Source organism: Pelobates fuscus, chromosome 2 (genome assembly GCF_036172605.1).
Source record: "Pelobates fuscus isolate aPelFus1 chromosome 2, aPelFus1.pri, whole genome shotgun sequence".
Classification (NCBI taxonomy): domain Eukaryota; kingdom Metazoa; phylum Chordata; class Amphibia; order Anura; family Pelobatidae; genus Pelobates; species Pelobates fuscus.
Window position 1 is genome coordinate 226,287,085 of NC_086318.1, and position 72,089 is coordinate 226,359,173.

General features: G+C 39.2%; 1 protein-coding gene across 1 annotated transcript; it reads left to right on the top strand.

The window, feature by feature from the left end:
- The first annotated feature begins 32,812 nt into the window (after positions 1 to 32,812).
- ARG1 (arginase 1) lies at positions 32,813 to 55,806 on the top strand. The gene is made up of 8 exons (XM_063441180.1): positions 32,813 to 32,896; positions 37,093 to 37,165; positions 41,376 to 41,550; positions 46,180 to 46,339; positions 46,788 to 46,882; positions 47,952 to 48,056; positions 51,170 to 51,306; positions 54,341 to 55,806. The coding sequence occupies exons 1-8, from the start codon at positions 32,837 to 32,839 to the stop codon at positions 54,526 to 54,528; spliced, it is 993 nt and encodes a 330-aa protein (XP_063297250.1). The 5' UTR covers positions 32,813 to 32,836; the 3' UTR covers positions 54,529 to 55,806.
- The last annotated feature ends 16,283 nt before the right edge of the window (positions 55,807 to 72,089 follow it).

Sequence of the window (72,089 nt, forward strand, 5' to 3'; positions counted from 1 at the left end):
GCTTCTGTGTCAGGCTCAGTGGATACTGTGCCCATTTGCCCAGTGCCACCACTCATATCTGGTGTCACAATAGCTTAAGCTTGACATTTAAAAAGAAAAAAATGTTTTTCACTGTAATAGATTGAAGAGCATTTAGTTGTCTGCCAGCTTCTGTGTCAGGCTCAGTGGATACTGTGCCCATTTGCCCAGTGCCACCACTCATATCTGGTGTCACAATAGCTTAAGCTTGACATTTAAAAAGAAAAAAAATGTTTTCACTGTAATAGATTGAAGAGCAGTTAGTTGTCTGTTAGCTTCTGTGTCAGGCTCAGTGGATACTGTGCCCATTTGCCCAGTGCCACCACTCATATCTGGTGTGACTGTAGCGTGCCTTTAAAAACAAAAAAAGTGTTTCACTGTAAGCTAATAGCAGTTAGTTGTCTGCAAGCGTCTGGGTGTCAGGCCTTCAGCGTGTGCTCTGCCAACCTCAGCAAGTGTAATTTGCCACTCATATCTGGTGTCTCTATAGCGTGCCTTTACAAAGAAAAAACGTTTTTCACTGTTATAGATTGAATAGCAGTTAGTTGTCTTCAAGCGGGTGTGTCAGGCCTACAGCGTGTACTCTGCAGACCTCTGCCATTGCACATTGCCACTCATATCTGGTCTCACAGTAGCTTGCACGCATAGTACCACTAATCCCCCAAAAAATGACAGGCAGAAGCAGGCCACCCCGCAGGGCCATCGTGGTCATGGTGCTGTGATTCCCTTTGGCCCTAGAATAATGCCCAGTTTTCAGAGGCCATGTACCCTGAACTTGAAAAGTTCTGAGGACATAGTTTACTGGCTAACACAGGACACCCAATCTTCTACAGCTTCCGCTCGGAACCTTGACGCACCATCCTCCTCCAGCTTAGCTTCAGGCACCTCTCAAGATACCACTCACCCGCCTGCCGCCACCACCAAAACTAGCACCACATCCGCTTTACTTGGTATGTCAGAGGAGTTATTCACACATCCGTTTGAAGAAATGAGTGATGCGCAACCATTATTGCCAGAGGATGTAGATAACAGGGATATGTCTCAGGCAGGCAGCATTACACACATGGACGTACGGTGTGATGATGATGATGTTGTACCCGCTGCTGCTTCCTTTGCTGAGTTGTCAGATACAAGTGAAGCGGTTGATGATGACGATGCATCCATGGATGTCACGTGGGTGCCCGCTCGGCAAGAAGAACAGGGCAAAAGTTCAGATGGGGAGACAGAGAGGAGGAGGAGGAGACGAGTTGTAAGCAGGGGAAGGTCGTTGCAAGGAGCTAGTGGCACAGTCAGACAGCACGCAACGGCACCCGGGGTCAGCCCGACAGCACGCCAATCAACGCATGCTGTGTCCACCACCAGAATGCCGTCATTGCAGAGCTCAGCAGTGTGGCATTTTTTTTGTGTGTCTGCCTCTGACAACAGCGATGCCATTTGCAACCTGTGCCAAAAGAAACTCAGTCGTGGGAAGTCCAACACCTACCTAGGTACAACTGCTTTGCGTAGGCACATGATCTCACATCACAAACGCCTATGGGATCAACACATGAGTACAAGCAGCACGCAAACTCTAAGCTGCCATCCTCCTCCTGGTCCAGCATCTTCAGCCACGTCAACCACTGCTGTCCTCCTTGCCCCCTCTCAACCATCCGCCACTCCGTCTCCCGCCTTGAGCAGTTCCCGCTCATCTGCCCACAGTCATGTGTCTGTCAAGGACATGTTTGAGTGTAAGAAGCAAATGTCAGAAAGTCACCCCCTTGCCCAGCGTCTGACAGCTGGCTTGTCCGAACTATTAGCCCGCCAGCTTTTACCATACAAGCTGGTGGAGTCTGAGGCGTTCAAAAAATTTGTAGCTATTGGGACACCGCAGTGGAAGGTACCCGGACGAAATTTCTTTTCACAAAAGGCAATCCCCAACCTGTACTCGATTGTGCAAAAGGAAGTAATGGCATGTCTGGCACACAGTGTTGGGGCAAGGGTCCATCTGACCACTGATACCTGGTCTGCAAAGCATGGTCAGGGCAGGTATATCACCTACACTGCGCATTGGGTAAACCTGCTGACTGCTGCCAAGCATGGAATGCATGGCTCTGCAGAGGAGTTGGTGACACCGCCACGACTTGCAGGCAGTCCTGCTGCCACCTCCTCTACTCCATCCTCTTCCATAACCTCCTCGGCTGAGTCCTCTTCTGCTGCTGCGTCTTGCTCCACATCAACGGCACCCCCCCAGCTCCCCAGGTACTATTCCACATCCCGGATACGGCAGTGTCACGCCATCTTGGGTTTGACTTGCTTGAAAGCAGAGAGTCACACCGGACAAGCACTCCTGTCCACCCTGAACTCACAGGTGGAAAAGTGGCTGACTCCGCAGCAACTGGATATCGGCAAAGTGGTTTGTGACAATGGAAAAAAATTGTTAGCGGCATTGAAGTTGGGCAAGTTGACACATGTGCCGTGCATGGCACATGTGTGTAATCTGATCGTACAATGCTTTGTGCATAAGTACACAGGCTTACAGGACGTCCTGAAGCAGACCAGGAAGGTGTGTGGCCATTTCAGGTGTTCCTACACGGCCATGGCTCACTTTGCCGATATCCAGCGGCGAAACAACATGCCAGCTTGATTTGCGACAGCCCGACACGTTGGAATTCAACACTCCTAATGTTTGACCGCCTGCTCCAACAAGAAAAAGCTGTTAATGAATATTTGTATGAAAATGAGATAAGGTGGGCACACTCACTAAACGACAAACTGGCCCCAAAAGAAGAGGCTAAACTAAGCAAGTACTGGGTGCTCACCCACATAAGGCTCTATCCCCTAAAGAGCCCAGAATACATAACAATATGAATAGAGTAAGGAGCACAACCAAATCTTAATATATACAAAAAATCTTTATTATTATGGGTATATACTATAGGAATGTCTCTATAGGTATTCACAGCAAGAATACAAAGTCATATTATTATAAAGTAAATAACTGAAAACAATTATGAGCATATATAAACATGCAATGTGTGGTATATAGATGAAAGAAATGAGAAGCAAACAGACCACTGTAATCATAGTATAAGCAAACCCCAAACATATAACAAAATACAAAAAAGCATACCAAGTTCAGCGAGAAGCAGGGACAGAGTCAATAAAAAAACAAAACAACGTTTCGGCTAGGAAGCCTTTATAAAGGGTACCCTTGATAAAGGCTTCCTAGCCGAAACGTTGGGGTTTTTTTGATTGACTCTGGGGGGGAAGAACATACCTTCATTGACATCACTGAGGAGGAGGAACGGGAAATGAGTAGCTCGGCGTCAGTGTGTATCAGGGGATTTGAGGACAGGTGTCAATCCATATCTGCCAAGTGACCCTATGTAGGGGGAACAGTCCCTATTCTGCTCTGTGACCCTATGTAGGGGGAACAGTCCCTATTCTGCTCTGTGACCCTATGTAGGGGGAACAGTCTCTATTCTGCTCTGTGTCAGTGTGTATCATGGTCTCTGAGGACAGGTGTCAATCCATATCTGCCAAGTGACCCTATGTAGGGGGAACAGTCTCTATTCTGCTCTGTGTCAGTGTGTATCAGGGGCTTTGAGGACAGGTGTCAATCCATACCTGCCAAGTGACCCTATGTAAGGGTAACAGTCTCTATTCTGCTCTGTGTCAGTGTGTATCATGGCCTCTGAGGACAGGTGTCAATCCATATCTGCCAAGTGACCCTATGTAGGGGGAACAGTCTCTATTCTGCTCTGTGTCAGTGTGTATCATGGTCTCTGAGGACAGGTGTCAATCCATACCTGCCAAGTGACCCTATGTAGGGGGAACAGTCTCTATTCTGCTCTGTGTGAGGAGGAGGAACGGGAAATGAGTAGCTCAGCATCCAACCTTGTGCAAATGGGGTCTTTCATGCTGTCGTGCCTGTTGAGGGACCCTCGTATAAAAAGGCTGAAGGAGAACGACCTGTGCTGGGTGTCCACGCTACTAGACCCCCGGTATAAGCAGACAGTGGCGGAAATGTTACTGAATTACAAGTCGGAAAGGATGCAGCATTTGCAAAATAAATTAAAAAGTATGCTTTACACAGCGTATAAGGGTGATGTCACAGCACAACGGGAATCTAACAGGGGAAGAGGTGAAAGTCATCCTCCTCCTCCCACGACCACGCCATATCTGCCAAGTGACCCTATGTAGGGGGAACAGTCTCTATTCTGCTCTGTGTCAGTGTGTATCATGGTCTCTGAGGACAGGTGTCAATCCATATCTGCCAAGTGACCCTATGTAGGGGGAACAGTCCCTATTCTGCTCTGTGTCAGTGTGTATCAGGGTCTCTGAGGACAGATGTCAATCCATATGTCAAGGTGTCAATATGTCATATGTCAGGTGTCAATCCATATCCATTGTGATTTAGGAATGTTAGGTGATTTCTGCCCTTTATGTATTAAAACCAGACTGCATCAACTGTGTAATTTTCCATGGGAGTTTTGCCATGGATCCCCCTCCGGCATGCCACAGTCCAGGTGTTAGTCCCCTTGAAACAACTTTTCCATCACTTTTGTGGCCAGAAACAGTCCCTGTGGGTTTTAAAATTCGCCTGCCCATTGAAGTTAATGGCTGTTCGCCCGAAAATTTTGTGTTCGCGACATCACTAAGTAGTAATTGACAGACTTCCTCCCCCATAGAGACCCCCAGGCTTGTGCAGTAGCCATGATGGAGCATACTACAACAAGAGCTGAAGGTTGCTAAAAGAGTAGGCTTCATGTCTCTGCGGGCCATGCGTCAAAGAACCAGTTGTCCTTGATCATGGCTGCAAACCCAGTCTAAAATAACAGGGTAATCGTTGGTCAGTGGGAGAATGAACCTTTGCCAATAAATGACTCCATCTTCCCTGATATGCTGGACACTGACCACGAGGGGCAGGGATGTAGTGACAATAAGATATCAGAAAGTGAAATAGTGCGTAGGCGCTTCACTGAAATTATGACAGTTTTGTATATGGTGAAAATATACAATAAGTGGTGTAACCAGTACCCTAGTGCTTCCCTTATGCACCAGATATTCGTAATACAATTTAAAGAAACATATACCAGTATATACACCTCCCCAATGTGATCACAGCAGAAATGAGTAATATTACCAATGTAAAACTTGACTGTAATGCAAACAGCGTGAAGCTTGATTGGGGTATAAACTAAAACAAGAAAAAAATAAAAAACAACATAGTGCAAACTGTATATAATGACTGATGAGTAATGGATGAATATATGACTCTCACTCACATTCTCCAGAGCCGTACCAGGATCTGTAAATCAGGCTCAGGGGTGCCAGGTTCTGGCTAACAATCCAGGTGATTCAGATAGATGAGACTCCAAGATTAAGTACAAAATATATTTATTGTTAAAAATATATAAAAGTGTATGCACTACTGGGCACTATGGGGGTGGAACCCAAAACAGACAATAATGTAATATATAACAAAATTGGAATTCCACTTACCCCTATCTGTATAGTAGCCCAGGGTGTAAAAATACACATAAAATAACAAATAACAAATGTACAAGATCAAAGCAGACGCGTTTCGGCTAGCAGCCTTCCTCCAGTGCTTGTCTCCATGTCCTGTTGAGTCTTCTTATATAAGTCCTATCTGTGCCATTCACCTGGATTTAATTTCGTACCGGCGTTGCGTCACTTCCGGTTTTGCGAGTGACGTCACTTCCGTTTTTTCGGCCGGCTGGAACGCACGCTGAAACGCGGCGTTCAGGATGTAGGTTGCTCCTAACTGTTTTAATTGAGTCCCCATAGCAACCATATCCTCCATATTTGCAGGATATAATATCAAAATGAGAAAAATAGAAATTAAAAATATAATCAATATAAAACATATACAGTACAGATTCTAATCAACTATCATCAATCTCTCTATATCTGGAGAGAAACTTAAAGGCATATTGAACAATATATTTTTACAAAAGCCATTAAGCCCCATATTTTTAAACACAGCAATGTGTAACCACAAACAGCCCCATATATGAAGAACAATTAGACAGAAAGCAAGTGGAGCCTTCTAAAACCTAATAATTGAAATAAAATAAATTCTATAAAAAATTGATAAACTCGAAATCTAAATTCAATCCCTTTGGGGACAGGGTATTCACATTGAAGATCCACTTGCCCTCTATCTTAGCCAACTCCTTAACATTATTATCGCCCCTCCAATTCTTGGATTTCTTAAAGATGACAGTATACGACAACAAGGAAGGATCACCACCATGTTTTTCAGTGAAGTGTGCAGATACACTATGTTTCATATACCCCCTGTGGATATTCCCCACATGCTCCGCAACCCTGGTTTTAAAATCTGAATCACCTGGATCGTTAGCCATAACTTGGCACCCCTGAGCCTGATTTACAGAGCCTGGTACGGCTCTGGAGAATGTGAGTGAGAGTCATATATTCATCCATTACTCATTCATCCAGTCATTATACAGTTTGCACTATGTTGTTTTTTATTTTTTTCTTGTTTTAGTTTATACCCCAATCAAGCTTCACGCTGTTTGCATTACAGTCAAGTTTTACATTGGTAATATTACTCATTTCTGCTGTGATCACATTGGGGAGGTGTATATACTGGTATATGTTTATGTAGTGACAATAAGTCAAGAAGTACACCTAGTAATATAACAGGTATATGCCTATGGTATAACTTGGGGTAGCGGAATACCCAGGATGAAATGGGACCATGGGCTTGTGAATGCTCTAGAGTATAGCAATAAGTTCCTCAACAGTCAGAAATGTGTCATGATAATGTATTGTTGTATAGCACTCACAGACAGTCAATAGCAGCCATGAGAGGGTTACCACACATGCATTGAATAGTTTAGGGCTGCTGTAGATCCCAGACAGGAGACAGGTGGCAAATAAAATGCCCCTAACATTTAATACCATGCAAATGCCACAGAGACGTTCACTGTGGCATGTCGCAGGGGACTACTTTGGAATGAATTAGTGAAGTCAGGCAATCTACGAGGAGACCAAATTGATGTCTTTGCCTACTAATATGTACTTCCTAATGATGGAAAAATTAAATGTGCTTTTAAAAAAGCATGAGTAGAGGGAATGTGTGCCAGACTGTAACTTGTGATGTTACCCAAAGTGGAGTACTCAGTGTGAGGGTTAAGAACTCCTTTAGTTAGGAGACTCTAATTCTCCAGACTATCATATAACATGGGGCGAACATGGCTGGCGACCATGGCTGGCGGGCAAACCTGGTTTCCTATTTTCGCTACATTGATGACTTGTTTATTATTTGGCAAGGTTCAGAAACTTCTCTCAAGTTGTTTTTAGATCATTTAAATGAGAATGACAGAGGCATAGTTTTATCTTCAGAATTTAGTAATGTATCAGTTAATTTTTTACATCTAAATATTTTTATTCAAGATGGGTGCATTTAGACCAAAACCTTATTTAAAGAAGTGTGTACCAATACTATAATTGATCAAACCAGCTGTCACCATAAACCTTGGTTGGATGGCATTCCAAAAAGTCAATTCCTTCGCCTCCACCGCAATTGTTCCTTAACAGCTGATTTTAATGCTCAATCTACCTCACAAAAAATGTTTTTAGACAAAAATTACAAATTAGATAAATTAGATACAGCCCTAGAGGTGGTTAAAGAGAAGGAGAGAAAGGAGCTTTTAAAATATAAAGCTAAAAAAGAAGATCCTCCCCAACTACCTATTATTTTTAGATTTCAACAACAAAAATAAAACTCTAAAAAAGATTATAAATAAACACTGGCATATTCTCAAACAAGATGATCTTTTGAAAGACCACATTCCAGACATACCTAATGTAATATTTAGAGGGGCCCCTAATTTTAAAACAATTCTTACAAGAAACTATAAAAAAAACAATGTACAACAGAGAGGTAACTTTTTGTCTAGGCCGAAAGGCTTTTTTAAGTGTAATAAACGCATTGTGTGTAGAACCACAAACTCAACTACCAACTCTAAAACTACCCATTTTTCCTCCACAATTACAAAAACTTCGTACCCAATTAAAGATTTTATTGGCTGTAATACCAAAAATGTTATATATTTGTTAGAATGTCCATGCGGACTCCAATACATAGGCATGACTAAAAGATGCCTAAAAATTAGATTGGCGGAACATTGTCAAAATATTAGAAGAGGTTATGACAATCATTCAGTTTCAAAACACTTTCTAGCAAACAACAAAGACCCGAGACTTTTAAAAGTTACCGGGATAGAACAAGTTACCGTTCCATGGAGAGGTGGAGATATGACAAAAATTCTAGGGAAAAGGGAAATGTATTGGGTCTTCCAACTTAAAACCCTCTCCCCAGAAGGACTGAATGCCGAATTTGATCTTTTTAACTTTTTATAAAAATAAATTATTATTTTTTTATTTTATTTTTTTATTATTTTTTTTTATTATTATTTTTTTGTCATGTCTCCTGTCATCTCATATATTCTCTTGTTTTTTACTAAGATACATAACATGGTCTAATAATCCAAAGGTGAATTTCCTATTCAGCTATAAAAGGTAGGATAATTTTCCCTTGAAATACAATGTATCCCATTTGGGTCTTATTTTCATTTGATTTTATCTCCATATTATAAAATTAAGTAGAAGTTTCTCTTTAAACGTGTTTTATACCAAATACAACTTGTTTTCTTTTATTGTATTTTTATTTTATTTTCCTTATTTTATTTTATGTATTACAATGATTAATGATAGTATTTTTTTTAAATGAGTATTTTATGTTCATTTAAAGTCTTTTTAGCTTCCTTTTAAACTTTTAAAGTATTTATGGATTTATTTTGCTAATATCATATTTAGGATTTAGGTAAATTGCCATGTGGGTATATGTGCACTTTAAATGTTTACTATGGTTGCACTGGGATGTTGGGGGAGGTGGCCTTCGAGTGGAATGCATGCACTTTTGGGAGCGTTCCACCCGCGGCATTCACTTCCCTAAGCACTCTGCCGCTTATAGTATAAGCCCTATTCATGGTTTTTCGGCACTATGCCGCCAACGTATCCAATCAAGGCGCCGTAGAGACACGAATTATTACGCCGCCCTGTTTACCGACGTTAGAGGGAGGCATTTTCATTTATGCCGACCTCCTAGCTCTGCATACATTTCCCAAAGTTCATTGGGGCATACCACGTGATCGCGGTAGATCGCGATCACGTGATTAGATTTTTTCATCATCTTTGTACCGGTTCTTATAAGAAAATACTCCTTTTTAAGATTTGAATATAGGATAATTATTTACTTTGTCCTTCCAATACTCTGTTTCCATTATATTTATGTTTTGTACTGTTCTTGTATATTGTACCAATGATGTCATTTTGGCGCCAAAATTTGAATTAGCATATGTTTATTAAGTTTATATAAGCATCTATGTACCAGGTTGTTTTTTTCTATTGACAGTTGATAAAGCCCTGTGTGGCGAAACGCGTTTTGGCTGTTTTTATACTTTAATTTTAATATTATTAATAAAGGAATATTGGCTTTTTTAATCATATTTGCCATATACCTTTTATTATTTTACTTATTTTTATTTACACCTGGTCATTTACAATATTGGAGTGTACACCTGCCCAAGAATCCTAGGTGGCGATAGTACCACTTATGCTATTATATTGAGCAGTATATCCTGCTCATGCGAATGTGAGTATTTTATTTCTTCACTATTGATCTGTTTTACAATATATACAGTGAGCACTATATTTGGCTTTTATCTCTCTACATACTGAGGAGCTCTTCAGATTATCAACGCCTATATCCTACCAGTGGGGGATTGACGCCACTGAATGCCAGAAATACTTGAGCTAGTTCATGCTCTTGAATAGGTGAGTGGATTACCTCCCTGTTGTAATATATATTTTTTACTTGCCAGCTCGCAGTCTGCACTATTGGAGTATTTTTTGTCTTTTTATATCCACATATCCAAAATTGAGTCAAGACAATTCCAGCACTAGAAGATCCAGTACCCTATTGGACTCATTACATATTACAGTCTCTACAAGTCAACTGGACTCTAAAGAAGTTTACTAAGTATTAGGACTATTATCTATACATTCTCTTGCCTTTTACATTTTATGTGAGTATATTACTATTAATTATTATTTTCTTTGTAGCGCGACCTATTTCCAACTTTTTGTTATCATATAACATAATTATGATTAAAGGATGGATGTCATCATAGCATTGCACCGGCGCAGATACCCGTCAGAGTTGACAATCATGAGTATGTACAGCTCGGCTTCAGTACTGTTGCTGGGAACGGTAAGTCTTTATGCATTAGTTCGGCAGCAATTAGGAACTGTGTTAGTGGTATCCTGGTACTTGACCAGAGTACAATGGACTAGCTGGGGTGGATGGTCTGGCGGGGTAGTTGGGAATTAAATAACTTCTTCTAATTCCGTGGTGGGAGACATACTATGATGAATAAACAATGAGTAAATGTAATGGGCATCTTGATGAGAGTGTAGCCCTGTGTCAACTGGCAGCTCGCTAAGTCCTGGATGGAAAATAAATTAGCTTTAAAAGTGGAAGGTCAGGCTCTAGCTGTGATTTTGTCCGAGGGACTAAGGCCACCGAAAGAACTGGCGCGAATGTTGGCCCCTCAGTGACAAGTAGGAGATTCAAATGAGTGGCTGTGGCAGGTGAGTCCCTATCTAAAAACTTGTAGAGGTTGGAGCGAGGCTCTAGTTATGAGTTGGGCCGATGGGTGAATACCTCTGCGTGACGATGGGTTTTGGCCTCGCGGGACTGAATTATGAACATACTAGAAAATGGCTCGCACCAAACCCTTTGCAGCCAGTTGATCTATCCCTTAGGAATGTATGGGAATAGAAACATAAGGGATTGATAGAAAGTATGTTGGACCATACATATCTTGCCCAACTAGGGAGGTTAAGCTTGAGAAAGGAATATCAAAGAACCTAAAGATACAATGGGGATAGGTCCAGGATGACGCAAGTGCTAATTGAGATAATGCACCTGTGTTGTTGATTAGTAAGGATGGTGGGAACCTAGAACAAAAAGAGAACTTATGTATAAGTATATACCTAGGCCAAGCAAAATGAATAAGGAAAAGAGCTGATTAAATTGAATCTAGATATGAGTTCCCACTGTGCGACCTGAAGTATGTGTGAGAAGGAATAGCCTAAGTAATTAAACAGCAAATGTGGAATAAACATATCAAGGCTGTAAGAGTTGTGTAGAGGCCAAGAATGATTCCTTTGTTGTTTGATATATGGAGTAATAGGGAGAATTGTCATGAATACCATGGTGGCAACGTTGTACGTAATGAAGAGCCGTCTGAGGCTGTGATTAAAGGATAATGATATAAATAACCAAAATTTTTGGTTATAGATAGCTTATTAGGTGTCTAGAAGCAGGTATCATATGTAACGTTGTCAATACCGTGCTAGACCGAGGTGGATTAATATGTGGAGTAAGGATAAAACTTATCAGATGAGGAGGGCCATATAGGTTGAGTAGGTGTAGGCCTAGCGTATAATTGAACGAAGTAAGATAAGACATATATAACCCTTGTGAAGCAGGGATTTATACTTATTTCAAGCCCAAATTTGTGTTGTATTGGGTTGTCCATAGAGGGCCTTGTGAGAATTCTGGAGAAGGTAAAGTTGAGCTGTGTTCGTGCCGTCGTGTGTCCAACTTGAGTTCCATGAACTTGACGACCAAACACCGCTGAACGAGTTCGACTAAACAAGATAGCCATAGCGTGATGACGCGTTTCGCCGACGTGCTCGGCTTCATCAGATTGTCGTAATGACGTCGGCGAAACGCGTCATCATGCTCTGACGTCATTACGTCCAACGGTTGTAAGCCCCGCCTCCCGGAACAAGTGTGAGAGATAGCAGCCCTGAGAGCCTGAAAAGGACCGACGGAATTGTTTGGGACTATACCACATCGGTGAGGAAAAGGACATACAGCCAGACAACTACTTTTAATGATTGGAGTGTCTAATAAAGGATGTTAACTACCATCACAGCCTCAAGCCTCTATATATTGAGAAGCCAATACTTTTCAGAGCAGACTAAATTGCTCTACTCTTGTGAGTGTTTTTGATCTATATTTTCAGTATTTTAGTTTTATGCATATTGCCCTATGAGTTTTTTTTGGTTTTTTTTGTTTTTTCTTTGAGTATATCACTGAAGTGTTAAACAGAAGCAACCCCAAAACTTTTAAAAAGTGAGTTTATCTTTCATTTAGCACTTATGTGTTTTGTCACTAATGCACTTTTATGATATTGCATATGTATGTGGTATTCATATCACTTAAGTTGATTTGCAGTGTTTAAGCACAGGGCACTTTATACAACTCCTAAAAATGTATTATTATTTAATATCTGTGTGAAAATTATTCACTTACATTGTTGATGGTCTTAAAGGCACAGCGCACTTTATTTTTGGTTTTTGCAATTTATGTGAGAGGAGCTTTTTCACGATATATAGTGCTGCTTTATATTTGTATTGTACTGTACATATTAGTTTTAGCGCCATTTTTTACTTGTCTTTTGGTACCTTTGTATTTAAGATACCTCTCTCTACATATAAGGTTAAATCTAAAAAATCTATAGTTGCTTGATGAATAGTGGAGGTGAATTTTAAATTATAATTGTTCATATTAATAGTTCCAATGAAAGTATTGAGACTAGCAGTGTCCCCTTCCCAAATTATGAGAAAATCGTCTATGTAGCGTCGCCAGAGTCTCGTCCACTATTCATCAAGAAACTTTAGATTTTTTAGATTTAACCTTATTTGTAGAGAGAGGTATCTTAAATACGGAGACAAGCAGTTCTCCGCCACCAATACCCACCAACAGTTACTCTTGTATATATTTTTCCTTTATTACTACACTGACGATTTTCAGTTACATTGATGCAAAATACAGGCAGTAATAGTCATACTATTTAACAATTACTTTTCATCTATTTTTCACCAAACCGACTAACAGACACACGGCTGGGGGTCCTTTTATACTTCTCAGGAGTATCAATTCCTTTTCTGTGGACCAGCTTTCTTGTTATTTCAATTCATAAATGTTGTGTGTTTAGTACTATTTTATTTTGTTGTTGTTGGTCTCGGCTACTTTTTGAGACTTTTTACTTATGGACCTTTAATTAAAAGTTATATTTTAGATTTAGATATAGATTTATTTTTCGTTTCCATTTCTTGCATTACCAGGTACTGCAGCCTCCGCTTTCCCTCTTTTTCTCCTTTCTATGTCTGTGTTATCTTTTAGATTGTACAATGGGCTAAAATGGTTCGCAAACTCATCACATATTTGTTTTGGTTCGTATATTTTTTTTCCTGTTTTGCTTTGGAGGTAAGGAATCCTGGTTTGTGTTTTGTTTATCTCTGAGTCTCTATGCTAGTGTTTTAGTGGCTTTATTTCCCTTCACAAAGGAGGTACTATTTAGTTTCTTAAGCATGTGGCTAGCTTTCTGGAATGTTATATTGTTTATAAGTGTTTGGGTTTCTTGTATTTTATTTTTAATCTCGTCTGTGGTTTGCTCCGTGCAGGTCTTGCAGTTGTGCAAGATTTTTTACAAGAGATGTGTGTTTTTTTGAGGTATGAGACTCTTCTGATCAGTAGGCCTCTGATTACCGGCTTGTGGGCCATCCACAGGGTCATCAGATCTGTGTCTGTCATATCGTTAGTCTCAAAGTAGTATGACAGTTCTGATTGTAAAGAGCTAGTAAATTTAGGGTTGTGTAGAAGGCTATCGTTTAGTCGCCATGGGCTACGGTTCTTGTATTGCTACTGGTCAGTCATCGATAGCGTAAGCGGGGTGTGGTCTGACCATGTTGATGTGCCTCTTTCACAGGACAAAACCTGCTTGTGGTGTGCGCTCTGCATTAGGAAACCATCAATCCTGGAATAAGTGTTGTGTACGTGAGAGTAGTGGGTGTATTCACATTCGTTTGGGTGAAGTGTGTGCCAAATATCATAAAGACAAAATTTTATAAGCATCTTGGTTATCAAATTGCATTGTTTGTGTAGTAGCTTTGATCTAACGGAGGTGAAAATAGCTATGGAATCTGCTGTCGGTTCTAGGATATGGTTGGAATTCCCACAGATAAACGTGGTTCTTATTTGATACTCTGTTCAGGTGGTTGTGGAGGTAGTTTGGCTGGTTTGTATTTGGTGTATACACGTTAACTATAGTGTATGTGGAATTGTTAATGGTGCACACTAGAATTATGTATCTGCCCTGGGGGTCCATTTTGAGGGCTATTTTGTAGAAGTCGGGATGCCTACTTATTAGGATGATACCCCTCTATTTTTTGTGTGGGTGATATGGTGTGGAATTGATGTGGATACATCTTAAGCCTTAGGATTGGCATTGTGTTGGATTTTAAGTGCGTTTCTTGGAGACATATAATGTCAGCATGGGATTGTGTAAGTTCTTTGAGGAGGGTAGAACGTTTTTGGGGGAAGGTCAGTCCCCTTACATTATGTGTGTATATTTTACCCAGATCACCTTCTGGGTGGGGGTGTAGTGGGCGGATCGAGTCTTAATCCAGGTGGGATGGTCTGCCTCTGGATGGACTCATAGAAACATAGAAACATAGAATGTGACGGCAGATAAGAACCATTCGGCCCATCTAGTCTGCCCAGTTTTCTAAATACTTTCATTAGTCCCTGGCCTTATCTTATAGTTAGGATAGCCTTATGCCTATCCCACGCATGCTTAAACTCCTTTACTGTGTTAACCTCTACCACTTCAGCTGGAAGGCTATTCCATGCATCCACTACCCTCTCAGTAAAGTAAAACTTCGGGATATTATTTTTAAACCTTTGTCCCTTTAATTTAAGACTATGTCCTCTTGTTGTGGTAGTTTTTCTTCTTTTAAATATAGTCTCCTCCTTTACTGTGTTGATTCCCTTTATGTATTTAAATGTTTCTATCATATCCCCCCCGTCTCGTCTTTCCTCCAAGTCAGGGCCGGACTGGGAAAAAAATTAGGCCCGGGCATTTTTCAATCAGAGCGGCCCCCTGAGAAGGGGGCGGGGCCAGAGAGGGTGTGTTTTTTCATCACTAATGACAAGCACGCCCCCTCTCAAAGTGAGCATGTTGGTTCAATGCGCAGAGCCCCGCTGAAGAGCTCTGGCATTAGAAAAAGGCCCTGAATTTGTTCTGTGCAGCGCAAGCAAATTTAATAACATGCTTGCGCTGTGTTTGCTTTTAAATTGTCTCTGGTGTCTCCACAAGTGGGATACCAGAGGACAAAAGGGCCAGGAAAGTGTATGGTGCATGTGTTTGGAGCCTGCTTGTGGGATTGCGTGTGTGTAGAGTGTGGTGTGGTATTGTGTAAATAGGTCAATTTCATTTGTGTTTGTGGTGTAATATGTGTGGCTAGGGTCTGTAGAGAGTGTGTGTATAGGGGGCATAGTGTTACAGGGGATGTAGCGAGTGTGTGCATACGGGCTGTAGTGTGTGTGTATAGGTGATGTAGTGTGTGTAGGGGTTGTAGAGAGGGTGTGTTTAGAGAATGTATGTATGTATGTATGTATATATATATATATATATATATATATATATATATATATATATATATATATTTGGACGTATTGTATGTGTGAGGGGCGCAGTGTGTGTGTATGTAAGAGGGGTGCTGTGTGTGAGGGTGTTTTTATGTGCCGTCACATTCTAGGTTTCTAATTTTCTTTGTCTGTTAACTCACTGAGGGTTATTTTATATATTATATATATATATATATATATATATATATGTGTGTGAGTGTGCTGTGTGTGTGTTTGGGTGCTGTGTGTGTTTGGGTGCTGTGTGTGTTTGGGGGTGCTGTGTGTGTCTGGGTGTTGTGTGTGTTTGGGGGTGCTGTGTGTGTTTGGGGGTGCTGTGTGTGTTTGGGGGTGCTGTGTGTGTCTGGGGGTGCTGTGTGTGTCTGGGGGTGCTGTATGTGTCTGAGGGTGCTGTGTGTGTCTGAGGGTGCTGTGTGTGTTTGGGGGTGCTGTGTGTGTCTGGGTGCTGTGTGTTTGGGGGTGCTGTGTGTGTCTGGGTGCTGTGTGTCTGGGGGTGCTGTGTGTGTGAGTGTGAATGTATATTTTATTTAAATTTAAATATATATTTTTATTAATTAAGAAAAAAAAAAAATATATATATATATATCCACCCCCCCCCCTCTTACCTTTAGCCTGGGAGGAGGGGGGGGGTTCCGTTCTGCCTGGGGGGGATCCGTGTTGCCTGGGGGAGGGGGGGTTGCGTTCTGCCTGTGGGGGGTCCGTGTTGCCTGGGGGAGGGGGGGGTTGCGTTCTGCCTGTGGGGGATCCGTGTTGCCTGGGGGAGGGGGGGTTGCGTTCTGCCTGTGGGGGATCCGTGTTGCCTGGGGGAGGGGGGGATGCGTTCTGCCTGGGGGGATCCGTGTTGACTGGGGGAGGGGGGGTTGCGTTCTGCCTGGGGGGGATCCGTGTTGCCTGGGGGAAGGGGGGGTTCCGTTCTGCCATTCTTCCCTGGTGGTCCAGTGGTGAGAGTGAACTCTAGCCCCTGCAGGCTAGAGTTCACTCTCGCGAGATCTGAGCGTTGCCAGGTAACCGCGGCAACGCTCAGACCTCGCGAGAGGACCCGGCGGAGCTGCTGGCTAGAGCTCCGCCGGTCCTCTCTCCTCCCTCCCTCCCTCCCTCTCCTGCCGACGGCCGTCTAGAAGTGCCTGTGGGCCGGTGAGGGAGATATTTGATCTCCCCACCGGCCCATGGAGACACACAGCAGGGCTGGCCGCTGGCCCTGCAGGGGCTGGCAGGGGAGATCCTGTGATCTCCCTGCCGGCCTCGGCCCCACGGCCCACCGGGCATTTGCCCGGTGTGCCCGATGGCCAGTCCGGGCCTGCTCCAAGCTATACATGTTAAGATCCTTTAACCTTTCCTGGTAAGTTTTATCCTGCAATCCATGAACCAGTCTAGTAGCCCTTCTCTGAACTCTCTCTAAGGTATCAATATCCTTCTGAAGATACAGTCTCCAGTACTGCGTACAATACTCCCAGTGTTCTGTACAATGGCATGAGCACTTCCCTCTTTCTACTAATACCTCTCCCTATACAACCAAGCATTCTGCTAGCATTTCCTGCTGCTCTATTACATTGTCTGCCTACCTTTAAGTCATCAGAAATAATCACCCCTAAATCCCTTTCCTCAGATGTTGAGGTTAGGACTCTATCAAATATTCTGTACTCTGCCCTCGGGTTTTTACGTCCAAGATGCATTATCTTGCTAACTCCTGTTAGTATTAGCACTGTGTACCAGCTATCACCGGGCAGCCCCCTTGGGAGCAAAGCCCCTTGTTTCTTTTGGCTATAGTATGTTGGAGGCCTGACCTCTCTATGGGAAGTATGGATTTACCCCTGGTCTACGAGCAGAGTATTTTATGTTACTGGTTTCTACTCAGGGGGTAATATAGGAGAGATGTTTAGTCCTATGCCCTATCAAGAGGTTGTGAGCTTGTAGGTTAGGGATAGGGGGAGTTAGGGCTGTCGGAAGCCATTGTATCAAGCTGGCACACTGTCCTGAGCAAATATGTGTGAAGGGGTGTAGGGTGTGCTAGAATGCTTATGAATGCAGTGTTATGTCACTCATCGCTTGGAGAAGTTCTTCTCTTTTTTGGGGTCTTCCATTTGGTCCTCAGCCTGGGACTTCCATTCTCACTGTCTGCTGTTGTTTTCGGAGACAGGCCCCATGTGCACATTAGGTCAGTCCCTTCATTGTTAGAGAGGACCGGGATAAATTTTCCTTCTTTTGAGATAAGCAGTTTTGCCGGGTATCCCCAATCACAGGTAATTCTATTATGTCGAAGTGCTTCAGTTGTTTCATAGAACAGTTGCCTTCATCTGAGTGTTTTGACCTTAGTATTAATTCCTTCACATGGTAAAAATGCACCCTGGTCAGGACATCTCTTGGAGTAGAGGGTAGTAGGTGTTTGGGTTTAGTCGTTCGGTGGATGCAGTCCAGGAGGAGCATGTCCGCCGCTATGTCAGGGAACAGGGAGGGGAAGAATTCGGTGGCTATTTCCTCCGGTAATCCATGCAGACGGAGGTTATTTCGGCGGGAGCAGTCCTCCATATCCATTAGTTTTGATTCACATGCTAGGAGGACTGTCTTGGTAACAGCTTAAAAGATATTAACCCTGGGATAGGTCAAATGATCTTCCACCAGCCAAAAGACATAGGCTAGGGTAGACACATAACCCTATCCCTTAGTTAAGGAGGGGTCACCTGGTTGTACTAGTATAACAGGGGGTAATACTAATTACTAGAAATAGAAAAAAAGAGGAATAATATCCCAGACGTCCACTCCGATGGAGATTGGTGTATGGGAATTAGTACAACCTGAAATAGATTAGTAGCGAAAAAAAAACAAAAAAAAAACAACCTTTAATTGAATTTAAACTCATAGAGCTAGTATATCTAATATAGGGTCCTAAATAGGAAACAAATATCTGCATACCGGGTAATGGGGTATCAACCCTATGAGACAGATAAGGGGTACATAAAGCGTTCCACTTAAGAGGGATACCCTACTACTACCAAACAGAACCTAGTAAGGGGTAAATGGGGAACACAAAGGGATATCTGTATCTCATTAAAAAAGAAACACTTCTGGCTATCGGCCAATAGGAGATTAAAAAATGAATATAAAAGGAACAGAAAGGCTCCCAAAATGATTATAAAAAATCACTGCTAGCTTCCCACCATACCCCATAGAAAATATATTTCCATCTGTCCCAAATACCTCGGCACGGCACTAGGCTAATGCCTAACTGAACCAAGGACCCTATAAAGTTAACTCAAAAACAAAGTGAAGTGCTACCTAACAAGTGAAGGAGTGCATAGTAAAATTAAAAATGAAGTCTGTCTTGCATCCCCTCCATTTTATCTGCCACGGTTTCGTGTGTCGTGGTAAACTCCTCCATCCTTTCCTCTATTTGGGAGGTGCGATAAGCAAGGTCTGTGAGGTCTTTTTTTTAAGTCTGCAATAGCAGAGTATATTGTTACTTGCATTTTGCCTGCTAGATTATCCAGCATTTCTTGCAGCACTCCCGTAGTGATGAGTTGTGCAGTGGCGGCTTGCTGGCTGCCTGTACGGTCTCTCTCCACATCTGAGTCTGCGCCATCTTGGGCCTGTAATTCTACCGGCCTTGCTTGCGACGTGTGGGCTGCAAAGAAGGTCGCCCGTTCTTTTGCCTCAGCCGATTTCTGGGCAGGAGCATCGAGTGGGGCCGGTTAAATTAAGACCTCCATGTAACTCTTGAACCATTGAACTGATCTGGGTGATTTTTGAATATGTTGGTCCCCCAGATCAAAGCTATCAGGGGATATGACTTTTGTGGGGTTTCCATGGAGTTTGGGGGTACTTTCTGGGTTTTGTGGAAACGTATGTTTTTTGTGTTGGGAGATAATTGAGTTTAGTATAGTGCTTGGCTCAATTATCTCCCCAGTACAGGGGAAGGATTATATTATTGTATGTAGGAGTGTCCTGGACCTGAGAGCCAATGTAACTGCAGAATGTATTTTGTCACTGTCCCCTCTCAGGTCCACTGAGGTTCCAGAAGCATTGAAGGTCCACTTCAATGCTTCTGGAATATGTCAACGTAAATTCAGTGCATTGTTAACTGCATATAAACCGGACGGTTAGCCTGAATAAAGCAATCCTGTTGTACCCTTCATCTAGTTTAGGCAGATGTTTGGATATCTGTCTACTGTGCTGGGAGAATATACTTGGATGCTGTAATTCATCTGGAGAAACGTTCGAATAAACACCCAAACTGCGTGCTATAATCACTCAGGCTCTAGCAGATCAGGAGGAAACCGATGAACGGTTATCTGCAATACCAGCATTCGTTACAATAGTATGCCCTGTCCCTCACTTATTATGCCCCCGCACCTAACAGCATGAAAGAATTAAAAAAAAAACTTTTTTCCACTTACCTGTTTCCAGTGTTGAGGTTCCTTGGCTTTGGCTCAGTTTTCTCCAACAGCGACGTCACGTCAATGGGAGAACCTAGTGAACATGCTTGGCGAGCACATCAGTGCTTTCCTATGATGAATTGGAAGATGTTATACTCCATTTAAGTCTAGGAAGAGCGTGGGTCAGTGTGGAGAAACCAACCTCGTCACTGGGCATTGGAGAAGCCTGTTTGCCCGCCTCCTGCTTGCTGACTATGGCCCCTGGGAGATTAGACCCTTTAAATACAGTATTTGGGCATATTGTATTTTATTATGCTGCTGCTGGCCCTTTAAGAACCATCTGGGGACATACTGTGACTTTTGGGAACAATGCCCCTTTAAGACTATGGCCCTTGGAAGATATTGCCTGTTAAAGAATATTTTAGCAGATTGGATTTTAAAAGACTTGCTGCCCCTTTAAAGTGTATTGGAGCAGCTCTGCTCCTGATGCTGTGTGTCGTCCAGTCATTGGGATCTGTACGGGGATATTCGTGGATTACTTTGTTTGCTGGAATTATTACTTCATGGTATTTTTACTACTTGTTCCTGAGCCTCACTGGGATCTTTAGTGGAGTTAATCTGTGGAATACCAGGCCTCCGCTACAGTCAGCAACCTATGGCACATGTGCAATGCATGGCACTCAACGTGCCTTTGGAAGGCACTCAAGGCTGCCAAAGCCAAGCAAGCTCTGATCTATCAGGAGTCCAGGGAGACTTCAGATATCTGCTAGTGCAAACCGAGCTGCAATTTATGTATTGCAGCAGAGTATCTCAGAAAACTTAAGCTCTATATTGTGAATGGGAATCTGCACTGGAGTAGATCAGCCCACAGCTACTATTGATACTCCTGTCTTGACCTCTACTTGGCCAGCTGGGTCCCCACTGGACCCCAAGGAAGCCACCTACACTGCTAGATATACACATAGTTTCGGAAGAAACCTCCCCCTCACACAAATAATTCAAATAGCCCACACACACACAGTCCCCACAAACACAATACCACTGACAATCCACATACACACACACAACCCAATAGGTAGCTTCACACATACAATACCAAAGTGATTGCACACTAGGGTGGCTGTCCATCATCCCAACCAGCCCACTGAGTAGATTTATTATTAGCATTTATATAGCGCCAACAGATTCCGCAGCACTTTCAAAAAAAATAAAATGGGGATATTTGCAAAACAAGTAATTTACATACAGAATATAATATACACAAGCGGTGAAGAAGACCCTGCTCAAACAAGCTTACAATCTATGAAATTACAAAAGTACATATAACTGCATTTAAATTCCAACACTAAACATAAATACATTCTTGCATTCACACATGTATGTACGTAGTGGGGAATCGCGATGCAGCCTAGAACAAAATCTAACCCCATTAAACCCCCCAATAACGACAGACCACTTAGTATGGATGAAACAGGCCACAGCATTTATTATCACAACTAAATTACTGCATAACACATCCATAACTTTATTTATTAAATCTCTTCTTTTCTGTAACCAAAACATTAGACATAAATAAGCATAAATTAACATATATACATATATAACTCCACCCATAGTGTTATACAGTGACCCAACCGTCCTTGCCAATAAAAACATGGAGTGGTTCCTAATCACCACTCCCTCTCACCTCCCCCCTCGTCATAAAAAATCCTTCCAATGCCTGCCATCAGCCGACCTTATCCACGCTCGATGGGCACGAGACCTCAGGCAACCTAAAGTTAAACCTTTAGAGCAGGGGAGGTTTGAGACCTTAAAAAACTTGTTCATCTCATTCCATCTACTTAAACGTAACCTCAAACTCAATTGGCAAGGACATACCCCCGGCTAGCTGCGACAAAATATAGTATAGGGTGGGCGGGAGGGAAGCTGTTTGCTGGCCCGAATCCCAAGTGGCACTGAGGTAAGACCTCCCCCACACTGTCTTACACAGAACATAATCACACCCACAGACTCTTCCCAACCAATCCCATGCATCTATCCCCACACTCCTACATGTGCCCTTGTCCGCTTAGCTGCGCTATCTCCCCAGGGCCTCATACTGCATAGAAACATACTTAAATTCAAAGAAACAGACACTGCTCACAAATATAGCCTTGCAAGCATTGGCAAATGGTAGATTCCCAGCTGTCAAAGTATTGTGGGAGATGTCTGACAGTTGAGTACCTGCCTTTTGGCCAGCCTTGCACTAGAGGAGCACCCAAAAACATTTCTGGCACCAGGGCCCTCTCTACCTTAGTTCTGACACTGTGATTATGTGAGTTGCTCCGTAAATGACTGTGTCTGTGGATAACTGGAAGTTGCTCCAAATAACTTATGCTTATTAGATTGAGCATAAGATTTTAAATAATTTGTCCATGACAGTTTCACTTTAAGTTTCTTGGCATGTAAAAGTAAATTAGTTGGTGTATGTGACAGTGTCACATGATGATGTTGAGTGAGCAGCTTACTGCTGCTTGCCCATAATCTAGTATAGCACGCATACAGTGCAACAGCTCCATCTGGCCAAACAATAATATTTTATGGTAACTGGAGTTTACAAGCAACTGCATATTAGAGGTGATGCAAGTGTTTAAATATACCGTTTCGGTGATGCGTAGTCCTTAAAGCAACACTATAGTGACAGGAACACAAACATGTATTCCTGATATTAAAGTGTTTAGCTATTTATAGTTATTTATGTGTACCGGCCCCTAGACATGTGCAATTCGTTTCGGTCCGAATGTAAATTCGGACGAATTTCGGGCAATTCGGACATTCGGGTACTTCCGAATGTCCGAATAGATGAATTGCCGAATTTCTGAAGTGGCCGAAGTTGCTGAAGTTCCGAAGCACAGTATTGCCTAAGAACTAATATACTAACCAGTGAAATAATGAAGAATGTTACACTGTATACAATTTTTAATAAAAAGTATACAAACATAGCCAGGATTCAGCTGTAAGCATTTGCAACACTTACATCAATCAAGTAACATACATTCATATAAAATGTAAGTTACTTAGCCAGTCAATGTAATGACAGGAATAAATAAGTAGATAACTCCCTAATTCCCACATTATTAGGGAGCTATCTACTAAAAGACTGAAAGACCTAAATTGGTCTTTCAGGCAAATTTACTAATACTAAGTAAAGATTACTTTATTATGCCCCCCACCCCCTTGGTCCCCACCCCTGAATGGTGGGTGGGGGCCCTACAGTAAAATAAGGGAGGGGACCTAATGTCCTCCCCCCTGGCCCCCACCCCTGAGTGGTGGGTGGGGCCCTAAATACTAATAAGGGGGGGGGACCTAATGTCCTCCCCCCTGGCCCAAACATGATGGCCCAAACATGATGATCTCAGCCAATGGAGGCTATTGCGAATGTGCTCCAAAACACTACGCTGTGCCAATCAGCATCTACTCATAGAGGTGCATTGAATCAATGCATCTGTATGAGAAGCATTTGGTGCATCCATGCAGACTGTGGAGATGCTGAACGCCAGTGCCTCACACTGTGCAGCACTAACACAGGAAGCACCTCTAGTAGCCGTCTGAGTGATACTAGGCAGAAATGTAAACAATGTATTTTTTCTGAAAGTGTAGTGTTTACAGTGCTTTAGACACCAGAGTCATTATATAAAGCTGTTTTTCTGGTGAATATAGTGTCCCTTTAACCATTATGCTAGCTGAGCATCATTTATTAATCTGGCTGAGCAGCTTGGGAATTGTACCTTATGAATATGTGCAATGCCTGGAGCAAATTAAGCAACAATTTAGGATACTTCTCTACAGTAAGTGGTGTATGCAAATGGTTGATAACAGTATTTCCCATTATCCCCAGCCAGCCCTGAGCACTGCCTTTAATTATGTATTTTACACAGATATAAATAAATCCTGCATTGCAGATATTTATGAAGTTAAATTCACAAAGGCTGACTGAGTATCTTGGAAATTGTAGTTAAAACAATTTCCCAACATGCAGAAACTCATTTCAGGAAGGTGGCTGCACCCTACATGCTCCCCTCCCCCTCCCCCACCACACATGCCCCCACATGTCCCCCACATCCCCACGCGGGTCCCTACACACAGTCACACACAACATATTACGACTATTTGCACACATTAGTAAGACACAGATACATACCTTGACACACAGATACACACGGACACACGCACTGGCATATACACAACTTGACACACAGATACATGCACTAGCACATACACACAGATACCAACACTGGCGGGTTGCCACGGCAACACTCAAACAATGTGGTCTGCAGCTCACACCCGGCAGAGCTGCAGACCGGAAAGCGATCCCACAGGATCACCAGGAAAATGGTATGTCAATGTGGGGAGGCTTATCACAGCCTTCCCACCACACACAGCTTGCAACCCTCCCGCCCACAACCTGCCCACCCCACACAGGCTGCACCCCCCCCACAACCTGCCTATCCCTAACTGCCTGCACCCCCACACAACCTGCCCACCCCACACAGCCTGCACTCCCACAGCCTACCCCCCACACCATGCTGTCCAACAGCCTGTTCCATCCTTGCTCCTTCCCTTCTTCCACCCAGCCTCTTCCCCCCGCAGCCTTCTCCCCTACACCATGTCCATCACACCCTGTCCCCCTCACAGCCTGCCCCTGCACACCCTGCACTTCCACAGCCTGCCCTCCACAGCCTGCTCCCATGGACTCCCACAGCCTGCATTCTCACACGGTCACCCCCACAGCCTCCAGCCACACAGCCTGTCCCCCACACCATGTCCTTCACACCCTACTCCCCCACAGCCTGTCCCTCCACAGCTTCCCCACTCCCTGCACTCCCACAGCCTGCACGCCCACACTGTCACCCCACAGCCTGCCATGCCACACTGTCACCCATTCAGCCTGCCCCACACAGCCTTCTGGCACAGTGCCTGCCCTCTCTCCCCCCCCCCCCCCCCCCCATACTGTCACATTCCTGCACACTAACCCCCTATACTGTCACCTTCCTACACACTGTCCCTGCCTTCCAGCACTCAGGTAACTTAAATTGCTCTGCCCCCCCTCCCCACTCCCCAGCACTTATCCAACACTACATGCACTACTACATACACATCCACTACATCCACATACAGACACAGACACTACATCCACAACACAGACACTGCATCCAGTAGATACACTGCATCCACCACACAAATATTACATGCACTACACATACTGCATCCATTCCACAAACACCAACACTGCATCCACTTCCACACACACAGACAATGTAATCCACACATTGCATACAATACACACTACATCCATGACACAAAAATTGACAGCATCCATAAAACACATACACTGCATTGACTACACACACTGCATTCACTACACACACAATGCTTACAATACAAACACTGTGTCCACTACACAAACAGACATTGCATTCATTACACAAACTGCATAACATAATAAATGTTGTCGTGCTTTTTGTGCGGGCGGAGGGGGAGCAGCATTTCATCCTTGGACCCAGCCCTGGTTGTCTGTTAAACAAACACTATAGTCACCAAAACAACTACAGCTTAATGTAGTTGTTCTGGTAAGTACAGTCAGTCACTGTAGGCTTTTTGTTGTAAACACTGCCTTTTCAATGAAAAGGCAGTGTTTACATTGCTGCCTAGGGACAACTCTAGTGGCCACCCCTGTGATGTTCAGCATCTCCATTCTCTGCATCTAGATGCTGAACTTTCCCTATAGAGATGCTGATTGGCTCCACCCCGCCTTTTTGACTATCTTAGCCAATCCTATGGGAAAGCATTAGATTGGCTGAGATAAATTTTGATGTCAGCCAAGGAGATGGATTTAACAGCGGGGCCAGCACTGGTGAACCTGCGCAGCACTGGAAATAATGCACATTTTATTACCTTTTAAAGGGGGCATGCCCCTTAAAAGGTGGTTGTAACACTATAATGTCAGGAATACATGTTTGTGTTCCTGACCTTATAGTGTTCCATTAACAAACACCAGTAGTGCGCAATGTATATGTATCCTTATGAACTACATTTCCTATTGGGAATGGAGTAGAATCTCCTATTAACAAAACTGCATTGGACTATTTATCAAGTCTAGGGGAGACATGTAGCATAGCAGCTGCGTGCCTGCCTAGCATTCAGTGACATGGTCGGCTTTAAATCCCTCCATAGTTTCATATTGGTTGATATTATACTGGCAGTGGCTCCTGCTAGTTTGCATTACAATAGCCAACCCAACTAACATGTCAATAGAGAGATCAGCTGAAATAAGAAAAAGCAGGGGCTGCATCTGCAATCCATGTTAAAATGTGTGGTGGATGTGTGCTAGTTGGCTAGTTTCTGTCTACAAACACATTTCATACCTACTCCACTCTCTCTCCTTATTATTTATGGCATGGCCTACAAATGAACATAAACAAAAAACTTGTATTTATACTGCTATCTCAATAAATTCATACTGCTAGTGTTGGCATCAACCCCTGCTTCATTAATTGAAGAGTTATAAGGAGACACTGGCCCTCTTTTGTATACGTGGTTAGAAGTATAGGAGTAGATCGGATAATATTGAATTTATAATTTAACTCCCAGGGAGGGGTTTGTTAATGGAGGACGTGGAGACTGTGGTCACACAGGTGCAGAGGACACATATAGCAAAGGTCTTTTTACCACATGAGATGGCTGAAAGAGGTATCAGCATGTGACAGTCCTTACTAATTAAGACCTTCCACTTTTCTCCATAGGTGGTTGAAAAGAAAGGGATAGTAACTTAGATCCACTGTTTAATGGGGTTTATGGTGACCCCAACTGTCTTTATTACATTTGATTTAATACAGCTACAAAAAGAGGATTTTGTCTCTCTCTGTAGCAGAACTGAAATTAATACTAGCTAGATAAGCTGTGCATATATAACCTAGACAGAAACTAAATACGTTATATTCGCTGTTTCATCGGTTTATTCATAATTTGAATCAGATTTGGTATAATTTAGTCAAGTTTCTCCAAACAATCAGTAGAGAAGCAGAACGTCAAGATACATGGCAAACGTCAGCACTCCAGATGTTGTGGCCCTGTATTTGTTATGTGCAGCATTAGCAAATTTACTAACATAGAAGAGTTATAGATAAGGTATGTTTGCTGAGTGCTACAATTCAAAAATAAGTATTCCCTGAGGGAACCTAAATCTTGGAGTGACACTAATAGAGCTAAACACAACAAAATTAAGCAAAGTCCCAAATTGGATAAATGTGCAAAAATAAAGTGTAAAAGTTAAATACTACATAAGACTATTCCTACACAAACCAAAACTAAATACCTTTTGAATACAAAAAGAAATGCTTTTTGTATTTAGTAGACATACCAGGCAATCTATGTCCAAGCAAATAATAAAGATAGAGTGCAACAGTACAAAAAAATCAAGTAAAAAAAAAATGGCGCTGTACAATTAATGAAAATAATTAAAATATCACAACAAAGGCTAGCAAGCACTAATAGAAGTGAAAATAACTCTAAAAACCACTCAAATAGTATGTGCAGAAAAAAAGTGCGCTGTGCCTTTAAGTGCTAATTTAACAATTTTAAATCAGTCTGTGCATAAATTTAATAGAAGGATAATAAATAAAGTGCAAATAAAGATATTCCACAGTATTTAGTATTGGTTTGCGTAGGTATAGTCTTATGTAGTATTTAACTTTTACACTTTATTTTTGCACATTAATCCAATTTGGGACTTTACTTAATTTTTTATTTCTGTTCTCTCAGGGAATACTTATTTTGCAAATGTAATAACATGCTTGCACTGCATTTGCTTGGGACTTGTTTCTGGTGTCTCCATAAGTGGGATTAAAAGGGGCAGGAACATGTATTGTACATGTGTTTGGAGTCTGCTTGTGGGCTTGTGTTTAGAGTGAGCTGATTGTGGAGTGCTGTTTAGTATAAATTGGTTGGTATGGAAGCTAGGGGCTGTAGAGAGTGTTTGTGTATAGTTACTGTAGTGTGTGCATGTGTGTGTAGGGGGCATACTGTGTGTATAGTGGATGCAGCGAGTGTGTGCATAAGGGCTGTAGTGTATGTGTGTATAGATTGTGTAGTGAGAGTTGAGGATGTAGAGAGTGTATATAAAGAGAATGTTGTGTGTGCGTTTGCATGCAGGGAATCTAGTGTGTGCATACGGGATCCAGAGTGTATATAGGGGATGTAATATGTATGTCAGGAATGTAGTGTTTATGTAGATGGTGTAGTGTGTGTCTATAGAAAATCTAGTGTGTTTAGGGAATCTAGAGTGTATAGGGGATGTAGTGTGTGTGTGTGTGTGTAGATGTATGGGTGCAGTGTGTGTGAGGGGAACAATGTGTTTGAACACTGCATGGTGTGTGAGGTGGAGTGTGTTTGGGAGTGCAGTGTGAGAGGTGCAAGGGGTGCAATGTGTGATAGGTGCAGTCAAAGGCGTAACTAGAAAATGTACATGTGGCCCAGGTGTCTCCCCACCAGCCCCTCCATGTGTCCCATTCTCCTCCAGCTCCTTCATGCATCTCATCCCCAAGCCCCTCCCCTCTGTGTGCCCTTGAAGGAACTTCTGTTCATTTTGTATCATTACATGTTCAGTATATCTCTATAATCTCTCTATTATGCAGCACTGCAGAATATGTTGTTGAGATGTAAATACCAAATAATAATAACAGCACTTTAAGCACCATAACCACTACAACTTACTGCAGTGGTTATGGTGCATGTAGTGCCTGGCACAATCTTATGAGAGTCAAATCGTTTTTTAATTGTTTGATGTCTTACCTGGGTATCATTATTCATCTTCACTACCATCACCAGAGAGCTGAACGTTCTGATTAGCAATGCTCTCAGCCAAATATCTAAGCAAGAGAGTTAGCTCTCCTTTAATGGTAGTGGGACAGAAAGTGGCGCCCAGTGGAACCCAGGAAAGAAGTCAAACCATCCAAAAACAATTTAAATCCTTACAATGGGGGTACCAGGCCACTCTTGAAACCATAAAGACCTAGCTATAGTGGATATGGTGCTTGGAGTGTACCTGTAAAGGGTTTACACATTATGGCTTTGGTATATACTCGTGTATAAGTCGAGAAATTTTCATTGTAAACTTCATTTTAAAACGCAGAATCGACTTATCCATTGGTCAGTGCTAGTCTCAATAGAATTTTGACTCCCGAACGCCGTTCTCCTAGCTGTTCAGGAAGTCGAACGGGCAGAGGTACAAGTTTCAGCAGGGTTCTCGGGCTTGCATAGCCATCTCAGAGATCAATGCCGTCAACGACAATGTACCCCTGCCTGCATTCGGGAGACAAGTTTGTTTGAACATGTGAGTTTGTATACACGAATGGCATACACCCAGGGAATATTTGTTTGTCTAGCATGTAAGCTCATTGAGCATGGCCCTCAACCTCTCTGTTCCTGTGTGTCCAACTTGTCTGGTTACAACTACATGTCTGTTCGTCCACCCATTGTAAAGCGCTGCTGAATTTGATGGCGCTATATAAATAATAACATAATAATAATAACAGCAAGAGTTGGTCGGTAAATATGAGGTGTTAACAAGGGGGACCACACAGAGTCTGTTCAGTAACCGAACAGAACGGGAACAATTCCATTTGCATGCAGTACGGTAACTGAACAGAAGGGGAACAATTCCATTCGAATGCAGTACCCTCGACGTATCCACGAGTCATAGCATATTTCACAATTGTTGGTCAAAAAACTGCACTCGATTTATGGACAAGATCGACTTATAGACAAGTATATACGTTAAGTCTTGTTCTAATTCAATGAGTACTGCCTTGACAGCTGAAAACCCTATGCTTTAAAGGACAACTGTCATCTAATTTTCACTTCTAATTTTTTAAAACTTTATTTAATATAATAAAAATGTATGATATTTTTTTAATGATGTATTTTGATTTTTGAGAGAAAAATCTCTTTATTTATCTTTTATGTTGGGTCAGAATCTACTGTTATCTGACCAGCTGCCACACAGTCTAAATTGCTGCAGGTTTTACATAGAAATATAGAATGTGACACCAGATAAGAATAATTCGGCCCATCTAGTCTGTCCAACTTTTGTTGGGCAACAAACAAGAAGTGGGAATTTGATGACAGTTAACTTTAAAATATAATTCCTAATATTTGGTTAAGTTTGATCTTAGCGTTCCTGACTTTCAGTTACATGTTGTAACATATATATGACCTCTTTCTAATTTTCCACTCATATTTTTATTTCTTTGTAACATGCTACAAAGCTGGTAGATAAAATCAGAATTTGTTGGTGCTTTAAATGGTATACTGAGAATATCCACATTTTAATATTTTCACAGCAGGTAGGTGGAATATTATCATTCTAAATATATTTTAAATGCTAAATTGTATTAAAATATTACTGTATTTTTCAGTATAGACCTTTGCTAAAATTGTATTGATTAACATGTTTTTTGTTCTCAAGGTTTTAAGTAAATGTATAATTAATTACAGAATTGCTTTCTTTTCCCTACTTACAAATACCTACCATTTAAAATAAGGGCATTATAATGTTAATTTTGATTTCTAAAGACCTAAGTAGCATTTTGAGACACCATCAACATGCACTGAATTAGTGTTGAAGCCTTAATAAATACTTAAACTTATATAATGTATTATAATGCAAAATAAATACAGAAAAAAATCTAAAGAATGTAAACTATTTTAATCATGAAAAATTAAACTAAAATTGGACACATCTATGGTATGTAGTTTCTACTAATAGCAATACTGACTAATTCTTCTAGCTATAAAATTTTAGTGTATTTTTCATGTTTAAGAAACCCAAATAAACTTAAATTAAGCATGTTGTGATATGAGTCAATGTCATCTGGTATGCACTATATGAGTAATAATCTGCTTTGACTTGCCTTGGCTTAGTGGGAGCCCCACTCCCTGACTTCACCTGCCCCCATCATCTCTGTCCATTTTCCATTACTGATGTGCAGGGAAAGCAGCCATATAAACAGTGTGATTCTTATTCATATTCTCGCCCCAGCAGGCCACCAAAGAGAGATCATCATAATTAAAGGAACACTCTAAAGTTAAAGGGATCCTATAGTGCCAGGAAAACAAACCCGTTTTCCTGGCACGATAGGCTCCTGGAGTTCACCCCTCCCTCGGGGCCCCCCTCTCTCTGTGCTGAAGGAGTTAAAACCCCTTCAGCCACTTACCTGAATCCAGCACCGATGTCCCTCGGCGCTGGGTCGGGCTGTGCCCATGCTCCTCCCCCGCCGACATCATAGGAAAACGTTATGCAATGCTTTCCTATGAGAAAAAAATCTGACGCTGGAGGTCCGTGAGGACGTCCAGCGTTAGATAAGTGAAATTTACTCCATGCAAATTGCGGAAGCGGCCTCTAGTAGCTGTCAGGGAGACTGGGTCTGGGTGCCTATAGTGGTCCTTTAAAAATAAATATATAATAAATATATAAATTTTGATTTTATGATGATCCTTGCTCTCTTTAGATTCTGGGACTCCTTTTTTTCATTACAAAAAAAAAGCCATTAGACATACCTGTAATCCAGCTCCAAGAAGGCAACCACTGAACTTTCTGTGAGATCATCTTTATGATCTACATCCAATCGATCACTTCGAAAAGATCTGCTAATTCTGTGCTTCTCATAGAGAAATATTGAATCCAATGCTTCAAATGCAAAGCATTATCAGTGTCATCATGCTCGCTTCATGACTCCAAAGGTGAAATTTTACAAAAATCAAAAAATGTTAAGGAACTGTGTGGGCACCATAACAACTTAATCTATATTAAGTTGTTATGGCGCCCAGAGGTCTCTGGCATTTTTATACCCGGAGTGGTTAAACCATCCTAAAAGGCTGCTCTCCAGCACTAGATCTTCCTGCCCCAAGAGCATCAGGTCTCTCCGGACAAGGGTGCCGTTGACTGGGTTAGAATGGGGGATTGAAGCTGTAAGCCAATCAGTAGCTGCCCATTCAAGGGGACAAGGAAATCCGATGCAGGAGAGTAACCTCTGAGGTTAAAACATTTGTGAACAGTTTAACAGCTTCAGATAAGAAAGTGCCAGGACCTCCATGCCCTATAGCAACTTAATTTTGATGAAATGTTCCTTTAAGATCTTAATTCTTTCAGTCATTTTTTTTGTAGGTGCAGTATTTATATGTTGTCGATTGAGTTTGCTACATAGTATTTAACAACAAGCACCTGACCTGCTTACTTATATTACTCAGTTTGAATCTTTATTAATAATTTCAACAGTTTTTTTTTCATTGTGAGTGTGTTAGAGGGGTAGTCAAGATAGTAGAGAAGATGTCGCCCAAAGAAACAAAACAAAAACAAAAAACACCATAGAACCATAATATTCAGGCTGTTGTATATTACATATAGAGTATATTTAAAGCTGTATGGGTCACAAATGACCTTTCATCAATATCATTTGTTCATTCTCTTTTGCTTACAACTTTTCTCTTTGAAATCTAAAAAAAACCTTGAAATAAAAAAAAAAAAGGCTGATTTTATGCAATACTGATTACATTAAATATCCACTGGTGCCTCATGACATATTTGGATTTTGTGAAATTTACTTAAATATTTGCTAAATACTTTCTGGTAAAGCCTTTTGTTCTTCTAACATTGCTTTGGGGTGTGCACCATCTGATGATTTTGGTATGATGATAGAGCATTGCAACATTCTGCTTCAGGGTGAAGACAATTGTCACACCTCTAACACACAATAGCAGGGTATATAAGGTTTAAGCTCATAGCAGTCACTACAGACAAGAGCAACTGGTCACAATGAGTGGAAAGGCTAGCAGATCTGTGGGAATCATAGGAGCTCCCTTCTCTAAGGGCCAGGTAATCCATTTCTTGCTTTTAATGGACAGAATTCAGATTATTTAGACAGCTTTTGAATAATGATTTTTACTGTATTTATCATACATGTACCTGTATATACTTTAAAGGTAAAAATTGTCGCATATTAAAATCAAAATGAAAGCTATTTTAAAATACATGTTTTTATTTTTTTCCCCATGACAGCTAGTACCAGTCTGTCTTTTTTTAATCTCAGTTTTGCCATTATGATGGCATTTCATTACAAATTTTAGTTTAGTAAATAAACCATCTCATCATTGAAGACTGTGAAGGAATTTGAGTAAATTCTCCATCTAATATCTACTGTTACTGTGCTAGTTCTTGGCAAACTCATCAGAAAAAATTAAGTTCTAATTAGAATATTTGACAACTTAAATAAAAACAAATTTGCAGAAATTAAAGTTATTACTTGATTTTTATGAGCATAGTGCAATTATTACATTTTAAAAAAAATGAATATCCCATTGTTTTATATTGCCTGTTTTTATTTTTGCAGTTTTACATTTAAGGTTTTTACAGTTTCGATCTGTAAGAAAAATAATCATAAATGAAATCATATGTTAAATGCTTTTAAATTAATTTTATATTAATCATATCAGTGGCAATTTAGCGATTATTTTTTTTTTTACCAATCATTCCTTTTCCCAATGTATATTGTTTCATAAAAAAACTTTTTAGGTGTCAGAAAATCATTCCTTTTAATATAATTTTCCTAAATAGAAAAAACCTTATGCTGTTTTGGAAGTTGTAATTGGATATTACATTTAATTGGGAATTGTGGATATTTGATAAGGCAATTGTGTGTTTGGGGACAAATAGCTAAAGTGGAAAACATCCCCAATCCCTGCAAGCTTTACCGTTTAGCATTTGTTTTTTGTTTTTTGTTTTTAAATAGTAATTCCCTTTTCAATTCTCCACAATTTATGGTTTAGTGAGTATATATAATTTGAAGCAAGAAACACAGGTTTTGAGAGCTCTACCCAGAAGGCTTTAATCTAGAGAGAAACCTCATAAATGCTGGGTGTGTGCCAGACTAAGAGAGAAGTGTGATGGCTTCATGGGGGATATGAGAGGGTTAGGAGTTTGGGGATTAGTTGCATAATATATAAGACTTCTTAAAGATAAGATTTTCCAGGGAGCTTTTGAAGGTAGGGAAGGTGGGGAATATAACATGGCCGTGAGTTCCAGAAAGATATGGCAGCTACAGAACAGTCTTGAACAGTCTCAAGGTGCAAAAAGGGTCCAGGACACCAGTAGGTGAAAAAACACTCCAAATTTATTGAGGTTCCCCATTGAACTCAGTTTAAAGTATGGTATAGAGAGAATTTTTAAACTGCGTTCGCTTACTGTGGGAACCTCAATAAATATAGTGGTCTTTTTCACCTTTCGATGCGTGCTCGACATGTTCTTTCTGTATTCTATATTGGAAGTTGGACAAGAATGACTTGATAAGAGAGGTGTACAATTTTAGACAATGAAAAATGTGAGAAGGTTGCAGTAGCAAGGAGACATGCTAACAGTAAAAAAAGGCGTGGAAGGGTAACGGTCACTTGCAAGGTTTTTTACTATTATGTTTACTAATCTCTTATATTAGCAAATAATTGTTTTGTATTGTGTGAGAAATAAAAATGAATGTAGAAATCCATACCTGTGCAGCTCGGTACACTGAGTACCATCTTAGCTCCCTGTCAGTTATTGTTAAAAGCTCTGTCATTTGCACCTGGCAGTCAGCATAGAGAAAGCGCACAGAGAAGAGACATTTATTACGCTCTTCATTTGCAGTTTTTACGCTGGCTTTGCCTTGTTTGAACTGGATCATGATGTAATTTAATAAATCTTTAATATAAATGTAAAAGAAAACTGCTCATTTCATGGAAAAAAAAAAGGTTAAGACCAGTTATAGGTGATTTTCAATGTTTTATTCAATATAATAAATTCCACAGAAGTTACAGTTCCTCTTGAAGGTAAGAGTGATGTTTTGGAGGACTTGTAAGCAAAGGTCAGCTGCTTACTGTATTCTGTGAAGTTCTCAAAGGAGAAATGTTTACTTTTTTAAATTAAGTATAATATTTAAAGTACGAAGGATAGTTCCCTATACCTAACTGTATTTTTTTTTATTATGCCCAAGTATCATTAACTGGTCCCTCAGACAGGATATTTATATATTTATGCCTAGATGTATATAAACATATTTTGTAGAAAGTATTAAAAAATTCTTGCTAAGAACGTCCCAAATTTCACCAGATTTTTGAGTTTTCTGCCCTCTTTTATATACATCTTGGCATCCAATAGGTTAACCGCTCCATTCTCATCTATGGATGAAATGCATTCTTCTCACCTCAAGGATTTGTTCAAAGTTTCAGAACCCCAGGGGAACTTTTAACAGTTCCTATGGGTATTTACCCACATGAATTTACACATGCAAGGTTGTTAACATATTCTAAATAAATTGGTAAAGAAATCACAATAAGAAAAGGAAAAAAAACAAAAACCAACAAAAAAAGAACTAGTTTTTCCTGATATACTTGTTGCAGGATGACGTCTGAAAGTAAGCCCAATTAACATTAAAAGCATGCTACATTGTTATGGTAATAGTCATTAGGAATAGCAACAAGAACATGCAAATATCCAATGGCTATCTTCATAATAAGGTCATTATTAAACGAAGGAATGGTGGGAAACTTTTGTTAGGCAGAATCACTTTAAATAAAAAAAATAAAAAAAATTGGGATGTCTGATAGTCTTCCATGTGGCTGTTCATCTGTGCAAATGATTCAGAAAATGATTCAAATTAGGAAAAAAAATGGATACTGTAAAATATATGTGTACTGTAAAATATATGCATATAATATAACATATATTATATATGTATATAATATAAATATTAATACAAATATTAATGTTTTCATGACATTTAGTACACAGATCAAGTGAGATAAAGTAACCGAAGGGAAAAAGAGGAGGTTAAGTAAAAAATAATAATCTATATACAGTATATATATTATATATTTATTAAATACACAATATAAAAATATAGATTTTTTTTTTTTTTAATGCTCCCTTTCTTCCTTCAATTGGTCACACCAGTTGTGATGGCTGTCCCTTAACCATCAGTAACCTCTATATTTGACGTCATGGGGATAACTTCAAATCATATGAACATGCTCGTCCATTGCACAAATTATTATTTTTTTATACGTTTTTATGGCACTTTGCAGTTACGGAATTTGGGAGAGCAGTTGATCAGCCTAAATTCAGACGAATTGCAATTCAACCGAAAACTAAATTAAAGTCTAGTCTAGTCATTAAATTGAAGTAAATTTGGTAAATTGGTTATACTGGTTATACTGATTATAACTCTTCATAGTCTCCCAGCTTTTTATATTAAATAATCCATAAATCAGTTTTTTTTTTTAAATTTATTTATAAATTTATCACCTTAGAGATCAACTATATTATTCCAACATAATCTACTTATTCAGATATGAGACCTTCTGTTACTAAATAAGCATTCCATTTTAGACTAGTGTTCTTAAAAATCAGATTGTTTTCATGACATAGACGTTTGTCCTTAAGGTAAAGTTTAAACAAATACCACAACGTTGTAATTTTGAAATAGCAAAAATACTAAAATGTTAAAAGAACATTCCAAGCACCATAACCTGACATTATACTGGAGTGGGTATGGTGCTTGGAGTGATCTGGCGCCATAGAGCAATCCCGATTCTCCTTCTTGAAAAGATGGGATGCAGAGGATGTGGCTGTGGGCAACAAGTGGGACTCAAGTACATTGTTAAATAGTAAATTGTCATAGTAAACGTTGATTGTCATAGTAAAACTATTTGACATCTTACAATCTGAAGGTACTAAGGTTCTTAAAATTAGAGCCCACATACGGCTCCAGTCCAGGTCGGCCCCAATAGCAATTCTGAAAGTTTAGATACTATTACGCTTAACTGGCATTTCTTTCTAGCAGCCCAAGAAAATACACAAACAATGTTCAGTGCTGTTCCTCAATCTCTTCATCAAGAATTAAAGGTTATGTTTTATAATCACTCTTATTTCACAAGATCAAGGCACTAACTATATTTTATATTTCTGCATTTATTTGTGTAAATTAATCCATTGTTCTCATTCAGTTCAAGTAATACATATTGTCTGTTTTTCCATTCTTGTAGCCAAGGGGTGGTGTGGAAGAAGGCCCAAAATACCTAAGAGCAGCTGGGTTAAACAAGAAATTGAAAGAGCTTGGTAAGATCCCCGAGTATAATACTAAATTATAATGTTAGGGCCCTTGGGATGTTTGGAATGGAAACTTCAAATAAATAGATAATAGAGAGATGGAGGGATGGATGGACAGAGGGATAGATGGCTTACTATGTACTTGATAACAGTATTTACTTATGAGCATATTCTTATGAATACTTTATTGTTATTCTTTATAAAGTGCGCGCCTATTGTACAGAGCTTTGCAAGGACATATAAAACTTAAAAGTAATTTATATATTTATTTATTCATTAATTATTCACTGTATTAGTTTTATATACCTCATATGGATACATATATATAATGTATAGCCCAAATATACGTTATATACATTAGCAGTTGCAAAACAAATTATTCACTTTGACTCATAATAATAAATAACACTTGTAAACTGAACTAAAATGTATGTATATATATATATATATATATATATATATATATATATATATATATATATATATATATATATAGATTAAAGCAGGTATGTTTAGTCACTGGTTGCACAAGAGCTATATAGCAAGCAGCTACTTCCTTATGATTCTTGAAATGCTTGATACGTGCTTACTATTGCATAATGGAAGTTATGCAGAATACTTATTTCACATATAAATGTACACAATCCACGAAAAGCCTAGATTAGCCCACCAAAGTACAGTAAATGTGATATATTGTTTTTATATTCAGACCAATAACCCTTGTGGACTGATTAAAAATATCAACAATATCAACACTATCTCAGCTTGCAGCCAGTCCTCTGGTGACGATATGGCACGGGAAAAGCTATGCTTTCACCTTGTGCCATGCCAATTCATACCAGGGGTTGGGGCAATTAATGGCTGACTCAGTTGATTCTCTCAGCCTATCACTGCACATTACCCTTGGTATGGCGTGTAGCGAAGCAAAGCTTCACCCTGACTGTTCAATCATTGGATGATGTGCTGCACGTTAATGTAGACCAAGCATCTCAGCAAAACGGTGAGCAGCAGTGCCCATTGACTCCAGGCACCATCACAATTTCAAACAGTTGAAGTGGTTATTGTGTCTGCCTACAATGTTCTTTTATATGGACTTTAACCAACATATTCAGTATTTTTCAGTATGTAGTAGTATTTATAGTACAAGGAGTGTTTGGGTGTCTTTGGGTACAGTCCCTCCAGGCGATATTGGTGCCAGCAAAGCTGTTTTTTTTCAAGCTGCTCAACACATGAGTGAAAAGGGAGAGATTGCACCTAAAGACTCCTTGCATCATAACTAGTACAATGAGTTTGACTGGCTAAATATGTGTATGATTTTGTCTTGTGTAGTGGAATTATCTTTTAGTTTTAGGCTTACAATGTCAGTTTCATATCTAGTATTAAATGCTGTAGTCTACTGTTTACAGGCATCTGTCTAGGTAGCCAAGATTTTTAATATACTTTAACCATCGCAATGCACAAAATGTATTATATTATTATTTGCTGTTTACGGAACTGCTAAAACCTAGGTAGAGTAATAGCTCTAAAGGACAAAATTCTAAATTGCTGAGCTGCCACCTATGCCCTAGAACCATGATAGCGTTTGAAAATAATTTCTGCAATTCCTTCAGACCTTAAAATCTTGGCTTCAAATATAGTAAATCAGCATGAAAAACTTAAAATCTGCTCAATTCTGTGGTGGTAAAAAGCGACGAGAGCCTCGTTGTGGGATATCAGCTACTACTGCTGAACAGTTGGGGTAGGATAATCATACAATGAAGCAATAGATCTTTGCCTGAGCAAAAGTGTTTCCTTTTCCCTGCTCCTTCATGGCAAACATAGCTGTACTGTACCGAGGCCAGGAATATGATGTCCTGTAATTATGGCGATTTGTAATCAAATATTGGCCTTTAGGGAACAGTGATGAGAACTTCCTGCCTCTGGGTGTGTTTGTTTCCTGCATCCCAGTTGAGCTGTCATGTAAACCAATGATACAGGAATTGTAGGTCTCATTAGTTATCTGGGACTCAGGACCCTGTCACAACTCCCCTTCTAATTCTGTAATGAGGGCAATTATGGTGGTAATAAGTAATGATGTGTATCTGTAAAAAGGCCTGAATGGCTATCAAGTAAGAATTGTCTTTTGTTGCTAATTGTGCGTACTCCTGTAGCTGAGTCATCAGCCCAGCAATAACTACTTTTCTGTGTAATCCCATGCTCAGACATAGGCTTATATAGGGGATGTGTAGATGTGCTTAGGCACACCTAAAGTATATTATATAAAAAAAACTATTTCAGCTACACCTCAGCTTGTGTGACGAAAACAAACGACCAATATAATGAGTGGATTTTAAATGAATATCCTTTTTTTATTTAAAAATAAATTAAGAAAAAAATTACCTCTGTGTGCATTGCCAGGAAGTGGCCAACACACATTTCTCTAGACTAGAAATGATGAAACTGTGAAGTGTAAATGTTTTGGCTTGTCACATATTGTTACATGTTTTGAAATGCAAATGACATATAAATCATCCTCGTCTGTCACATCCTTTGAGGTTTGTACATATTTCTAAAAAGCTGCTCCATGCACTGAAACCAATAACTTTAGATCACATAGCAAAATATATACATCTAGTCTGACTCACCTTAGGGAAATAACTGCAAATGAGCTAAAACAAGCATGAATCCGTATTCTTATGCTTAATTTGTAAATATAGGAATTTTTGTACAGATTTTTTCACAGTGACAGTGTTAGTGTAAGGGGTTATGTTTGTTTAGTGATCGTGTAGTGAAGGAGTTAATGTGTATTTTAGTGTGTTAGGTTATTGTAAGGGTCCAGGAGAAGACTTTATTATTTGGGAAGCACTGAGATGTGCAAGTACCAGTGCTGCCTGAGATTATTGTGAATCAACTGCATGAAGTTGATAAATGCATTATTACACATTCATTACAATTAGTAATTAAACAAATAACTTCAGTGTTATCTCTTCTTGTGTATTACAAAAGGCAAATTCAAGTTCCAAAAACATGTTTTATGGAAAAACTCAGGAGAAGTATCAAGCGGAAAATAATTTTTGCTATATCTCTGAAGTGGGACCAGACAGTGAGCACCAGGGAGACCCCGATAAGTGTCAAATTATTTAAAAATGGTTTGACTCTTAACAATGGGACAATGTCAAGGGATATCTTGGTATCATCACCACTACATCTGCCTATAGTGGTTATGGTGCCTAGAGTACCACTCTGAACTAATTTTAGAGATTTACATTGATTGTTATATTCTATTTGGAGAGAAATGTATAAAATTCCTCGCTTTGTCCCTTTGCAGATTTTATGTCTGCTTGACTGGTTTCCATGCCACATACAATGACAGTGTACTACCTGACTTTAAAAGCTGAACTTAACCATCAAAGACTATGTACTGGTAGTACATGTGTGCCTTGGTCTGATTTTCGTAAATGATTAGGTTAATTTACTGAGCCACTGATGTCAGAGAAACTGATAATTAATGGAACACTGCAGGCAACATGTCACTTCTTTTGTATGTTAAAGTTGATGGGGAAAATAACTTCCCTGAGTTTAGTGAGCTTACTAAAATGTGTTCACACCCTAAAACAATAGTATTACCCTACCTCCAACCCTCATACCAACATTTCAAATAGACAAAGAGGGACACTTTCATTTTAGGGTTGTGAGTAGGGGGCTGTCCAGGTGCGGAGCTGTTCTGCAAAATATTAGGTTACTTACTATTAACAATTTAGGCAATTCTATATGTAATTTAGAACAAGAAAAATGTATATTATTTACAATGATTGACTTCTAAAAACATTTATTGTAGTTGAATACTGTGAGTATTATTGCTGTGGAGCTCTATTATACACTCATAGACATCAGTCTACATGGTACATTAGATCCATTCCATTGAATTCATGTAAAAATACCCATTTAAAATATATGAACTGGGCAAATATTACTCATGTATGATCATCCAAATGCTCTTCCACTGGAAGTTAGTTGCAGTGTGTATACGTTCTCGTTAAATTCATGTAGCATCAGATTAGAATTTAACATTTGCTAGGAGTATCAGAGTCACTCCATGATTATGGACACAATTGTGTAAAAGTTTGAAAAGTTTCATTTGACAATATCTGTTTTACGAAAAACAAAAAAAATATCTATTTTAAATATACATATATTTATTATTAAACTAATATGTGGAATGTTTTGGGTTTCTTTCCAGCCTATGATGTCAAAGATTATGGTGATCTGAATTTTGTGGACATACCTAATGACCAACCATTTGAAAATGTGAAAAACCCTCTCACGGTTGGGAATGCCACAGAAAAACTTGCCAATGCAGTTGCAGACATAAAGAAGAGCGGTAGGGTTTGTCTGACCCTTGGCGGAGATCACAGGTATGTCCAGATTTCTTATTATCTTTGGTGAAAATATTGTCAAATAGATTGTGACCCAGCAATATGCAGATTGAATTAACTCCTCCACTACCAATTTGTTTTTAGAATAGTTGAAACATGGGATAAATAACTAGCATATGATGTTAGGGTTCCTGTTCATCGACACCCTATACAATTTATGTTTTTCATGTATTCCTTTATCCTATACTGAGATGGTAAAAATTATTTAAAATGTCATGGAACCCCATGGCTTGTTTTCAGAAAGGACACACACAAAAGAGCTGTCGGGAGGCAAAAGGCAGGGTGGAGGCTGCCATCCTCATTATATAAGTATGTAGTGAGTGTATGTGTATGGGGGCTGTAGTATGTGTAGATGTAATTACATTAATTACATTCTATGCCCCACCCCTTCCTTGCTCACCTAGGGCCAGGGAGGTTGGATATCCAGATCAATGTTGGTCCAATGTTTCAATCTACACCTCAGTTGAGTGTACACTGTACAAAGTACTAGCGTGAGCTTTGGCACTCTGAAGACTAGAGTCTTCTGTCTCCCTCCGCCTGCAGCATTAAGCTAAATTGGTCTGGTGAGGGAGATCTATGATCTGACTACCTCTCAACCCATGAAGGCACATAGCGGTGCCTGCAGCCACCTTTGTGAGCTTCCAATAAACAGAAATTATGTCCAGCGTCCCTTGTAAATCAATATACTTTTATTTTCAATTCATGTACAGTAAGCTATTTATTTTATTGGTGAGTGATCTTCCATATGTCACTATTTGGAGATGTACTTGAAATGAAAATAAAAGAATATTAGTTTATAAGGAATGCTGGATATAATTTCTGTTTATTGTATTTACTACTGCCTGGAGTACTAGCACACTTTGATTGAAGCTATTTAAGTTTATTGGTGAGTGTTCTTCCATATTTCACTATTTGGTACCATTGTGAGCGTGATGCTTTGCAACCCTCACACCACAGATGGCATGCCTCTATATACCTTGGCAGTAAACCCAACAGACATTTGTTGATTGCTCAGTATCTTTTTTTGGTCCTAATTGGTAGACTTTTTTCTATCCTGACTTATAATTTTTTTTATTAAGAATACTTTTTATAACACCTCACGATTAACAATGAAGACCAACTTCTCTGTGTTCTTATAGTGATTAGAAATAGCATTTACCTACAGGTTGTATATATACAGTACTATGCAAAAGTCTTAGGCCATCACCAGCTGTATTTCATTAGCAAAGTTTTGATGACATTCTTATTTATATTTTCAGTTTCTTTATTAAGATACAAACAGAAAAACAGGGAATATGTACAAAACATATATATAAAAAAATTCAGAACAAAATAGCCAGTCTTTAGTGTGACCACCCTTGGCACTAAACACATCTTAAACTCTTTTGGGGAGACTGTCCTGATGTTTTTTGAAGTAATCTTTTGGTATATTATACCAGGCTTTTTTTCAGCACTTTCCAGAGTTCTTTTTAGATTTAGGTTTCTTTTTTATTTATTTTTTATTTGTCCAGGTGATCCCATAATGTCTCTATAATATTCATGTCTGGACTCTGTGGAGTCCAGTCCTTGACTGACAAGTGTTTTGTCAGTTGTTTTTCTCTTAGAAAACTATAATACATGCAATTGTTTCAGATGAACCAGAAGAACATGAAAATGGGCATAATATAAAATGTATGTATTTCGCAGTACACTGATAGTATCATTTTCTTGCCCAAAAAATGTCTACATTTATATATTTAGTAAATATATAATATATAAAAAAAACACTTTTTATGGTTCCTCCTCTTTTTCCTCATTGGTCAATTCTCACTTGATCTGTGGAAAAAAAAAACATTTAGTGGCTGACCCCTAAACATCAGCCAACTCTTGTTTTGCATCAGGGGTGGAACTCAGTCACAAAACAAGCAAAACTGTTCACCCATTGTCCATGTTATTTGGTTTATGATAAGTCAATATGCTGCTTTGGAGCTATTGCATTCAGAAGACCTGGTAATCATCCAATATTCTGATTAATAGCAATTTGTTTGAAGTTGAATGTAAAGGTCTATTATTTACTAAATAATGCCAATGAGGTACTTATTTGCATACAAATAAACTTTAATCTACTATTCTTGACCTGCCGATGTAAAATGTCCACCCAATCAATTAGCAAGGGACTACTAATTACCATGAAAAACTCTTTACGTCACAATAACATTCCTTTAGCTGCAAACAATGGGGTTCTTTCATATGTACAGATACCTGCCATGTTTTCAAATGGCAAAGGACTTTTTCATGTATGTGGACACATTCCAGTTTCACATTGCCTTCAAAGTCAGGCATATTTTAAGGAGTTTGAGCATTCATATATGTCTGGGATATGTCTGGTAGAAAACAAATGGAAATTAGCATAACTGTGATCTAAAAATATCATGATAAACCACTTTAAAGGGACACTTGTAGGTTTGATAATTTAATGTATTAAAATATGAATTAGTTAAGGTACCCTTTCTATTTTGTGAAAGACAGTCATTTTGACAGAATAAATATATCAGAAAGTGACCTTGTAATCTACGGTACATGTTTAGTGTATAACAGGTCCATCTTTACCTATATTTAAATGCAAAAGAAACAAAAGCAATACAAGAACTTTCACAGCTATTTATTGTTTTGATAATTCTAATACTGCCATAGTTATTGACAATTCCAGTAAAGTACAGGGGCCCAGCATTCTAGGGCACGTGGGCTAAGCATGGCACTCGAGTAGCCTTGGCATGGCACACAAGAATGCCAGAGTCAAACAGGTTGTGGATATCTTAGGATCATCCCTGGAGCTGGCCTATCAAGGTTTCCAGTGGGACTTCTTCAGACACCTGCTAGTGCCAACTGAACATTCAGCGCTAGCGATGCTGGTGGTGAGTGGCATTCCTCAATGTACTTAATACAGCGCTTGGAGGCAGTAATCACGTCCTCCTAGCACTTGTTAAGGGGAATCCACATTGGAGGCATGGCATCCAGCCATCACAGTCCCTGCCTTTGACCTTTACCTGGCAAGCCCAACAAGTAGCCTCTCACACGCAGTTCCCTAAAGCAGCTCCCTCACATACACAAAACACTGCACACACAATCCCCAAAGCAACCCCTCCATACACAGAACACATTCACATACATAACATGATAGGCAGCCTACACATGTATCACAAACACAATACTACACACTGCTAATGCACATACACCATATAATGCAGTCGACGAATGCACAAATACAACCTTACAAACCAAATGCAGCACCCATACACAAGATTAGCAGAATATGTCAACATATACATATGTTCATTTAAAAAATAGGACCGGCACAGCAAAGGACTTCAAATTCTTGTTTTGGCATAGTGCTACTAAAAGGTTGCCTTCCCCTGGTGAAGTGCAACAAATATAGTTGAGAATATAGATTGTCATTTACAGTGTGATGCTTAAGGTGAAAAGAGACCCACAGAATAATTCAATTTAACATGTATAGAATTTGTAACAGTCTACAGACATGGTAAAGATGTAAAGGGTATCTGTCATGCCTATAACAACTTGGCAAGGCACACAAGGCTGCCAGAGTCCAACAGGTTGTAGATATCTCAGTGGGTGGCAGTGATTAGCTGAGAGTGTCAGCTGATCGCTCTCAGTGTATCACAGTCTCTTATTGCTGGGATGAATTGGTATAGCTAAAGAAGAGTGTGATATCTGCCTTAGCCATACCTCCGGTGGGGGCTCTGCTGTAGGTAGTCAGGTACTCTCACAGTGTTAAACTGATTGAAAATAGTTATTACTGAAAATATTAACATCTTTAAGTGCACCTTTAATGTCTGAATTCAGCATGATATGTGTGCATGCCAGAAGCAATTTGGTAGTGGCGGAATTTAAAGGGCCGCTGTAGGCACTGTATATGCTTCATCTCATTAAACTGGTTATATTGTCTGAAATCCCCTGATGCTAGATGAGAGTACCCAGCAGCCCATCCCCTCTGTTCTGCTTTGACTAATGAGGAGGTATTAGCCTGAGCAGCAACAGTCAGCTGTGACTGAGAGAGTCCACTGACTGATTTTAGCCTATCAGAGCTCCAACTGATGGTATGAGTGGGTATGACAACAAATGTGTAATCTTTGCTTTAGCCACACCTCCAGAAGGGGCCAGACTGTGGGTGGCCAGGGACCCTTATTTACTGTTAAACTGATCAAAAATGGTTTAAAGGGGGGGGAAATGCCTGGTGACTCCAAGCACTATAACGAATTCAATTAGATAACATGAATATACATGAAATGATTATTGACTACAGTGTCCCTTTAAATAAATACTCCAAGCACTGTAGTGGTTCTGGTATCAGGAGTACCCTGGCACCCCTCATTGTCTTCCTACCTAGGGTTTACAAGGCACCCATAAAAGCCTCCACTAACCATCACCAAAGAGACAGAAATTCCTCAGTAGCAGTTTCTGTAAACTTCCCTGATGCACTGCAAACTGTAGTGGCTATGGTGTTTAAAGTTATATATATTTTTTTTCCCAATAATTTTCTCCCCTGAAACTAGATATTGGGACATGCTGCCTGTTTACCTCAATTATCTGTTTGTTGTGTCCCTACAGCTTGGCACTTGGAACAATTGCAGGTCATGCGAAGGTTCACCCTAATCTTTGTGTAGTTTGGGTGGATGCCCATACTGATATCAACACTCCATTAACATCGCCCAGTGGCAACCTGCATGGGCAACCTGTGGCATTCCTTCTAAAAGAACTAAAAGAAAAGGTAAACAAAATTTAAAAAAAAATATCCGTGCATGGAGCCCACATAATGTGAAAGATCTTTTTAACCCATTATTGTATTTTATGAATTGAAATTGCTGCTCAATAAACGTCTCTGCATTGAAATTGAACTAAACACATCATAGAGTAAAAAATGCTAACAGAGGTAATATAGATGGAGGATGGATATATGCTGTTGTTACACTTCCCATAATTCTCTACCACCCGACAGAAACGGAAATATAAACAAACAGCTAGATAGAAATGATTAAATATGGTTCTGAACCATTTTGTGAAATTTGATGCTTCTGGTACAATGAATAATAAAAAAAAAAAACATTTTATGACTGAGTCCTGACACTTTAAGTAATGTGTGTCAGTTAGCTACAGAAATCATCAAGCAATTGTAATTCTAATACTTGGTCTTATACTTTATATTCCTTCCTTTCAAGATGCCCAATGTTCCTGGATTCTCTTGGGTGAAACCATGCCTGTCAGCTAAAGACATAGTATACATTGGACTAAGAGATGTAGATCCTGGAGAACAGTAAGTCTGGTTAACGTTTTTGGTGTATATATTTTCTCTGACAGATCTCTCCATGTTTAAAATCAATTACATTCCTGTAAATGTTGATGTATTAAAGGAACACTATGACATAAGGAATACAAATATGTATTGCTAACCCTATAATGACCTGCTCACTGGTTAGGGTACCACACACTGCTGCCCCCATCTGTGTAAAGTAAAATGTAGTTTACGTACCATTTCTACCTTGCTGTGGTGCTACTTTTTGTTAACCAGCCCCACCTCTTTGGTTGAGATCGTCAATGGTGACATTCTTAGCTAAACTAATGTTTTACCACAGGAAACTCTGTGCTGTACCTACAAAATGGTCTCTTTTAGTTTAGACTATCTGATTGAATAGCCACATTTAAAGAGTGTCTAACAGTGGTTGGCAACCTTCGACACTCCAGATGTTGTGGACTACATCTCCCCTGATGCTTTGCTAGCATCCTTACTGTATGGCTGTAAGAGCATTATGCGAGATGCAGTTCACAACATCTGGAGTGCCGAAGGTTGCCTACTCCTGCGTGTAGTGTGGGTCAGTGGGACAGTCACTAAAATAATGAAAATATGTTAAAACAGGGGCATAGCAACTAGGCCGCTTTATTAAGATGAAGCAGTCTGGGTGTCTATAGTGTATACATACACTATATACATATAATTTTAAAATGGCATTTTTAATACAGAATCTTGTCACTGGTTGGAATTAATTTCTCATAATACTCTACCAGCCTAAGACTGGAAGGGATGTACACTCCTGATAAACAGGGTTAAGTGCCTATCTACTGACCACATACAACCGTTTAAATTATATGAAACTGGCAAGGAAGCAATTTTTTATTGAATAGTGCATTTGGAGTAAACAGAACATTGTTTTCTCTATAACACTGTTTTCTAGAACCAAATGTATATTTTTGTTCATATTATATTTGTTGAGTGTGATAATATTTAGATAATTTCACTGTCTATAAAAGGCTATATATCAAAATTAAAAATCTGAAAGTGTATGCTATGCAAGCAACAACATTTTATTCCATATTTTTTTCTATAGTTACATTCTCAAGCATTATGGTATAAAATACTATTCAATGACAGAAGTGGATAAACTTTCAATTAAGAAAGTGATGGAAGAGACACTGGAATATTTGGTGGGAAAGTAAGTAATTTTCAGAAACTTTGTCAAACAACTGTAACAGAATGAAAGAAAAGAGGGAGAACTAAACTCCCCCCCCCCCCCCCTCCTACCCCCCAACATAATACAATTTAAAAAGCCTAAATAGGATATATAAAGATAGAAGTGTGAACAGAAAAATGAATTCACTATATATGAAGTTGTTAGGCATGATCTGTCCATTGATTTACATGTTGACTGCCAGACCTATAGCATTTTCCCCACAATCACTCTCTATACTTAGAACCCAGATCTCTAGTGCGGTGGGATCTCATTAGGAACTCTGTTTCCTTACAATAGCCTTGGTTCAATATTATTGGCAAAACCCACTTGAAAATGATCAAATTCTAGCAGCCTAACCCAATCAATGTGTAGGCTCCTCGACACAGAGGTTAGACTCCCTGGCTAGTGCGCATTAGGTGACTGCCTAGTATGCCTAGTAGTAGTACCAGCCCTGCTCTGATAAATGTGCTTCAGGTTAACCCTGTTAAATAACTAACCCTATTGTAAAATGTAATAAATAAAATGCCTATGTGGGCCAATATAACTCCCACCGTAGCACAAGGAAGTTTATACCTCTTCCATACCCCCACTTGCAGTGCTGTGAGTGGAGGCATCCCTGATAAACATGCATCCAATGGCAGGTTGCTGGACCAAAAATACTAGCAGCTGGGCAGCTATGTGTACAGTCCCTGCTGTGCTCTCATCCATGGGCAATGTAAAGGGGGCTTCAAACTAAAGAATGGGGGGGACAGATCATTTCCCACCCCCTTCCTCCCTCTGTGCTCCCACCCAAGGCAGGGGCTCTATTAAATTCTAAAAATAGTGTCACTGGGTGGGGGCTCTAATTAAAATACACAGAGGGGACCTAATGCCCTCTCAGCCACTACTCATTGGTAGCAGGTGGGGGCTCTAATATGTATTATAACCCAGGACGGACGTTAAGTAACCACACATGGCTGCTAGGTGGGGCTCTAATATTATTATTAAACTAAGGAGAGACCTAATGCTCCACGATCAGTGCTCACCCTCAGTTGGTGGATAGAGGCTAATAACTAAATACAGAAGAGGAAGATGACCATACCTTTGCCCACTCACCACAATTTTGTCCCGGCCCAGTAGCTAGGTGTTCCCAAGGCCCAAGCCACCCCTAGCCAATACAAAAACCCAACCTCCACCACCCTCATCGTAACAATAGTGAGAGGAGGCTCAATAATTCTAATTTTAAAAACAGCATACTTACCATTTGATGTCTTCTTTCTTCTCAGAACTTATTTTCTACAAGCCTAAAACTTACTTTTTTTTTTCAATTGTAAAAAAATGAGGAAAACAAAAACCATGATGCAACAAAATGGCCCATTGTTTAAAAAAGCATTTATGAACTACATTCAGCAGTCAGTATTTTCAAGGCCATTTATCAAGAATTTTGCCCTTGATAAATGGTATTTCATTATACAATCCGATCGATGGAAAGTACATTATCAAATTTTTTTTTTTTATATTTTAGAAAATCAGAAATTGATAATATTCGTTCCGATATTTAGCAACTCCCAATAAGCCTTTTATCTGCTCAGATTGATTAATTGTCTGTCATTAAAGGCAGTTATTAAGTGCATATAAACCAATAAAAGGCTTATCAGGAGCCAATGAATTGCCGATACATGTCACCTGCTGATATGTAGTCGAGGCCTATGCCTTAAAAGAGCACTATAGGGTCAGGAACACAAACATGTATTCCTGACCCTATAGGGTTAAAACCACCATCTAACCACCCTGTCACCCTCATGCCTCTCTAAAAATAGTAAAATCTTAATTGTATTCAAGCCTGAAGCCGTAACTCTGCATGCTGTTCGCCTCAGGAAAACTAGCTGTCTGCTGACATCATCAGAAGTGGTGGCCTGATCCAATCACAGTGCGTCCCCATAGGATTGGCCAAGACAGACTTAGGGGCAGAGCCAGCATGATTCAAACACAGCCCTGGCCAATCAGCATCTACTCACAGAGATGAATTGAATCAATGAATCTCTATGAGGAAAGTTCAGTGTCTGCATGCAGAGGGAGGAGACACTGAATGTTTGGATGCATTTTAGGCAGTCATGACCCAGGAAGGATCTCTAACGGCTTTCTGAGGAGTGTCCAGTGACGTTATCACTAGGCTGTAATGTAAACACTGCATTTTCTCTGAAAAGACAGTGTTTACAGCAAAAAGCCTGAAGGTAATGATTATACTCATCAGAACAAATGCAATAAGCTGTAGTTGTTCTGGTGACTATAGTGTCCCTTTAACTTTTTCTATGCTGATTTTAAATTCTGAGAGCTCTGCAGATAATCCTGTGTTTCTAAATGCACACGAAGCAAACATCCTATTGACTGAAATGATGCCAGGAGTTAACAAGGAGTTAGTTAATGAGCTAAATGTGATTAAAATGTCATGTCATGTTGAATGTACTTAATGCTGTATGAATGGATTATACAGTGGTAATTGACTATCCACAACAAAGTGATTGGAGATGGGAGATCTATCCTTTAGAAGAGAAATAATGTTTGAGGTTTAGCAGACAAATATTTAAATGTTAATTACTTTAGTAGAAAAATTTTTACTTTTTCCACAATATTGCTCTGAAATGCACACAATGGTTATGTTTAGGTTTTTAGACAACAAATGGCATTTATATGTTCTGCTATATACATCGTACCTACAGGCATGGGGCTGGGAAATATAAAGAATGAAGATATACAAAAAAGAATAGTTTTAAAGTCCTAGTGTACCTAGGGCTCCAGACAAGGATTGGCCCAGTCTGAACAACATGCTTTGTGAGGAGAGTTAAAGGTCCGTTGTAAGGAGTTGCTAATACAATGTACTAGGACACACATTTAGCCACTTTAAAAACATATTTTAATGTGGGAGTGGATGGTTAACAGTGGCATGATGTCAGTTACTTAATTGATGGGAAGGGGTGGCAAACCTGAGGAGTTCTTATATTTATTATTATTTTAAGACTTGACCTCCTGTTAAAGGTACATCATAATGCTTAAATTAAAATAGCTGTAATTATCTGGAATTATAATATGTTCTCTTTTATTATATTTGATAAAAGGGAGAAGAGACCCATCCATTTGAGTTTTGACATTGATGGCCTGGATCCAAGTATTGCACCAGCCACCGGAACACCTGTAGCTGGGGGTTTAACCTACAGAGAAGGCATGTATATCACAGAGGAGCTATTCCATACAGGTAAGTGATGTAATCCTAACCCTTTTCAAAAGGCTATTTCAAAACATATCAGCATCTCCTCCTCCTGTGTCCACGGTTTATGACTTTATTTTGTATTACTGACTTAACAAGTTTAAAACAAAAAATTAAAACAAACACAGAATTCAATATTATATCTGATACAATATGTCAGCCTTCTAAAGACTTTAAAGGTTAAAGCATTACCTGTAAAGTGTTAACAAAAAGTATTTTACAACCTTTCAGTGCACTGTTTGTGCCTGTTCTTTTTGTCTTATATGTAGAGCATGGGATCATGGCCTTATTTTCATTTGGCTGAACATCTTGACAGTTAATTCATTTATTTATACCAGATTACTATTGTCTGTGACACCTAGGAAGAAACCCATTATAATGAAAGGCTGTAAGCTCAGTGCATCCTAACTAACTCAAAAAGTTAGCAGATAGAAGAATAGCTGGGCGAGAGAGTGAGATCACATTAAAAAAAATATTGTGTATAAACAACAATGCAAAACATATTTCTAAATGTGGTTATTTTTTACCGTCACTTTCACAGATGCTTAAACAGGCATTTATGCAATACCTATTAGGGGAAGATTTTTCAAAGTGTTCTATTCTAAAAAGTGATGCAAAGTACTAAAGTGGGACAATCTCCATGGAAACCAGTGGAACTAGCAGACGTTCCATTGGTAACTCTTCCCCTCTTGAGAACAAATACCGACAAGTTCCCCAAAAATATAATTTTTTTTTAACATTATTATTATACAGTTGATTCTCAAAAAATTTGAATATCGTGCAAAAGTTCATTTATTTCAGTAATGCAAGGTAAAAGGGGAAACTAATATATGAGATTGACGCATTACATGCAAAGCAAGATAGTTCAAGCCGTGATTTGTCATAAGTGCGATGATTATGGCTTACAGCTCATGAAAACCCCAAATCCACAATCTCAGTAAATTAGAATATTACATGCAATCAATAAAACAAGGAATGTACATATAACAATATCGGACCTCTGAAAAGTATAAGCATGCATATGGACTCAGTACTTGGTTTGGGCCCCTTTTGCAGCAATTACTACCTCAATGCAGCGTGGCCTAGAAGCTATCAGCCTATGGCACTGCTGAGGTGTTATGGAAGACCAGGATGTTTCAATAGCGGCCTTCACCTCTTCTGCATTGTTCGGTCTCTTTTCCCTTCCACATAACTTTCTATTAATGTGCTTTGATACAGCACTTTGGGAACATCCAACTTCCTTCGCAATTACCTTTTGAGGCTTTCCCTCCTTATGGAGGGTGTCAATTATAGTTTTCTGCACAACTGTCAGATCAGCAGTCTTCCCATGATTGTGATTCCTACTGAACCAGACTGAGAGACCATTTAAAGGCTCAGGAACCCTTTGCAGGTGTTATGGCTTACTTAGCTGATTAGAGTGGGACACTGTGAGCCTAGAATATTGCACCTTTTCACAATATTCCAATTTACTGAGATTGTGGATTTGGGGTTTTCATGAGCCATAATCATCGCACTTATGACAAATCACGGCTTGAACTATCTTGCTTTGCATGTAATGCGTCTATCTCATATATTAGTTTCCCCTTTTACATTGCATTACTGAAATAAATTAACTTTTGCACGATATTCAAATTTTTCAAGTATCACCTGTATGTACCTTTAAATTGCAAAGGTAGTAGATACCTGGTGAATAATGATGGTGGTTATTATTTCACAGTAAAACAAAAAACAAAAATTCCTAAGCGAACACTGTTATTTTCCATGCTACGTGATCATGCAATAATCTATATTGCGAAACAGAGAGGAGAAATGTGCTTCAAGGGCTTGTGATAGACACATGACAAAAACAGAGTGTAGAAAAAAAAAATGAGAATGTTCTTCTTGGGCTATGGCCAATACAGATAATCACTTTCCATTATCAATATTGGACAACTTTTGTACTCTGGTCGAAATGCTTAGGCAAACATCCATGTAACTCAAAATGTTCAAGGTTGTAGAATATTATTGATCTTTTAGTTTGTCACTGAAACACCAAGAACAGATTTAAATTTCTTATATTACCAATTAAAGTAAATATTAACAATTCTAATGAAAAAAAAAAAGACTTAAACGTACAATAATGGGAGTAGGATAACCCCAACATGGGAAACTAGGGTTTTCAGCAGGAATATCAAGAGTTGCTAGTCTTCATAACTTATTCACCCAAATATGGGCCTATAGCAACAATAGGCTAAAACAGAAGAATTCAAAGAGTTATGTTTAATTTTTTTAAAATATGTATTTTACCCATGAGCAATAACATGTTCATCCTAATGAATAAAAAAAAAAGGAATATTTGATAATTGGTCATATATATTTTTTTATTTATTAACCTTAAACTTAAAGGAACACTCCAATCACCATAAACACTACAGTGCACTGTAGTGGATATGGTGCCAGGCTTACCTTGGTGCTCCCCCAGAGCCAATAGTGAACCTGTTTGCTAATAATGGTTTCACAATGTATCTGCAGACTGGCAGGCACTGGTCACCTTCTCCATTTACATCCTGAAGCACCTGCATGGCGCCTCCATTAGCTCTCGTGAGCTAAGCCCTACTAGGCAAACTTATTGTCTGAGAGTATCAACTGATTGTGCCAGAGAGCTATGGCTAGCTCAAAGCAGAGAGTTCTCAGTAGAGGAGGTAAACGGCACCCAGTGGACCCAAACTAACACACAAAAAACATGTTGTGAGCTAAACGGGGAAGAGGCAGGACAATTTGTCCAAGAATGGGTTGTGTCTTGGCACACTAGACATACCCATTGCACATACCTATGTCTGAGCCAAAGTAAGACCATCCGGTTTAATGTTTTGCAAGATGTTAAACATTATCTGGCCACTCGCACAATATTGAGAAATGTATGCCACAACAGAATACATGTATACCCCTTTGTGCTGGAGAATGTCCTCTCATAAGGTTAGGGGATGACTTAAAAAAATCAAAAAGTTATAACTAATTTACTATTATCACTTCTTTATTTTAGGATTGCTTTCTGCTGTAGATATGATGGAAGTTAATCCATCGCGTGGAGAAACAGAGAAAGAAGCCCAGTGTACAGTTAACACCGCCATCAACATGATCTTGTCCACCTTTGGGAAATCGCGGGAAGGATTTCATGCACCAACATATATTTTTCCAGATCCCCCATGCACAAAAACACCAAAAAATTAGTAGTCAAAACTAAATAAAATTTCCGTTTTCTGTAAACATGACTATTTTGATAGCAATATTTGGACTTTTAAAGTCGTACATCAAAATGTTAACAGAATTAGATTCAGATATTTAATTTTCAGAAGTGGGTCTGAAATTTTTAACCTGCTCTTGTCATTTACATTCTGCTACTCATCAAATGATTCTGTTTCAAAGAAGAAAAAAATCTAATCTTTATCTATTTGAACATGTAGAAGGTGGCATGAAAGATATTTGTTGCAAAAATCTTATATAATAAAAATATTTATACTTTCAAATAAGAATGAATCAATGCAGAATATGAAAACGGTGCATATATTCTCTATTCCCTACTCTCTGTTCACTAAACTTTGAGTTTAATCAAAGGGAATATAATGCAAGGAATAGAAGTTGTATTTCTAGCACTATAGCTCCCTCGCACCCCCCTCCCTTTGCACCCCCGTCTGCACTATAAGGGTTAGTAAACCCTCACTATACTTACCCGATTGCTGTGCCGATCTCCCTCGGTGCTGTTTTGGCGCCCTCCCAACCCCACCCCCGTCATCACCCGACAGGGGACACTAATACGCATGCGCGGATGCCTATAGTGTCCTTTAAAGGACCATGTGATTGAATATCTGAGCTGAGCTAATTCACCATTGCTAGGCTTCTGAATGGAGTATTTCTTAGCCAATTGAATACCCTAAAAATGACAGAAAGAATCATACGTATGTTTTGATTCATACAGTCATGGATTTGTTGACTATACCTTTACTGTAATAGCCCCTTAAATACAATGTAACAATGTAACAATGTAGACAGCAGATTTTGAATCTTGTATATATTTGTAAATGTTAAAATTAACTCAACCTGTCACCTTTTCCTCTGCATATATCAAAGAAGGACTAAAAATAAATCAGTGTGTCTAACAAGTTGCCTACTCTATATCATTTCAGTTTTTGAGATATATATTCTTAAAGGGACACTATAGTCACCTGAACAACTTTAGCTTAATGAAGCAGTTTTGGTGTATAGAACATGCCCTTGCAGCCTTACTGCTCAATCCTCTGCCATTTAGGAGTTAAATCCCTTTGTTTATGAACCCTAGTCACACCTCCCTGCATGTGACTTGCACAGCCTTCCATAAACACTTCCTGTAAAGAGAGCCCTATTTAGGCTTTCTATATTACAAGTTCTGTTTAATAAGGATTTTCTTATCCCCTGCTATGTGAATAGCTTGCTAGACCCTGCAAGAGCCTCCTGTATGTGATTAAAGTTTAATTTAGAGATTGAGCTACAATTATTTAACCCCTTAAGGACAGAGCTTCAGAAGCTTGACTTACGCTTAATGACACAAGCAATTTTTGCATTTTCTTGCTGTTTGCGTTCAACTGCAATTTGCATCTCTCTCATTTATTGCACCGACACATATTATATACTGTTTTTTAAAGGACAGAAAGGGCTTTAATTTGATATAACATATAAATATATAAATGCTTACTTATTATAAAAAAAATACAGAAAAATGCAAAAAAAATGAAAAATATTGTTTTTTTTTTTACAGTTTTTGCAATCATAATGTGTGCATAATTAGTGCAGGTTAAGAAAAGTAATTAAAAATAAATTCATTTATTTGTTCTGATTTACAGAATATATAATGTGTCTGGGATTGTAAGTTTTTTTTGGTAGTTACAGGTCACAAAGCACAAGGAGTAAAATAAAATTTTAATATGGAGCGATTTTAGAATTTGGTATGTTTGTCTTGTAAGCCTAATAGCCATAAAATAAAACAAAATTGCCACACAAAAGTATATATTTATATAAAGTAGACATCACAGGCTATTTACCTAAGGTTGTTTTGACACTTTCTACGTAGCCATTTTACCGCCAACCTCTGCTAAATATTGGAGTAAAATTGTGTTTTTGGGGGTTTTTCGCACACAAACGTATAACAAAGAACTTCTCATGTGTATTTTGTAAAGTTGTTGTGTGCTATTCCTGTACAAAGTTTTATTATGTGTTCAGTTACTTCTGCTGAGTACAACGGTACCCCCATTGTATGTCTTTGGCACTATTTTGTGAAGCTACAGTGCCATATAGGAGACCTGTCCTTTTCAGTATTCACAGTAGAATTTTGAGAGACGGATATAATGAGCCTATGCTTCCATTTGGGGTATTATAACAGTTTGACTGTTCAAAAACCCCCACAAAGGCCTACCATTTGTAAAAGTAGACACTCCAGGGTATCTCATAAGGTGCATATTGTGCCTTAACATGCCCCCATTTTTTTACCATTACATGCCAAAGTATGTGGTAAAAAATAATTGTGTGCATTTTTTACATACGGATTGCATTTTTGCTGGGCATTTTGTATATTTCATATGTGCCACTAAGTTCAAACCCCCCAAATTATGCTCAGCTAAGTCTTCTGAGTAAAAGGACACCCCCATTGTATGTCTATGGCACTATTTCGTGAAGCTACAGTGCCATACAGGAGACCTGTCCTTTTCAGTATTCACAGTAGAATTTTGAGAGACGGATTTAATGAGCCTATGCTTCCATTTGGGGTATTATAACAGTTTGACTGTTCAAAAAAAAAAAACACAAAGGCCTACCATTTGTAAAAGTAGACACTCCAGGGTATATCATAAGGTGCATATTGTGTCTTAGCATGCCCCCATTTATTCACCAATATATGCCAAAGTATGTGGTAAAAAATAATTTTGTGCATTTTTTGACATACGGATTGCATTTTTGCTGGGCATTTTGTATATTTCATATGTGCCACTAAGTTCAAAACCTTCAAATTATGCTCAGCTAAGTCTTCTGAGTAAAAAGACATACTCCATTGAATGTCTTTGGCACTATTTTAGAGTATTTTACCAGGCTATATAATCCAAATACTCCATAAAGCCATACCATTTCTTAAAGAAGACATCCCAGGGTATTTCAAAAGGCATATTTTGAAAATTAGTGTGGGATAATTTTTCCGCTAGCTTGTACCAGGTGTAGTGGTAATAAGCGTTTTTTCTGCCTTTTTGACACACAAAGTGAGTTTGCACAGTATATTTTGCAAACATTTTGTGTACCACCACTCTATAATACTTTATATGTTGCTCAGCTATGTCGGCTGAGTACAAAAATACCCCCGTATGTACCTTTGCCAGGTATATGTGGACATCGGAGGGGCACATTTGGGACACAGCCATTCCATTTTTTTCAAACTTTAAATTTTTACGCTGTGCCCATGTCCCATTTTAGAGTATTTTACCAGGCTATATAATCCAAATACCCCATAAAGCCATACCATTTCTTAAAGAAGACATCCCAGGGTATTTCAAAAGGCATATTTTGAACCTTAGCGTGGGATCATTTTTCCGCTAGCTTGTACCAGGTGTAGTGGTAATGAGCGTTATTAAATGTATTTTTTCACTTTTTAAAACTTTTTTTACTTTTTAAAACTATTTTTTAAACTTTTGTTTTGCTTATTCATTTTTTTAAAGTTTCCTAAACTTTCGTAAAACTTTTTTTTACAGATTTAACATTTTTCTAAGCTTTTTCTTTTACCGTTAACCCCTAACTAGCAGTAAGCAGCACTAACAGTAAATTCCCCATTTTCCCATAACTCCCACCCACCCCAGCTAGCAAAATATTGAATTATACAATATTTAAATTAGTTAATTAAATTAATTTACCCCCTGAGGGTTAAAAAATAAATAAAAGTTAATCGTCAGGGGTTAAAAAAAAATTAGATCACAGAATAATACTGTGATCTGTATTTTGATCACTGTAGGCAGTGATAGACTGGCAGGCAAGGGGTTAATTTTTATTTGGACTGGGTAAAGGGTTTATTTTTTTTTTTATTTTTTTACTTTTTAAAGCTTATTTTAAAACTTTTTTTAACGTTAACCCCTAGTTAGCCTAACACTAAATCCCCCAATTCCCCACTAACTTCCACCCTCCCCAGCTAGCTAAATTTATAATTTTAAAATATTTAAATTAATTAATAAAATAAATTTAACCCCTGAGGGTTAAAAAAAAAAAGAATTAACCCTCAGGGGTTAAAAAAAAATCAGATCATATTAAAATGTAATCCCTGCCAATTGATCACTGTAGTCAGTGATCAATTGGCAGGGAAGGGGTTAATTTTTTATTAATATGGGTAAAGGGGGGGTGGGATTTTAATTTAACTTTTTTTTTTAACAGCAGGGGGCAGGATCACTGAAGATCCGTCTCCCTGCACTTCACACTGAACCCGGAAGTGCAGGGAGGCGGAGGTGAGTATAGAGAGCACATGTGCCCGCTCTGGCATGCTGTCAGAGCGGGCACATGTACTCTGACAGCCCGATCCGGTGCTCCCGGTCTGCCTCTAATGCAGAGGCAGACCGGAGCACCATTAACCCCACGATCGCCGCGATTGCGGCGATCTGGGGTTAATTTTACCGCGTGACGGACGAGGTCCGTCACCCGTCGTTAAGGGCATCCCCAGGATGACGGACCTCGTCCGTCACCCGTCGTAAATGGGGTTAAGGTAAATTACATTTGTTTGAAAGTGAAACCAGTTTTTTTTTTTCATGCAGGCTCTATCAATCATAGCCAGGGGAGGTGTGGCTAGGGCTGCATAAACAGAAACAAAGTGATTTAACTCCTAAATGACAATGAATTGAGCAGTGAAATTGCAGGGGAATGATCTACACACTAAAACTGCTTTATTTAGCTAAAGTAATTTAGGTGACTATAGTGTTCCTTTAATAGTAAATAAACTCAATATTGGTGGTATAATGGTGAACCATATCTAATATATGAGTTAAGTGTTTGTAAGAAAGTATTCTGGATCAATAAATATAATGTAAAAACATGTTTTGCTTTTATTTGTATATTGTTATTTTATTATATTTTACAGAGGATGCAATGAGCATTGCTTAAATGTATGTGGTTCAGTGGCCATGGTGCCAGAAGTACTCTGGTATGGTACACCCACACACATAAATAGAAAAAACATTTGCTAACAGTTTGAAAATAACAACTCTCTTTGTGTATGCTGGTTACGAGTGACCTCCTCCATTGAAAGCCAAAAGCAGTAATGCAGGGCTTATCTTATTGTCGTGAAACAATTGGTCAATGCCCTCAGCCAATGAGCTGGCTCTGCATTGCACTTCTTAATGGAGGGGCTGACTGGTGCACAGCAGACCCTCAGTGTGAGTACTCAAACAGTTTACAAACAGTTGACTGCACTCAGCTATATCCGACAGTGCCAGATTTAGCTCAAACACAGAGCATTCTAAAAGGGCTTGACTAATTAGACTGGATGGAGGGGGCTTGGCTAGTGCACACCCTTCACCATAACCAATACAGAGTGTTCCTTTAAATAGGTATGGCTTAAACAGGTTACATATCAGATATAAAAAAAAAAAACTCTTACCATGGCATCATCTGGCCAATTGTGGTATGACACCTCTTATGTACAGTTCCATTAAAATGGAAATGTCTGGAGTAATAAGAATTTTACATTAGCCTAGACATAGTGTTATTTTTGAATTACTCACCATGTAGTACGAATATACAATGGCTTGTTTCAACCATGTAATAAACCACTTTTATTTGGCACATCATATTTTAACATTTCTTTTATATCAATTAATGGTCAACTCAGCCTTTTATTGTACTCTCTATGTTGGATATATATTCAATAATTTATATTTTATTTTTTATTATTCTATTTATCTTATTTTATATTTATTTGTATTTTAGGTCTCTTATTTTATTCAATTTTTTAAAGGAACACTATAATCACCTAAATTACTATAGCTAAATAAAGCAGTTTTAGTGTATAGATCATTCCCCTGCAATTTCATAGAGGGAATAGAGGTGAAGATCTAATTAAAGTCCCTCAGGTATAACTAGTATACCTGGATATACCTTGCCTAGAACTCTCACCTGTGGTGTCAGAAGAGTGGAATTGTCATAGATAAAAGTAAATAAAGGGTTAAAGCCTTCGCCCTAGTTAGGTCCTTCCACGTCTGCAGGGGTTAAAAGCTAAATTCTTGTACTCCTGCTTCTGTCAGCAATTTTTTCTACAGCACATTCATGAAATATAACTTTTGTTTTAACCTTGTAGATAAGACTCTCAAGTTGTCCCTTTGTTTTGTTTTCTTTTTTTTTTTTGGAGTTTTTTAATTAAATATTTAAATTATTCTGAGAATTAACACAATATTTTTTTTTTATATTCTTTATTGAGAAATTTCTCTTTCTCTCTTTTCTTTTTTTTTTTCCGCAATACAATAAATAAACATAACACATTGTTTGAAATTTGTCTAACAGAGAATCTATCAGTTCGTTAGTAATTCTTGTCGGAATTAACATAATATCTCTAAATCCAGCTTCTTCCACCATATCGACCCATTTTTTTTTCTGTAGACTCGTTTCAGACATGCCATAAGACATAAACAAACATTAAACACTAATGGTCATATAAAAAAAAAAAAGGATTTGCTGGAGCTCTGGAGGGGTTGATCATATACCACTGAAGAAATATAATGTAGTCATTACTACAATATCCTAACTTAGAGAGCCATAAGTTGTAACTATCCTGTTGTCATCTATTTAAACCACGTTCCATTTTTAATTGGAATTTCACTTGTTCCTTAACTACCGGCCATGTTGGTACTAAAATTAATTTCCAGTACCTAGCGATAGTCATTTTTGCGGCCATCAGTATATGAACTATCAAAGGGAGTGCTTTATTGGCTGCCTGCTGAATGTCTAGTTGTAATAGACATGTCTGTGGTGAAAAGGTTAGGTCGATCACAGTTAAAGCTTTTATTTTAAGTAAAATAATTTTCCAAAACAGTTGAATAGGCCCGCAGTCCCACCATACATGTAAGTAATTCCCACATTCTAAATTGCATCTCCAGCAGTTAGAATCGTAGGAATTAGAAAATTTACTAATTTTACTGGGTACCATATACCATCTATTTACAATTTTAATCTGACACTCTGCTAAGTTAAGGCAATGTATATTTTTATAAACTAAATTTAAAGCATCTCTCCATTGTTTATAGCTAATCTGGATGTCAAGGTCCCTCTGCCATGTTTTAATTATAGCTTCCAAAGGTTTATCTGGGTCCCTCGATAAAAGTCTTATACCCATAGCTAACAATTTATTTGGTGAGTCTTTGCTAAATGTATTTTCCAAGCAGATTATTTGATTGGATCTTTCTCTAACATACTGCTGACAGAAACCTTTTAACCTTAGATAATTAAAAACCTCCTTATTCTCTATATTATAACTCTGTTTTAAGGCTTGAAAATCCATCCAAGAATTTTTATCTAATAGATCTTGTATTCTATATATCCCCTTTTCTGTCCATCTTTGCAAATTAACATTGGACATATAATATGATAGATTCACTAGTGGTAAGGAGGGAATTAACTTTTTATGTAGACCTATTAGGTGTCTGATTTTCTCCCAATCTTTTAGAGTGCCATTCAGAACAGCACTGTGAGAAATAAACTTGGGTGGATCGTCGTTTTTTTACTTAATCGTCCAAAAAAGTGGACTCAAATCTGAGAACGGACCTTCAATATAAGTTAGGTCTTGTTCTAATGTGTACCACATCTCATTTTTAGCTTTGTTTAGTTGAGTAATAGCCGCATGTGTGAAACTTGAGGCTTTTTGATAGTCTCTTTTAAGATGGGAACCCCCAGTCCACCTAATTTCACTTTTAAAGATAGCCGATTCAAGCTTATTCTTGGGGATTTATCTAACCATATATATTTATTAATAAAAGATTGTGCTAGTGTCAACCAACTATCTGGACAAGGTAGAGGGGCCATTCTAAATAGGTAAACCCATTTTGGTATAATATAAGACCTAATTACATTGATACGGCCCCACCACGAAATTTCAAGTTTTTTCCATTCTTTTAATATCTTTGCTGTATATTTAAGGAGTGGTAAAAAATTGAGTTCCATTATTCTGTTCACTTCATTTGCAATTTCAATCCCTAAATAATTAACTGATAAATCTGCCCACGCAAATTCAAATTGATTTTTAAGAATACCTATGCAAACCTGGGAAATATTCACGGCAAGAGCAGTTGATTTATTAACATTTAATTTGTACCCCGAATGCAATGAGTATTCATCCATACACTTTAATAGAGGAGTTCTGTGGATCAGTTAGGGTCAATATAACGTCATCCGTGTACATTGTCAGTTTAATACAATCATTTTTGACATTAAGACCCTTTATTGCCTTGTTACTCCTTATTGCAGCTGCAAGGGGCTCAATTACCATTAAGTAGAGAAGTGGTGACAGGGGACATCCCTGTCTTGTCCCGTTTCTCAATAAGAAGTAGTCTGAACTAAAACCGGCACCCAGAACTTTTGCTGTAGGGGTCGAATATAAAGCCATTATTGCTCTCCCTATATTTCCCGTTAATCCAAAAACTTTTAGGACCGCATCGAGGAAGTCCCACCTGACCCTGTTGAACGCTTTCTCTGCGTCCAGTGACCGGATCAGGAGGGGAAACTTTCTCGACTGAGTAAAATCCACCACATCCACTAACCGTCTAACATTATATACTGAAGATTGTTTTGAAATGAAACCAACTTGGTCCCTATGAATTATATTTGTCATAATCCTATTTAATCTATCCGCAATTATTGAAGAACAAAGTTTTATATCTTCCTTTAGTAGTGATATAGGTCTATAATTAGTTATTAATACTGGTGGTTTTTGTTGTTTGAGAATTGGAACTATATGCGCCTTTAGCATCTCATCGGGTATATTGCCTTTTATCATAAAATCGTTAAAGATAGCAGTCAATTTGTCCGCCAAATTTTCTTTTAAAGATTTATAAAAGATGTTACTGAAGCTGTCAGGACCTGGGGATTTATGCAGTTTTAATTTATCAATGGCTCGAATAAATTCTTCCATCGCTATAGGCTCATTCAAGTTCTGGAGTTGAAGATTTGATATTATAGGTAGATTTAAATGCTCCAAGTATTTTTTTAGATCCACTGGCATTTGTCTATCTGGTAAATTATATAGTTTGCTGTAGAACGATTGAAAAGCTTGACCTATTTTAGTTTGATCTAAAAGAGTAACATCATCTTGGATGATCTTAGTTACCCTCATCTTAATTGATTCTTTTTTAAATCTATTTGAAAGTAATCTATCCGCCCTATTGCCTTTATAATACCATGTCCTTCGTAGTTTTTCTAGGGAAAAATTCGCTTTCTGAGTCAACAAATCGTTTATTTTTTCCTTAATGATCATCAGGTTTTGAGTGAGTTCTATACTAGGTTTATTTTTATTAGCACATTCCAGTCCTTCTAGTTCTATATATAGTTGCGATAAATTATTAGAATTTTTCTGCTTCTCCTGGGACCCCAATTTACTTAAATGTCCCTGAATTGTACATTTATAAGCGCACCATATGATGGGTAAAGGCAAATCATCCTTACTATTTTCATCAAAAAATGAATCAGTTGTTGTCTTAATTTGACTAAGATATAAAGTATTATTTAGGAGATGTTCATTCAATCTCCAATTAGATCTATTATTATTCATTCCATCATCAATAACCATTATCACTACATTATGATCTGACCATGATATGTTTTTAATAAAAATTGTTTTTCAAATTTTAGAGATCTCTGGATCTAAAATTATTAAATTGATTCTAGAGTATACCTGATGTGCATATGAAAAGCAGGTGAAATCATATTCTATGGGGTGAAGAATACGCCAGAGGTCTAAAAGCCCCCTCTTTTTTAACATATTGCTAAATGTTTTCGCAGAATTTCTTAAATGTTTGTTGCATTGATCTCTAATTAGGCTCTTTCTGTCCAGATCCGGATTAAGGATACAATTAAAGTCCCCTAGATAGATTACATTCCCTTGTCTTATTCTGTCAACTCTATCAAATATTTTCCGAATAAACTTTATTGGAGCTTGATTTGGGGCATAGATATTAGCGATCGTATAGACCTGGTTATTGATTTCACAAATTAATATGTGAAACCTACCTTCTAAATCTTCTACCTGATAAATACATTTAAAGGCCACTCTTGATGAAATAAGTGTGGCAACTCCTCTTTTTTTATTACACATAGATGAAGAAAAAATATAGGGATAATCTTTAGATTTTAATCGCTGCTTGCCCGTCCGCTCCCAGTGTGTCTCCTGGACTCCGCATATCGAAATTGCCTCCTCTTTTAAAAAGCTAAGGAGGATATTTCGCTTCTGTGGTGAATTTAAGCCCCTCACATTTAATGATGCTAATTTAACCATTGACATTCCGAATCTGTTTTTAAACAACCTCCCCTGATTCCAGCATGATATTCTAAACAAAATATGACCATTTCACATAAAACAAAACAATAAAAACACGTAAATAGAAAAGAGAACGAATAGAGCCAAATCAGATACACTGAAGGAGTGGGGGATAACCCCAATTATAAAGTAAGGAAACAAAGGATAGTGTATCTGGGAGTTGATGCAAAATGAATGCATCTTATAGAGTGTCTATATGTATACAGACAATCTATCAGACAAAGTATACCTATTGAAACAATTAAATTTTATTTACATATCTCTATAAAAAACAATAAAAATGTATTAACACATCTAATAATGAAAACCAAAAAAGTGCTAAGTGTATACACCAAAGAAAAAACTATATATAAAATTAGGTACTGTGGGGACCAGTTGTTTCTAATACAAATTAGTAAATTAACAACATAGATAGAGTTAGTCCGTATACATATAGACACTCTATAATAAAAACACGTACATGCAACATTAATCCCCCTAGTCTCCCTTCCCCCAAAGGAGCCAACCCCTCCCCATTATTGACCATTACCTTGAAAAGGTATAGGTCAATAATATTCAACCACCTTAGCGGTTGGAGGGAAGCATAAAAAAAAAAAAAGCCCTAGAACTTCAATCCCCAGATTTTATATTGTAAACTCTCTATTTTAAGAGCAGCTAAATACCTTTATGGCAATTATATTAACCATTATGTCTTAAAACTAAAGCTATATTATTGCTACAGGTTGAACCTCCTTATTTAATATACATGGAAAATATATGTCATACTGTATGTGTAAAAGTCTTCCCATCTCACACTCCCGTATATCCTCATATAAAAAAAAAAGCAAAAATACAAAGTGGGAAATAGAGTTCTCCAATAAAACGTAAGAGAAGGAGTATATACAACCGTCCTAATTCACCCTGCATTAATTATCCACTCTCCGTGAAACTTTGATATATATCACTCATGTACTATCCCATATTGCAAATAAATCACCCTGCATTTATTATCAATTTAATAAAGAAAGAAAACTTCTCTATATCTCTATCCATTATTATCCTGTGTTTCAATCATATAAATAATCCTTAAACTATGTTCAACCTCTTTATTGATTTTTTTCCCATGTGATCTTGTAAAAATTAATGTATTCCCTACACTTCCCCCTTTATATACGCATACACAAACTTCAAATGTAATATTAATAGTGATGTCGCAAACATAAAATTTTCCGTTCGCGAATGGCGAACGCGAACTTCCGCAAATGTTCGCGAACGGGAGAACCAGGCGAACCGACATAGACTTCAATAGGCAGGCGAATTTTAAAACCCACAGGGACTCTTTCTGGCCACAATAGTGATGGAAAGTTGTTTCAAGGGGACTAACACCTGGACTCTGGCATGCCGAAGGGGGATCCATGGCAAAACTCCCATGGAAAATTACATAGTTGATGCAGAGTCTGGTTTTAATCCATAAAGGGCATAAATCACCTAACATTCCTAAATTGTTTGGAATAACGTGCTTTAAAACATCAGGTATGAAGTTGTATCGATCAGGTAGAGTAAGGGTTACGCCCGCTTCACAGTGACAGACCAAACTCCCCGTTTAACGCATCGCAAACAACCGCAAACAGTCCATTTGCACAACCGCAAACTCCCCATTTGCACAAGGTTGGATACCAAGCTAGCCATGTCCTGTTCCTTGTCCTCACTGATGTCATTGAAGGTGTCTTCCTCCACCCAGCCACGTACAACACCAAGGGTCCCAGAAAGGTGACAACAAGCCCCCTGTATTTTTTGTTTAAATGTACACTACTGTTACACCGGATATGAGTTGCACTGGTGTGACACTGTGCCCTGGCAGGCCCTGAAACGCACACGTGTGAAGGAAACTGACTGCTATTATTTCACAGTCAAATTTCTAGGTTTTTTTTAATGTACACTACTGTTACAACAGATATGAGTTGCACTGGTGTGACAATGTGCCCTGGCTGGCCCTGAAACGCACACGTGTGAAGGAAACTGACTGCTATTATATTACAGTCAAAAAAGTTGTTGTTTTTTTAAATGCAAGCTATTGTGACACCAGATATGAGTGGTGGCACTGGGCAAGTGGGCACAGTATACGCTGTGAGCCTGACACACACGCTGGCAGGCAGGAAACTGCAATTAGATTACACAGGAAAAAAAAAAAGCAGACTGATGTTCTAGCCCTAAAAAGGGCTTTTTGGGGTGCTGTCCTTACAGCAGAGATCAGATGAGTCCTTCAGGACTGTAGTGGACACTGAATACACTAGCCTAGCTATCGATTTCCCTATTAAATCAGCAGCAGCTACACTGTCCCTCCTCTCACTAAGAATGTAGCTTCCGGGGGGCCGGGCCTAGCTGTCATGGAGGAAAGACTCACTTCATGTGAGCTCCCTCAATATCTCACTTTAAGCAGCTATCAACAAGTGAATTTCACCACAGAAGGGGATGACTCAGCAATGTTGCTCCTACCTGACCGACCCGACATGCTTAATAGCGGTCAGCAACTCGACAGAGTCTTACTTACCTCCGCGTGGCAAGTGTGTCCTGGTGCTCACAGGGTGGGAGAGGCGGCCGATCTCCCGATCCTGGGATGCCCAGGAGCAGCTACTTCCCAGCAGGAGCTCCGTTACCCCCCTCCTCGAACCGGTGGGGGTTATCCCGGTCCACCCCTGAGAGGCTGTCTGGAGCTAATGGACGCACAGAGCACAGACACCCAGGCTGACATACTCTTCTGCGACTCTCCCAATATGGCGTCAGCCGCGTGTCCTCCTGGTACCAGCAAAGCATGGCAGGATATTGAGTCTAAGCTGGACAGACTCTTTAATCAATTTTGGAAGCAAATAACAAGCAGGAAGCCCCAACAAGCTCCACCACAGCTAAGCGAAGCAGTCCCCATTAAAATCCACCAACGCAAAAGGCGTCGAAGACGGGACCGGAGGCACAAACCGAAATGCAGAGCCTGCCCCATGTCAAGCACTCCACAATCCCGCACCGGACGTGAAGTACCACCGGGACAGATCCGACCACCCGACAAAACAAGCTTCCACCACCTCAAGCCATGCACCCGGCACTCAGCCTTTGTTGTTCCAGGTATCAGGGACTCCCAGGGTCTGCACCTGGCGCCCAGAAGGGATCGGATGAGCACAAGCAGTAAACAGCAGCCTGCAAAGCATGTCCCACTATAGCCGATCCTCCACACCATGCCTTTGATCACATGAACTGCTCTCTGCACATTAACTAATCGTAAAGTAGCAAGCGTTTAAACATGTCATTATTTCACCTCCTAAAGAGTTTATTGTCGTAGTTTCTTACATGCCTTTACCTTAACCGTTCATGTATTATGTTATTCACAAGTCTCATCTCATGAGGCGACTCACACTTGATTGATAACTAGTGGTGGAGCTGCTGATATAAATACACAGTTGATAACGTGCAAGCTACACCCTAAACATGACAGCCATCTTTCACAACAATGTACTGCTATATACTCATACCCTCAGTGCAACTAGCCATGATATGCGCACGTTCAGCCTTGCATGCTCAAATATAACACACTTCTGTCTAAAAAAAAAAAATGCAGCTTCCGAATGAATCTAAAATGGATGCTGTCCAGGAGGTCGGAGGGTCTGCTGTCCAGGAGGTGGGATGGCCTTCTGCTGATTGGCTGGAATGTGTCTGCTGACTGTGAGGTACAGGGTCCAAGTTTACTCAATGATGACGAATAGGGGGCGGACCGAACTTTGCTTATGTTCGCCATCCGTGGCGAACGTGAACAAGCTATGTTCGCCAGGAACTATTCGCCTGCGAACTATTCGGGACATCTCTAGTCAGGATAGATGGCTCTGGAATGGGAGGTACGGGTTGAGATGGTACGCATACAGTGTCTCAGGGGCCAAATAAGCATTTCTGGACAAAAGTGTCTGATGGGCCTGGGCAATCTGGTCCATACGGTGATCCTGTTCTTAAAATCTTGCCTCATAGGAGACCATTTGCTGTCCTAAACCTGCAGGGCCCATGGTCCTATCATAATGTCATAATGTAATACCCCAACACGCAGAGTTTAGGATAGCAAGGGACAAGACTAGGATATAACCTATTACCTGCACTTAGAATGGCCAGACTAAACGTCAGACAGAGATAAAGCGTAATCAGAAAAGAGACGAGGTCATGGTAACAGAGAGACTACGAAAACGAGAACAAGCCAGAGTCAGGTAGATGGTAATAGGTCACACGGGCAAACAAGACAGGAAAGGGTTAAAGATAAATTCAGAGTCAAGAACAAAGCCATGGTCAATACCAAAATAAACAAAATAGATCAAGGAACGCACTAAAGGGTACTGACACAGAAACCACGATAGGACAAAGTGGATAGGGCTAGGGAAGTTTAAATATCCTTTAACATTTGATTGGCCCACGTCATGCCTACGCCCCCAAAACGTTTGTGTGTGGGGGTACTGGAATGACGTGGGCCAATGGGAGCCTGAATCAACTTTTGGCTCCCACTGCCCCTTTAAGAGCGAGCTCGTGACTCGAGCCGTGCTCCTAGTGTCAGGCGGGCCACGTGACTGATCACTGCGGTCAGTGCACGCGGCTACGTCAGAAGAGGAGATCAAGCTGCATGCGGCTCGTGTGGAGGCAGGAGTGATCCAGCCACGCGCGGCTCAAGTTAGGAGCCAGGTCGGTCCCAGGATAAGGTAAATACAGCCACAACCACTTATCCCAATCACACACCTTTCCTAACGTCCTATCCCATTAAAAGCATATTTAACTAGAAAAGCTACAATTTCTGGGGAAATTGTGTGAAGTGTTCTTGCCTCCACCAGTAGTCTACAACTGGAGTGGGCGGAGTAACTGTTATTATTTATTTATATAGCACATTTAATTGCAATGTTGTTGCCCAAAGTGCTTCACAGTTACATTAAAACATACAGTTATAAAAACATTAGTAGGTGTAAAAGACTGTCTATGACATCACTTGCTGCTGCAGCCTGGCACAGGTTAGAGTATTTGTGCGCTTGCCATCTTCAAACGGTCGTATTTTAAAAACTATAAATCCTACAGTGAAGAGCTTTATATTGTGAGAATCACAAGACCCAGACCTACATTTTGATGTATAGTATGTCTCTGAGATATTATCAATGAAGGCACAGTCGCAGTTTAGAAATTGCCCTTCAAATGTGAGTTTTGCAGAGTGGAGTTTCAATGTATGTCAATAGACGGCGTGAGTTGCAAACAAATGGTCATATTGCGGAAACTATCAGGACTATGGCTTAGCTGTCGACATTATTAGTGGCAGCAGGGATAGCTGAACGTTTTGATATAAGATTTGTGTAGGTGGGCCTGAAAATGAGCGAGTGGTGGCAGTTTAGAAATAATTTCCTGATTTTTCAGCTTTTGCCAGCTCCCACTCTAGCTTTGCCATTCATTCCTATGAGACAAATTTCGCAACAAGAACGACGATATTCCGAGAACCATTCGCCAAAACGTTCCACAAAGTAATAGCAATCCGATCGGGAACAATCTGCAAGTTTTGGTATATTTTTGTCTATGTAGTGTAAAAACTGGGAGGAGTTAGGGTGGCAAATTTGGCTATAATAAGAATAATAATAATAACTAGAAAAGCTACAATTTCTGGGGAAATTGTGTGAAGTGTTCTTGCCTCCACCAGTAGTCTACAACTGGAGTGGGCGGAGTAACTGTTATTATTTATTTATATAGCACATTTAATTGCAATGTTGTTGCCCAAAGTGCTTCACAGTTACATTAAAACATACACTTATAAAAACATTAGCAGGTGCAAAAGTCCCTGTCTATGACATCACGTGCTGCTGCAGCCTTGCACAGGTCAGAGTATTTTTGCGGTTGCCATCTTCAAACGGTCATATTTTAAAAACTATAAATCCTACAGCGAAGAGCTTTATATTGTGAGAATCACAAGACCCAGACCTACATTTTGATGCATAGTATGTCTCTGCAATATTAACAATGAAGGCACAGTCGCAGTTTAGAAATTTCCCTTCAAATGTGAGCTTTGCAGAGTGGAGTTTCAATGAATGTCAATGGACGGCGTGAGTTGCAAACAAATGGTCATATTGTGAAAACTATCAGGACTATGTCTTAGCTGTGGACATTTTTAGTGGCAGCAGGGACAGCTGAACGTTTTGATATAAGATTTGTGTAGGTGGGCATGAAAATGAGGGAGTGGTGGCAGTTTAGAAATCATGTCCTGATTTTTCAGCTTTTGCCAGCTACCACTCTAGCTTTGCCATTCATTCCTATGGGACAAATTTCGCCACACGAACGACGATATTCCGTGAACCATTCGGCGAAACGTTCCACAAAGTAATAGCAATCCGATCGGGAACAATCTGCACGTTTTGGTAAATTTTTGTCTATGTAGTAATAAAACTGTGGGAGGAGTTAGGGTGGAAAAATGTGGCTATAATAATAATAATAATAATAATAATAATAATAATAATAATAACTAGAAAAGCTACAATTTCTGGGGAAATTGTGTGAAGTGTTCTTGCCTCCATCAGTAGTCTACAACTAGAGTGGGCGGAGTAACTGTTAGTATTTATTTATATAGCACATTTAATTGCAATGTTGTTGCCCAAAGTGATTCACAGTTACATTAAAACATACAGTTATAAAAAATTAGCAGGTGTAAAAGGCTTTGTCTATGACATCACTTGCTGCTGCAGCCTTGCACAGGTCAGAGTATTTTGGCGGTTGCCATCTTCAAACGGTCGTATTTTAAAAACTAAAAATCCTACAGTGAAGAGCTTTATATTGTGAGAATCACAAGACCCAGACCTACATTTTGATGTATAGTATGTCTCTGAGATATTAACAATGAAGGCACAGTCGCAGTTTAGAAATTGCCCTTCAAATGTGAGCTTTGCAGAGTGGAGTTTCAATGAATGTCAATGGAAGGCGTGAGTTGCAAACAAATGGTCATATTGTGAAAACTATCAGGACTATGGCTTAGCTGTGGACATTTTTAGTGGCAGCAGGGATAGCTGAACGTTTTGATATAAGATTTGTGTAGGTGGGCCTGAAAATGAGGGAGTGCTGGCAGTTTAGAAATCACATCCTGATTTTTCAGCTTTTGCCAGCTCCCACTCTAGCTTTGCCATTCATTCCTATGGGACCAATTTCGCCACAAGAACGACGATATTCCGTGAACCATTCGGCGAAACGTTCCACAAAGTAA

Coding starts and splice junctions, on each gene's coding strand:
- ARG1 (XM_063441180.1), top strand. CDS start 32,837: ATGAGTGGAAAGGCTAGCAGATCTGTGGGAATCATAGGAGCTCCCTTC. Junction 41,551..46,179: donor ACCCTTGGCGGAGATCACAG/GTATGTCCAGAT, acceptor GTGTCCCTACAG/CTTGGCACTTGGAACAATTG. Junction 48,057..51,169: donor CTGGAATATTTGGTGGGAAA/GTAAGTAATTTT, acceptor ATTTGATAAAAG/GGAGAAGAGACCCATCCATT.